The sequence below is a fragment of the Triplophysa dalaica genome, chromosome 7 (genome assembly GCF_015846415.1).
Source record: "Triplophysa dalaica isolate WHDGS20190420 chromosome 7, ASM1584641v1, whole genome shotgun sequence".
Classification (NCBI taxonomy): domain Eukaryota; kingdom Metazoa; phylum Chordata; class Actinopteri; order Cypriniformes; family Nemacheilidae; genus Triplophysa; species Triplophysa dalaica.
This window is the reverse complement of record NC_079548.1, coordinates 25,015,348-25,087,436: the sequence shown is the minus strand read 5'-3', so window position 1 is coordinate 25,087,436 and position 72,089 is coordinate 25,015,348. Positions and strand designations below refer to the sequence as shown.

The 72,089-nt window shown below is 36.1% G+C and overlaps 3 protein-coding genes across 6 annotated transcripts in view; all 3 read left to right on the top strand.

The window, feature by feature from the left end:
- Nucleotides 1–25,811, top strand: part of LOC130426481 (uncharacterized) — a 27,790-nt gene extending 1,979 nt beyond the window's left edge. Inside the window, exons 3-14 of the mRNA XM_056753285.1 lie at nt 11,848–11,934; nt 12,071–12,163; nt 12,310–12,384; nt 12,604–12,717; nt 12,817–12,948; nt 18,360–18,443; nt 23,256–23,354; nt 24,317–24,412; nt 24,659–24,757; nt 25,122–25,150; nt 25,256–25,312; nt 25,440–25,811. Coding sequence (XP_056609263.1) covers nt 11,848–11,934; nt 12,071–12,163; nt 12,310–12,384; nt 12,604–12,717; nt 12,817–12,948; nt 18,360–18,443; nt 23,256–23,354; nt 24,317–24,412; nt 24,659–24,757; nt 25,122–25,150; nt 25,256–25,312; nt 25,440–25,589 — 1,115 coding nt within the window. The 3' untranslated portion in view covers nt 25,590–25,811. The remainder of the gene's footprint in view (nt 1–11,847; nt 11,935–12,070; nt 12,164–12,309; nt 12,385–12,603; nt 12,718–12,816; nt 12,949–18,359; nt 18,444–23,255; nt 23,355–24,316; nt 24,413–24,658; nt 24,758–25,121; nt 25,151–25,255; nt 25,313–25,439) is intronic.
- Nucleotides 25,812–30,071: 4,260 nt separating this feature from the next.
- On the top strand, nt 30,072–59,772 carry LOC130426665 (uncharacterized). Of its 2 annotated transcripts, none has more exons than XM_056753555.1 (18): nt 30,072–30,226; nt 33,243–33,587; nt 34,196–34,552; nt 37,711–37,809; nt 38,028–38,363; nt 38,891–39,229; nt 40,701–40,787; nt 40,986–41,078; nt 41,262–41,333; nt 42,159–42,272; nt 42,698–42,832; nt 44,908–44,991; nt 45,257–45,355; nt 45,511–45,594; nt 46,925–47,020; nt 48,170–48,268; nt 49,083–49,160; nt 59,650–59,772. In XM_056753555.1, exons 1-17 carry the CDS (start codon nt 30,175–30,177, stop codon nt 49,133–49,135), a joined length of 2,544 nt encoding a protein of 847 aa, XP_056609533.1. In that variant the 5' UTR covers nt 30,072–30,174; the 3' UTR covers nt 49,136–49,160; nt 59,650–59,772. The 2 variants fall into 2 exon arrangements, with proteins under 2 accessions (XP_056609533.1, XP_056609532.1); XM_056753554.1 differs by lacking the exon at nt 59,650–59,772 and adding an exon at nt 49,625–50,884.
- Nucleotides 59,773–60,388: 616 nt separating this feature from the next.
- LOC130426666 (uncharacterized) lies at nt 60,389–71,769 on the top strand. 3 transcript variants are annotated; one of them, XM_056753556.1, is made up of 14 exons: nt 60,389–60,443; nt 61,888–61,968; nt 62,169–62,283; nt 62,380–62,454; nt 63,347–63,460; nt 64,077–64,211; nt 64,701–64,784; nt 67,387–67,485; nt 67,792–67,875; nt 68,424–68,519; nt 68,760–68,858; nt 69,263–69,291; nt 70,267–70,287; nt 70,851–71,769. In XM_056753556.1, exons 4-14 carry the CDS (start codon nt 62,385–62,387, stop codon nt 70,986–70,988), a joined length of 969 nt encoding a protein of 322 aa, XP_056609534.1. In that variant the 5' UTR covers nt 60,389–60,443; nt 61,888–61,968; nt 62,169–62,283; nt 62,380–62,384; the 3' UTR covers nt 70,989–71,769. The 3 variants fall into 3 exon arrangements, with proteins under 3 accessions (XP_056609534.1, XP_056609536.1, XP_056609537.1); XM_056753558.1 differs by having other exon boundaries at nt 62,169–62,454; XM_056753559.1 differs by lacking the exons at nt 60,389–60,443; nt 61,888–61,968; nt 62,169–62,283; nt 62,380–62,454 and adding an exon at nt 62,720–62,810.
- The last annotated feature ends 320 nt before the right edge of the window (nt 71,770–72,089 follow it).

Here is a 72,089-nt window from a genome sequence, read left to right as displayed (position 1 = left end):
AAAACAAAGTCATTTTAATTTTACACAGAAGGGACTTTCTTTCTGAAAGAAGTATCTGTATAGACTCTCTTAACTCGTAAACTCACGCCAAAGATCTCCAGAAAGCCACCTGACTTCCGTGTGTAACAGAAGGCGTTTGTGTTGTGGTTAATTATTTTAATAACGTCGTTCAGCACAGAGTGTAGTTCTGGTGACATTTTATGGCCAGTGTTGGGTAATTTACTCTGAAAAAGTAATTAGTTACTAGTTACTCATTACAATTCAATACTGTAATTAGATTACTGTCCAAATTACTCTGTCCAAAAAGTATTTAGTTACTAGTTACTCATTACAATTCAATACTGTAATTAGATTACTGTCCAAATTACTCTGTCCAAAAAGTATTTAGTTACTCATTACTAATTACTTTCTATATCCTACATCGACCTTCATTAGTTAAGTGATTCAAGAATAAACATGAAACGGCTTATTTAATTCATTCAAATAAATAATATTATTAACTGACCAAAGTATTACAAATGTTAGAATTATACATTAAAGCACAGATTTTAAAGTAAGACTTTGAATTTTGATGTCAATTACACTATTGCACATGCATATATTTTCATAAAGTATTATGATACTGCTAAAAATAGTATTACATAATTTGAATGGCTTCCATTAAAATACCATTAATTACCACCATTGATTCTAGATTGCTGTCAGTGTCTCTCGTCTGACTTTTACAAGGCTGGCCAGGTGTTCAGATCTATGATCATCTAAAACAATTATATTTGATATTCCAACAATCGCATTACAGTTATGTTAATGATAACAAATTTGCTCGTTTTCATTAAAGACTACGCAGTGGTTTTAGTTAAAGTATTAGTTATCAGCAGAAAGTATAATACATCGGTGAACAGTGTGTGTGATTGTGACACCGGGACACTATCCTGAGGGATGTGGATCCCACGTACAGCCTCCCATCAGCCTCGTCAGGCTCATTTTATGTAACACCTGCTGCAGCATCACCTGAAGCACCAGTATCTTCAGAGGCACGTTTACAAAACAGTTAAATAGTGTCCTCAGAGGCTATTTGCTTCAAAAGCTTTTGGCTATTTATTCAATTATTGTTTCATTCTTAAAGCTCTTCCAGCATCTAAGATGATATTCATGGAGGGAACCGGTCAATCTTAGGGACAATTTGTAATCCTCATTCAACCGGTCCTGATGTCTTTAAACTGGGGGAGAAATCTTTAGCTGAAGCTGTTTGAAACACCTGATGTTTGAGATTGTAGTGTGTTAACATGAGCATAATGTGTTGGACAGAATGAACAGCAAAGTAACAATAAGAAGTTGTCTTAGCCAATGGAAGTGATTTGGAGACGATAGAGAGACTGAATCAGTGATTCTATTATTGTGTGAGGAGACGACAACCTGTATTAATACAATATTTACATTATATTTACATTTATGTGTTTGGATGATGCTTTTAAGTGACTCACAGTGCATTCAAGGTATATATTATATTTATCAGTATGTGTGTTCGCTGGAAGTGATGACAAGAACATGTTGAATATTGACTTTATATTTAAAGAAAAATAAACCAACAGAAACTCTCTCTGATCTATTGGTCTCCAGCGATTGTTGAAATTGTAACTTGTGTCACTCACAGTTAAGATGAATCGTCTTCATTTGTCTCAGACTTAGTTAAAAGTGTGTTTACAGTGATGTTTACTTGTTCATGTTGTTCATGTAGCTCATGTGTAGATCATTATGATAACAGTTCAAAGATTGATTGCCAGGAACACACAAACTGATCAAATGTATTGCTTGTAAAACCTGTAAGTTACTTTGGATAAAAGTATCTGCCAAATGCATAAATGTAAATATATTGTCATTGTAAATGAAGAGGAAAAGCTTACGAGCAAATTTAACAAAGGATACTGATTCAAAAGGAACATTGAGTCTCCATGTGTGTTTTATGAAAGACAGAAGCACATGTGAGGAAGATAATGTTGCTGAAACGTGGCTGAGTGACTGCAATCGTCTCCTAAAGACTTTGACTTTATGAAATCTCCCAGAATAGGAGGGCGGAGGGCTTGCGTGAAGTGCTTTAAATGCAGTTTGTTATCAGTCGATAAGTTTTTAAGTTTTGAGATGCAAGTATTTAGAGTTGTTTTTACGAGGCCAGTTATTTGTATACTTATTTACAGACCTCCAAGTTATAACAAGGAATTTGTCAGAGAATTATGTGTTTTTAACTTAAATGATCACATGCTGATGATTTTAACATTCACATATGCTGAAGCCTCTGGTTCAAGATCTTTTGTTTCTGTTAGATTATTTTCATGTCACGCTGTCTGTTGTTGGCGCTACGCATAGGTAGGCTCACACCCTTGATCTGGTGCTGTCGTAGGGTGTTCCGGTGGCCGGCTTGACAATTGAGAATCTGGGGTTTTCTGACCATTTGCAATTGAGTTTAATGCAACATTATCGGGGCTTCCCCTGAGACCCGTGTCAGTCGGCCATTGTGCTCGGGCAATAAATTCCTTTTTGGCCACCAAATTTTCCAAGCAATATAATGCCCTCATAGCAGTTCAATTAAATTCAAGTTAATTTATTTAGCGCTTTTCACAATGTGTATTGTTCCAAAGCAGCCTAACAGGAAAAACAGAAAAGGTAAAACACAGCACAGTGCATGGTCTTTATAGAACGAGCAAGATCCGTCTAATAAATAATATCTAATTATGAAATAAAAAATATATGGAGTCTCAGAAAGAGAATAATTAGCGTAGCTGCTGTTCATTAACTATGCATTAAGTGAAATTTTGGCTGAAAAGATGTGTCTTTATTCTAGATTTAAATTGGGAGAGTGTGTCTGACCCTCGAATAGTATCAGGAAGGCTTTTCCAGAGTTCAGGTGCTACGCATGAGAAAGCTCGTCCACCTTTGGTGGATTTAGTTATTCTAGGTTTTATCAAAAGTCTGGAGTTTTGGATAGAGAGCTTAGTGAGGTTAGTCTACTTAGTCGGGGCTTAGAGGAGCTGGTGTATGAATTTCATTCTGGATGTAACCATACATTGGACAGTATTCCTCCTTGTAAACGCACTCGCTCCATGATGAGAGTCGGTTGCTTCTACAAAAGTGGAGGTAGGCAGAGAGGAAATGGAAAAAAGACTATACAGGTCTCATATGAGACACTTAGACACAGTATGATGTATCACAGTTTGTTAAAGTGGCTAAGACACAGTGTTTCTCTCATTTCATCTCTAAGAATCAGTATATCCTAAAGTGTTATTTTGGGTGATTAATAAAGCTACAAATTTTGATTGTCCTTTTGATAATCCAGGGAGAGTTTGTGACTTTTTTTTTAATTTTCACTGTTTCCGCCTCTGTTCTACCAGACATTTAGTTGAGGTTCAAAAACTCAAGATTTCTTATACAAAACCAGCACTGAATAATGAAGAGAAATCCACAGAAAGCTCTTGACCAATATAAATTCAACACAGTTCAGCAAACAGAACGTTCCAGAACACAGGAGAAATGACACCCGGTCAAAACTGAGAGAAAACATCAGGCAGCGATGATGCAGAGAGACTCATGAGAGATGAGAGGCTGAATCTGGGAAGTCAGGAGAGAAAAACCAGGACAAGACAACATTGTAACAAAGAAGAGAATAGATGAAGACAGAATTTTATTATAACAGAGATTTATTCAGATTTATTAGGACTGGACTGGGTCACAGAATGATCTGACACAAGACAGACAACACAAGAGGAATAACAAGAGAAAGTAATGAGAGAGATAACAGAGAACAGGTGCGAGCGGTAAAACAATAACAAACTGATGAATAATAAGAGAGTGATGAGAGACGACACGATGACCAGGAGCAGGATTCAAAAAACTGTTCTTAAGACAAAATATAAGATTGATCTTCAGATCATTTATAGGAAGTTCATAAGAATGTTCATGAGTGTGATTCTCAAACATTTCTTAAAACTTTGTCAAATATTTTCTTAAGAACATCTTATTTTTTGTCGTAAATTAAAATAATATGATTACAATCACTTGCTCCTGTGGTAACCGTTTATGTTTATCTAATAAACTTTGAATGCACATTGCATTCTTATATAGCCTATATATATTACAAGAGATGTGTTAAACGGCATTTACAATCGCATGTTAGCAAATATGTTAGCAAGCGTTAAAAAGTATACTTATAATAATACTTTTTGTGTGTTACTTTGGCATATTACTTGTGACCCTCTCCGTTTCGAATCACTTTGGCCTGCAATAATGTAAAAAGCACTCCATGTTTAATAATGAAAGCTAAAATAAGGGAGCTAGACCTTATCTTTATTATATCAAGATAAATATTCCTTAATGAGAAGTAAACTTCAAAATTATGATTATGACTCAACACAATACACGTCACGTGTGAAACATATGGAAGTTTTTTAATGACATTAGTTTTTGAAGAAAAAAGCATGTTGAATTAACACTAATCAAAAATAATCCTGTTACATTACCAGTGCATGCATGTTTAGAGTCTGCAATTCAATATGGTTGTACATTTATGCTGTGACTATTTCAAATTTAAACATTTCACACTGTTTCATCGTCTAAAAATTAAATAATTAAAATTCACCTTTTAAATTTCATTAAAAAAAATTAAACTTGGTTTTAAGTACAACCTTTAATATTCGACTGATAATTTTCAGTCCATATTATTTCGATTTAAAAATTCGCTTCCAGAATTCAGGGGTTCAAATTCGGCTTGAAATTCAAAGTTTCACATCTGGGAATCCGAGGAAAAGCAATAGAGCGCCGATTCTACTAATTCATGATCTCTTCCTGCTGCCTGACCGCTTCACCAGCAGGTGCTGCAAGTCGGTTCTGACGAAGATCAAAGCAAGAAATGCAGATACTCTTTATATGTTTGCCACATAGTCCACTCATCTGCTCGATTAAGTGAATATAGTTGTTCTCAAATATAGCTTCTTATGTATCATCAAAATTTTCAGAAATGTTTACTGACGCAGTAGTCTGCACAAACACACTCAAGGCCTATTATGCTCAGACTTTGACTGCCATCCTGCTCTGGCTTGAAGGAATTAGGTTATGTTTTACTTCAACACATCATTTTCACATAAATATTATGCATCATCAGCATTTACATGACATTTATTGTGTTTAAAGCGGTCAAATACTGAAATCTCAACCAGCATATCAAATACAAATAGACAGCACTTTCTTTAGAGCCAGACCAAATTCATTTTAAATTACCAGAGACCACATGCCATACTGAATATCCGCAACATGCATGGTGGGATGGTTGAACAAAAACATTATAAGCTTGTAAGGTTTGCTAAGTGCTTGTACTCCATCCCTTTAGCGTCCACGGACCACGCCATCAAGGCCAGTGTCCCTTGCTAAAATGCTTAATGTTGCTTTATCTTCAGACCAGATGACCAAAATTAGTATAGCCTACACCTTTTTAATAAAGCGTGGGCTGTACAGAATTGCGGAAGACCCCTGAATAGGAACACAAAAAGCACAAAATTGCACAATAAGAATTTGAGGATGTCCAGGCGTATATCTCAGGCATAACATTACTAAGAGGGAAAACAATGACGCGAGTTAGGTAGGTGTCTTTATTATTGCAGTATTTCAGTTCGTTTTTTTATTTACTCGTTCATTTAGCCTAATAGGCTAAAATTGGCTTTATTTTTTGTTCTGACCTCAGAGATTTCAGATGAAAAGTAGGCATGATTATTTCCATAGATATGTCTCTTTTAAGTGGAAATTGGTTTAAGCATTTATATTCTACATTTACAAAATATTTTACAATTATGTTTTTTAGAAAATACTTATTTTAATATGTTATTATGTTCTAGATTATTTTACGTTCTGATAAAAACAGTTCATGGCTTGTTCTTATATCTGTTTGCACTATTTTTTCATTTACTACTGTAGTCAGTTTTAATTGGATATTTATTGTTTTTTTTCCTATTTAGTTTTATACCAAAATAAAATGTTTCATTTGAATCGTTAAATTTATTGTGATGGTGTTATGAACCTAATGTAATGCTTTAAAATCTTGTTGTATTGTTTTCTGGCACATTTAATCATATACCATTGCATGTGTCATTCAAATAGCTTCATGAAATTAACTTATTTTATTTTAAAAAACTACATACACAGTATGGTTCAGTAAAGCACTGTTATATATCCATTTTTTCGATGACTTAAGATGGTGCTTATCAATAGCACAATTTTATGTTTGCATTTGGCAAGCTACAGAAATTATTTAAAGTAATTTACCCACACGATCTTAACAAATATTGTTTTGCTCCTGTAGGACATATCGGTTATATTGCTCCCTGAAATCTTTTTAAGTTAATTTGAATAAAAATGCTAAATGCTGCAAAATGACTAAATGTTAATTTATCATTGTAACAAGTTCAGACAATAGGGAAGAACGGAGCCGGGGTCGGCGTGGCTGAGAAGCGTAAGATTCTTTAATTATAAATTCACTTCCGGGTTTCACTTCCGGCATCAAACATTCAAACTATATTTCTATATAAAGCCTGGCTCAGACTACAGGAGTTTTAAAATCCTAACAGATTTTAAATCTGGTTGCAGCTCAGTGGCGTTGCTAGGCCCTTTTTAGGGGAGCTAAAGCCCTCCTAAAGTTCTAGCTCAGCCCCCTAAAATATTGTGTGTAATGTAATCTGTACAAGAATTCGAGATCGCTTTATAGCCCCCTTTAAAACTCTTATTATGAAAACGGCGTTAGGCTGCGTTATTTAGCGCATTCTTCAGTTCACACACGTCAGCATATTGGAGTTAACGTCATTAGCAGAGTAACTTTACAAGGTGTGTTCATTAACATGACATCTGCATTTTTGCCATTCTTTGTTATAAATGCATCTTAATATGATGTGGAAGCGATACAAGACCCTTTCCCATCCACTGTTTAAAAGTTTTATGTGCGTTCATCCCTCGTTAACTATGTGTTAACTTTACCTCAAGCCAAATGAAAGCACTAAACACCAATGACGTCATACTTCCACGATCAAGATGATATTGTAGCGCACAGAAAGTGTCATTAATGATGATGTGCAATAGTTATAGAGAGTCGACGGTACTTTTGACAGCTCCGGAAAGAGGACGGGCCGATAAGAGTTACTGTAGATCAGCCCGGTGCGGCAGTGTTATTCATTGTTCTGAGTTCAGAGGAAATAAAAGTGTACAGAAGCTCTATGTCGTTTTTCAGACGCTTCAGTATTTTTATCATTAATTGAAAACATATTGTGGAGGTAATAGATGAACACACAGTCATGCAGAGAGTGACAGCGCTAGTGCTAAACAGAATGAATGGCAGGGAAACATATTAAGATATTCTTACTAAATAATGATTCAGCAGTTGATTGTGATATTTATTTTATGGATTTGTGACTGTTGTTGTCACTTTGAAATATAAATGTTGCAGATTGACCGATTAATGTGATATTCATTTGAATAACAATAACTTGTATTTATGCTTTTCTGCATATTCTTTATTAATTATTTATTTTAGTAACGTCTACAATATGTGGTGATTAGAGTGTGGCTCTCTCTATATATATATCCTCATTGGAGGCTGAGCCCCCCCTAATATTGAAAACCTAGAATCGCCCCTGTTGCAGCTCACACATATGGAGAATCTTATCAGATTCTCTTATGTAAAATCCTAAACCTGGCTCAGACTACAGGAGTTTTAAAATCCTGACAGATTTGAAATTCACGTTGCAGCTCACACATAAGGAGAATCTTATCAGATTAACAAACACATGAACGCATGTTATATGTGCGCATATAGTTATATGCGTTCATGTGTTTGTTTTTATCTTATAATCACATTGGCATTCATCTTAGTTCGGCAGCGACAATTGTTTTCTTCCGTTATTTATTAACATTAAACTTAAGCGGCTCTCATAACTTCAGCCCTAGCAAAAAAAGCATTATAGCATCACCTGCTTAAAATACGTCTCAGCAGCTTTGGACTGACAGACAGAGAATCATTCAGAGCGCGACACAGACGCAGAATTCCAGGATTGAATGTTACACACATTGCTACAGTTTTGCTACAGTAACGTATAAATCTATCGTAGAAATACACTTTTTCATAATAGGACAAATAGATCACGTGAAATTACTGCGATGTTGCTTTGTTTACTTCTGTTTCCCGGTGAGATGACGAAAGAGGCGTCCGTTGGTATGATAATCTTAATATTATCCTGTATTTGGGTGTCTTAAAATGTCTTTTGATGTGCAATTATGAAATAAAAAAATCCAATCAATTAATTTTTATTTTTGCACTCGCTACATTTAGTCTTATTCATAAACACAACTTTACCCCCAACGTTTCTTCTCTAAACATTTCACATTCATAAATGCAAGTTTACAAAGGGCAAACCTATTTTTGTAGTGCTTGAAAAAGAGATTCAAATGTAGATGTAATGCCAGGTTTAAGATTTTACATAAGAGAATCTGATAAGATTCTCCTTATGTGTGAGCTGCAACCAGATTTAAAATCTGTCAGGATTTTAAAACTCCTGTAGTCTGAGCCAGGCTTAAGATTTCTCTCGGAGCAGATCGGGAGTTCTAAGATTCGATCTGTGAACGCCTCACATTACGTGATAATCTGGGCCGATTCTCGGGCCCGATCGCGTTTCTAGGCCCGATTTTTTCAAAGATTCTCGGGAGGGGAAATCGGGGTAAAATCTGGCCGAGAATCCTGTAGTCTGAGCCAGGCTTAACTCTCGAGTAAGATTCCTTTCTTTGGTCATGGACACAACATCTCGAGGCTTCTTCTCATTTCCGTCTCTCAGCCGGTTTCTCTCTCTCTCTCTCTCTTGCTTCCTCCGTCTCGCCTTAAACGCGTCTCCTCGCCAATTACTAGATTGAGAAGCAGGTGTTTTCACTAAACCGTTGATCTGCTTACTCACCGTCATTCTCCCGACACGTCCTCTCCGTGCAGACGGCGTTGCATCATGCCCCCCTTGCCACAATCATATGCACGTAAAAAGCAATGGATGCGTATAAATAGCAAGCCAAATACAAACATAAACTCGTACTCCAGATAGACAGTAAAAGGAGATCGGGTAGAATATATAAATAATTAAATTAATATTATAAATGTATGAGTAGTCAAATGATTCCAGGCCACCTGGAATTGTCCCCGTGCTCCATGTCCTTTCCAGGGCTGATAGAGGTGAGCTAAGCTGCCACTACAAACGTCAATACATTTCTTCTTGATGATGCATAAGAAGAGATGTATGAGAACAACTATATTCACTTAATCGAGCAGATGAGTGGACTATGTGGCAAACATATAAAGAGTATCTGCATTTCTTGCTTTGATCTTCGTCAGAACCGACTTGCAACACCTGCTGGTGAAGCGGTCAGGCAGCAGGAAGAGATCATGAATTTGTAGAATCGGCGCTCTATTGCTTTTCCTCGGATTCCCGGATGTGAAACTTTGAATTTCAAGCCGAATTTGTATGGGATTCCTTTTGTGCCAATAAGTACGAACGCGAAAAAAAAAAAAAAAAAAAAAATAAACAACACGAAAGAAGAAATACACTTTGAAAACGAAAAAAATGAACTCAAATTGCAAAATTTTAACATACTTTCAAACAAACTGCATTCATCATCAAATGTTTTCTAAATATCCTTTTCGAAAATCATTGTTTATTAATACGATGCCCGAGATTTCGTTTGCGCTTCATTATTTTTCGTTTACACTGCAAAAAGTTACGTTCGGACTTCTGGCACAAACCTCTCACCTGGGTGGGAGTTAACAGTGCTTTACTCTCATTGGCTAGTCAGATTTTGATCGACAGGTCCGTGACCTGGAAGTGGAAGAAGTCTTAGTGGCGGCGCGCAACTTTAGAAAGCGATCTGGAGGTGGACGGTGAAGTTACTTGTGATTAGTTACCTAGGTTTGTGCCAGAAGTTCGAACGTAACTTTTTGCAGTGTAAACGAAAAATAATGAAGCGCAAACGAAATCTCGGGCATCGTATTAATAAACAATGATTTTCGAAAAGGATATTTAGAAAACATTTGATGATGAATGCAGTTTGTTTGAAAGTATGTTAAAATTTTGCAATTAGAGTTCATTTTTTTCGTTTTCAAAGTGTATTTCTTCTTTCGTGTTGTTTATTTTTTTTTTTTTTTTTTTTTTTCGCGTTCGTACTTATTGGCACAAAAGGAATCCCATAAATTTGAACCCCTGAATTTCTGGAAGCGAATTTTTAAATCGAAATAATATGGACTGAAAATTATCAGTCGAATATTAAAGGTTGTACTTAAAACCAAGGTGAATTTTGATTATTTAATTTTTAGACGATGAAACAGTGTGAAATGTTTCAATTTGAAATATTCACAGCTTAAATGTACAACTATATTGAATTGCAGACTCTAAACATGCAAGCACTGGTAATGCAACAGGATTATTTTTGATTAGTGTTAATTCAAAATGCTTTTTTCTTCAAAAACGAATGTCATTAAAAAACTTCCATAGAAACAACTATTAAACATCTTAGGTTTTGAAATTTAAGACAACTGTGAGTTTGTCTTAATTTTAAAATGATATATACTAAAGCTTTTGTTTCGAGAATTTGGATTCTTTTTCATTTTTGTCCTAAGATCAATCTTGAGAACATTTTTAAGAACTGTCTTAAGAAGTTTTTTATGGAATACTTAACATTCCTAACTTTTTTTAAATTAGAATATAAGAGAAAACATGACAGTTGAGAAGAATTTTCTTCTTAAGTATGTTTTGTGAATTCGGCCCCTGAAGAGCAACAACAGCCATGTGCTCAACACGACAGACAAACTAACAAAACTTTGCTGATCTGACCAAAGTCCTGATAAATATCTTGTGTAGTTTCAAGCACATTTGAAGTCTTTTAAAGTCACACAAATTATTAATAAAAACTGAGTTAAATGCATTTTTATGTTTGTTTAATAAACAATTGTGTGCCACCGCTGTACAAACTCATGAACACATCACTGTACTTCACAAGACCAACTACAGGAACATTTTCTACTTTACAACATAACACAACTTTAATTGACATTACTTACAGATAAAGTGTTTTTCAATGTGACATTTCATTCCTTCATTTATATCCTTTATTTTCTCTACATTATATGAAATAAAAATATGTACATTTACTAAACTTTGTTTAAACAATGTAACACTGTAAGATACAACAGATGCAGGCCAGAGGAGTAACAGTGTGTGTTTTCTTATTGCTCTCAACATGACTGAAGTGAAATAAACAAGTTTAATAAAATAATGCAGATCAGTAAAACTAAACATTATTAAACTACTGCAGTAGTGTGTGGTTTTTTTACAGATGTACAGAGTCATGATCTCCATCACATCAACATTTATAAGCACAATATAAATCTTTCTCTCACATGTTAATGCTGAAATATTACATGTGTTAGATAAAATAATGTTTTGGAAAGAGTGAAACCCTCAATATAGTTAATATTGATTCATAAAGTGTTTGATTCTGTCTTTGTTTAGATTAAGAAATATAAGTTTGTAGTTATTACTTATTTGGGGTTATAGTTTTAAGGAGGATGTTATATTTATTACTATAAATAATATATATTTATTTGTTATTGTGTAGAAATGACCCATAATGCATCTGGATGTGAATCTGATGTGTTGACAAGTCTGTTGACATTTATTAAAACAAAGAAAATATTTTATTGTCTGAGGGGGGTATAAATATTATTAAACAGGTTTATGTGTTTTTTATTATCTTTATTGTTGTTGTACTTTCTGTTCTCAATTTTAGATTCAGGTTTCCTTCTTCAGATGTTGCTGGTCTTCTGTCCAAATATCATCATGTGTTTTGCTTTTGTCTTCTGGGGTGTTTCTGAAGGTCAGTGTTTATAATCTTTATATCACTCAATATATTCATTACACTTCTCTGTGAGTAAAACAGTAAATAGTCATCTCTTCTGTTTCTAACTTGGAAACAATGTTCTTTAATGTTTGTCATTGTGTTTGTGTTTCAGGATCTGTGAGTGAGACGGTCTGCTGTTGTGCTCTTTATATTCTCAGACCTCTCCTGTTACTCTGGACGGCTCCATATATGAATGACTTTAAAGGTTTGATGTTTGTTTGTGTATCAGAGAATATCAATGAATGAATTATAAAATATGCGGAAAACACTGAATCTTCACATTTGAGTGATTTGTCAAAAAAGTTAAAACTTTATAATAAATAAAACAATGACATATTTTCTGTTTTACAGACAGAAATAAAACACTGATACAGAAGTACACTTATGTTGCAGACTATTTTGTTTTGACAGCTGTTGTTTATTCAGGTAAACAAATCCAACACACTTAACAGACATCATCATGAACATGTTATATTGTGCATTAGTTTTTAGTGTCAGAATTACAGAGAGATTGAATATTTTAGAGGATTTTTAAACGTTTAAAAGTTGTATTTTCTAATTCTAGTGACTTGTAAACATTGTATATTTTAACCTGTGTTTGTGCTTTTATGTAGAATTATTGATTTTATCTTCTCTGTCTTTCAGGTCTTTTCGCAAATACTTGGCAGAAACTTCTGAATTTAGCAGTATTTGACAGAGTCTTGATAATATTCCTCTATGTTGTCATGTTTGTGTGCTGCACCTGTAAAGTGGTTTACAGTAAGTGTTTCTGTATGAATATCTGTCATATGTCTTCATATACCAGTGACTAATGAGAAATAATATTCAATCATGTCAATATTGTTATTTCTCTTATAGTTTTAGCTGCAGAGGTTGGAAACAGAAGTGGAACAATAATTAAAATAGTTGATATTGTTGCTGATTTTACCTTTGAAATTCTGCCGACATTACAATTCATTCTTCTGTTCTACACATTTGCATCCAGAGGAGGTGAGTACACATTTATCACTGATCTGGATTCAGTTAATGCTTTAGTTTAACTGAGAGTCAAGTGTGTGTGGGATCAAAATGATCATAAAAGTCATTGTAACACATCATTGTATGCGTCTCTGTATCTCATGGGTCGTAACTAATGCAGTGAAATAAAGTTAAAATCAATTCATGTGAGTCACACGTCCAGATGAACCACATCTAGTCCTGTGGAATTGAGCTTGAATTCAGTATAATTCATATAAGGAATTTTGTCTCACAATTGTCTCACAAATCATGTTTAATGTCAGTGTCACAGAATCTCTTCTTATTTCAGTATTTAAATAACCTACAATAATTATTGTGCTAGTTAATAACCTATGATCATATAACCTGTAAAGTTAAATGTGTATTTATTCTGTTGTTATGAGTGTGGATCATCTCACTCTTTCTACTGTAACACACTCACTTTATTGACAGTAATTGACAGGACAGAGTATATCAATAGATTTATCACTTTAAACAAAACAAAAGTTGAGACTTCTCAGCCGAGAACACAAACAGGCTCTAAACCAGAATCACAACCAACAAAATATATATATATATTCAGACAAAAGAGTGAAAGAGATTTATGTCTTTATGTGGATGTGAAATGTTTGTTGTCCACATGAGAACTCCTCATGTTCAGTTAAACACTGTTTACACATCAATGATACTGAGAAAACTGAAGAGACATTTCAACACATAACATCACTGTTGAACACAAGAGTCGGTCCTTCAAGTGACTGAAAGAAAAGTGTTTGCAGATTCTAACTGTTTGAAAAATCTAAGAAGCTTCATATCATTTCTGAATCACAGCTTCTGAAAGTCACTGTCAAAGAAATCCTGTTATCTGACAACACAACTGAACATTGCATTGATGACACATCTGATGATATTAAAACAGTACAAACCAAAACAACAACACACAAGTGTCAGTGTCTGTCAGGAGAGCAAGATTTTAAAGTTGAACTCGATTCTCCATCTCCCCCGACTCAAGAATATGTGCTCACAGAAATAGATTCACCCGAAACCAGAAGTGATGTGTTTCCCAAAACTACTGTGAACAAACTATTGTCACAAGTTCTGTCATTGAGCACAGATTCAGTGTTTCCTGAAGGCATTGTTTAAACAAACAGCATCATGAAGTTGTGTAGTTTATATGACAGATCTGGAGGTGTGGACATTTACATTTAGATATTTAGCAGACGCTTTTATCCAAAGCGACTTACAAAGAGTTTAGGAGCAATAAGCGATAGTTGACACAGGAGCCATAATACATTAGGTGCCAATACAAAGTTACTGGTTTCAACAAAAGCTAGACCACTACCTGTTGAGAGAAAGGGTTAGTGTATTATTTATTTTTTTCATTTGTTTGTCAAGTATTCACAGAAGAGTTAGGTTTTAAGTAGTTTTTTATATGTTGTGAGAGATGTGGTTGAACGGACAGAGATAGGAAGAATGTTCCACCAGGAAGGAGTTGTGCATGAGAAAGAGCGGGAGAGCGATTTACTGCCCATATGGGAAGGCAATACAAGCCGCCGCTGGTTTGCTGAACGCAGGGATCTTGATGGGGTGTAGGAGTGCAGGAGAGTGTGGAAGTAAGCCGGTGCAGATCCAGTGATAGTCCTGCAGACAATGATTAGTGACTTGAATCTGATACGGGCTGCAACCGGTAGCCAGTGAAGAGAGATGAAAAGGGTCACGTGAGCCCTTTTGGGCTGTTGGAAGACGAGGCGTGCTGCTGCGTTCTGAACCAGCTGAAGTGGTTTGATAGCCTTTGCAGGAAGACCAGCAAGGAGAGCATTGCAGTAGTCCAACCTTGAGATTACCAGGGCCTGGACAAGGAGTTGTGCTGCATGCCCCGTGAGATATGGTCTGATCTTTCTTATGTTGAATAAGGCATATCAGCATGACCGTGTTGTCTTTGCAATGTGATCATTGAAGGACAGCTGTTCATCAAATATGACTCCGAGGTTCCTGGCTGTTTTGGAATGGGTGATTGTGGTATTGCCAAGATGGATGTTGAAATCGTGTTGGACCGTAGGGTGTGCCGGAAACACGAGTAGTTCGGTCTTGGCAGGGTTGAGCTGGAGGTGATGGTCTTTCATCCAAGCTGAGATGTCCTCGAGGCAGGCTGTAATGCGAGCTGCTACAGTGGTATCATCTGGATGAAACGAGATGTAGATCTGGTTGTCGTCGGCATAACAGTGATATGAGAAGCCATGTGCCTGTATGATGGGTCCCAGTGATGTCGTGTGGATGGAAAAAAGCAGCGGTCCAAGCACCGACCCCTGAGGGACCCCAGTGATCATGTGGTGAGCAGTGGACAGCGAGCCCCTCCATGACACCCTGAAGGATCTGTCGGAGAGGTAGGATTTGAACCAGCGGAGGGTAAAGCCTGTGATTCCTAGTGATGACAGGGTTGCTAGCAGTATCTGGTGATTGACAGTGTCAAACGCTGCAGATAGGTCTAGCAGAATCAGGACCGAGGATTTAGATTCCGCCTTGGCTAGCCGCACTGCTTCTGTGACCGATAGCAATGCCGTCTCAGTGGAGTGGTTTGTTTTGAAGCCAGACTGCTTGTCATCCAGTAGTTTATTATGGAACAGGTAGGAAGACACCTGGTTGAAAGCTGCCCTTTCAAGTGTTTTTGCTATAAATGGGAGGAGAGAGACAGGTCTGTAACTGTCAGGAGTAGAAGGGTCCAATGTTGGTTTCTTCAGTAGGGGCGTGACCTGGGCCTGTTTGAATGTGGATGGAAAAGTGCCGGTGAGCAGGGAGGTGTTGATGATGTGTGTGAGTGCAGGTGTGAGCGAGCTGGATATGTCCTGAAGGAGATCGGAGGGGATAGGGTCAAGGGGACAGGTGGTGGGGTGGCTGGAGGGAAGCCTGGTGACTTCAGTGTCCTTAAGTGGGGTGAAAGAGGAGAGTTCGATGGTTGAAGTGTAAGAGGTGTTTCCCAAGGTCTGAGGTACCGAGAATTGTTTGCTGATGGATGATGTTTTGTCAGTGAAAAATACAGCAAAGTCTTCCGCATTCAAAGATGAAGTGGGCGGGGGAGAATTTGGGGCAAAGAAGAGAGTTAAATGTTTTGAAAAGCTGTCGAGTGTTAGATGCATTGCTTACCTTGGTGGTATAGAAAGACATTTTTGCTGTGGTAACACTAGCAGAGAAAGAGGAGAGTAGTGACTGGTAGTCCCCTAGGTCAGCAGGGTTCTTGGTCTTGCGCCATTTCCTTTCAGCAGCCCTGAGTGTACTACGTTGTTCACGGATGATGTCAGACAGCCAGGGGCAGCGGGGAGTGGCACGAGCCGCTCTGGAGGACAGAGGACAAAGGTTATCTAGACAGGATGTAAGTGTTGAGCATAAGGTGTCGGTGGCAGTGTCAGCATCTAGAGAAGCAAAGTTGGAGGGAAGAGAGGATGTCACTCTGGCAGAGAGTGTGCTAGGGGAGAGAGAGCGAAGGTTCCGTCTAAAATGAACGGGTGGTGGTGTTGGTGTAGTGCATGTAGGAAGGAGCATGTTGAAGTGATGAAGAAGTGGTCCGAGATGTGAAGAGGTGTGACTTGAATGTTATATGTGGTGCAGTTACGGATGTAGATGAGATCCAGCTGGTTACCAGATCTATGAGTACTGGCTGTGACGAGGCGCGTGAGGTCAAACGAGGCGGTGAGGGTGTTGAAGTCAAAAGCATAGGGTTTCTCCAGGTGGATGTTGAAGTCCCCAAGGACTACAAGAGGGCCGCTATCCTCCGGAAATGATGAGAGCAGCACATCTAACTCTTCAATGAAGTCGTGAAAAGGACCTGGGGGACGGTAAACTACAACAACGCTGAGCTGAGTGGGAAAAGTGATATTAACAGCATGGTATTCAAATGAATAGTTGTTGCATAGGGAAGATAGTGTGGAATATTTCCAAGAAGCAGTTGCTTGGTTGAGTGAAATGTAATAAGCAAAAAATTGTGCGTTCTATATCCATTATCTTAAATATATACAAATTTACTTCTACATTTAGTTTGTCAAGAGAATTAAAGTGTTGTTCTTGAACAATGTGAGGTGTGTTCCTCCTCTAGTATGACGGGATGATGGAAGAGAAAACTAAACGAATAGGAGAAAATAGTCTTCAGATGCCGAGTTTATTTAAATCATCTGACATTAATTTAGTCTGAACAGAGTTATTACGTCATTTCATCATCACCTGTGTGACCTCATCAATTATATTATTGAACCAATGTGGTTTGAATGAGGAGTGTGGGAATGTTTTCAAGATAAAACAGCAAATGTTGTTGTTTGGGAAACGCACCTCAGAGCAGTTTTTTTATTAACCGTCTTTACCTCTTTATTTAGAGGTTAATAAGTGTGCTGAAACATAAAGGGCTGTCATATGATTTCTAAAAGTTAGGAAATGTATTAGTTCAGATACATGATGGTCTTTTCTCTGTCCAGAACGCATCAGTTTGATCTTCTGTTGTGTTGAATGATCTTAATCTGAACAGAGAAGAGAAGTGCTCATGTTCAGAGAGTTTACTCGTCCACTACAGTAACTCCTTCATCATGATCAACATTCTGTTTCAGTTTAATAAACCTTAAACTCACTTAAACAGATCACTTGATTTCTAGCAGCTTGTTAACAGATTGAAGATTTAAAAGCAACATGAAGAATAACATTGATGAGAAGTTTATCTGGATTATCTGGAGTTTGTCTCATCTGCACATAAAGTGATGAAGTGATGAATTAAACTGGATTCACTTTTCATCAGCTGTGTTCACGTGTAAACTTTATTATAATAACAGTTAAGGAGTAAAATACAGTTAAGAGCCGCGATTCTCTTTCACCTGTCACCCCTGAAACTATCAAATATAACAGAAGAAACACACGACTGTAAATGAGAGGACATGTAAATAAATGTTTCATCTCTCGTGTTATGAACCATCAGGGTCTCATTCACAAGAAAACTTCAATGATAAAAAAGATCCCGAGAGCAAATATTTCATTTACATCAAATGAGTTATCAAGTGTCTAAAGCTACTGTACTTAGTAAATGAGTCACAAAACTAGTGTAGCTAGTAAAGTAGTAAACTTTGCGTAGAACTTGTGTAAGAATCCGCTTGGAGAAAAGTCAAACAACAATAATTAAATGAATACAAAGTATAAATGCAAATATATTTACAGAAACATTGAGATGAAGAGGATAGTAATAAGTATATAAATGTAATATAATCTTTTATTCTGATAGTAGATGTATGTAGTAGAGATGCGGGTGGATTAGGACAGTCATGATGTCAGATGATGAAAAATAATGATCTTTAAAACACTCATTACACACACAGACTGAATCTGTTCATTAATATTCAACATCTGTATTAATATCATTTCTCTTCTGTTTTTAGGATTCATCATTGTTGCCATTTTACCAGTTTTACTAACACTGACGAATGAAAGAATGTTTCTTAAATGTTATCGACACTTCCGCTGTAAGTATCTGATGAGTTATGATGTGATTGTTATAAGTGCATTAATATGTTTTGTGTGATCATCATTGTTGACAGTAAAACACTTCAGTCATGTGATTATTTCTCTCAGTAACACAGAAATCAAATGTAATGTTGTGTTTCATCTGAGATTCCTGTGATCAGATTATTTGATTTACTGTATTTACTGCACACTCATGTTTGTTACGTGTTAACACGCCTCTGACAGAATAATAATCAATAATAATATCATTGAGTAATATAAAGAATAATATTTAAACTGTCTTTGACGGTGTGATTTAGTGATTATTAGAAAGATTTATTGATATTGAGATTTAATGATCTGTGCTGTCATCCCGTTACAAAAGCTTTAAGTGTGACGACTATTATAAATTCATTTTACATAAATGTACGATTACAACATTGACTACATTTACAGGATCATTGTGTCTAGAGAGTGATAGAGACACAACATTTATCAGTTTATTTGTGTTTGATTTTGAAAGGAAGAATACATAACAGAATATATACAGTATTTACAGTAATATGATTCTCGTGCTTCTATGATCATAATTTCATCCTCATATGAGCTGATGTTAAGACTTTCACATAAACATTCACAAGTAAATATCAATGAATGTAAGAAACTGCACAATTTAACAAACAAAGAAATTTATTAGATACTGCAAAATAAACAAGACGACCAGTTTCAGTCAACAAAACACTTTATTACAGAATATATTCAGAAAGAGAGGAGATGAGCTTTAAACTTCATAGAGACTCATTCATCCTCTTACAGCGAGAAAAGACGTCCTTTCACATTAACATTTACATTTAGGCATTTGGCAGACGCTTTTATCCAAAGCAACTTACAATGTTTTATCCTATACATTTTACATTTTTAGGTATGTGCAATCCCCTGGGATCAAACCCAAAACCTTGCGTTGTTAACGCAATGCTCTTACCACTGAGCTACAGGAAAGATTTCATTAATTCAACCATATGTACTGATCTATAATAACTAAATCTGTCAGATAAATCAGAATCACTTTTATTATCAAGTGCTGTGGGTTTAACTGTATCAGGAATATATTTAGTGTGTTTGTGCTGAACAATGACATTCATATTGTGACGAGCGGGTCAATACGTGGTCAGCATCGGGATACGGGATACTAAGGAGTTTGGACATTTTACACCACGAGGCACGAGCACCACCCCACAGCTATCACGGAGCACCCTGGAGTTATATTTACCCATTGTATACCTCACCGTGTGGCATTGTGTTGCGTGCACATTAAATCACCCTCCGGGGCTTAATTTTTGGAATAATTGTGTCTGTGTCTTGTTCAGCCTGTCACAATATGTACAAAAGAATAAATGACATCATATATAAATATCAAGAAAAGAGACATTCACTGAACATCGATGGATGTATAAAGTGGGCTCAGTGTAAAAACACACAGTCTGGGATAGTCAGATGAAATTCAACAGTTGTGTTCTGTTAATATGACACAATATTTGTGTTTTGTGTGAAGTGTAGTATAAGTGGTTGTGGTCACCGATGTTGTTGATGAGGTCAAATGCAGTTGTATATCTGTCTCTTTCTGGAGGAGAGAGTTTTTCACAGAGTTTGTGTCCAGAGAGATGATTGAATGACACAATTCAGTCTGTCTTGATCTTCAGCAGTGGTTTCAGTGTAGATGATGATGATGATGATGGAGGAGAGTACAGACTCGATTATGGAGGTGTAGAAGTGCATCATCTGTGCATCATCATACTTCTTCAGTTGTTGTAGGAGGAACATCCTCTGATGTGCTTTTGTTATCAGAGAGTTGATGTTCAGCTCACACTTGAGGTCCTGGACTGATGATGATGGTACGCAGAAGAAGTTCACAGTACCGACTGAGGAGTCAAACAGAGTGATGGGCGGCTGGTGTTGGGTTCCTCCTGAAGTCAAACATCATCTCCACTGTTTTCACAGCGTTGAGCTCCAGATTATTCTGATATTCTCCATCAGAGAGAGATGAGTCCAGTGAGGGAGGTGTGGTCTAAACTTCAGTAGTTTGACAGATTGTTGGTGAACAGAGAGAAGAGGAGAAACATCAGAGACAATTCAGTGAGTCAATGCTGATAGTTCTGGAGACACAGACATGTTTTCTCAGACTCACGTTCTGTTTCCTGTCAGACAGGAAGTGTGTGATTCACCTGCACATGAGTCAGACACGTTCAGCTGGAGAGTTTGATCTGTAGTGTCGAGATGATTGTGTTTAAAGCTGAAATCCACAAACATGATTCTGCTGGAGGTTCATGTGAAGATGAGGTGCTGGAGGATGAAGTGAAGGATCATGTTGACTGAATCATTACACAACTGATGACTCTGTAGACAAACTGCTGTGGATGTAAATATAGTGGAGGAAACAATATTCACTGTGAGATGTAGTGGAGTTCAGGTGTAAAGTCTGATAGTGAGGGTCTGCTGCACTTGTGTTTCAGGTCATTTGTCTTATATTTACATTTTATTGGTTATATGTTGTTCATAAATTAATAGAATAACATCTGCTTCAAATAACTTGAGAAAATATCTTTGTTTGTTGGTGCTCTGACACTTGACAGAAAATTAGTGTCCGTTTTGTCAACACACACACACATACACCTACACACACACATACACACGTTTTGCTTTACTTGTCGAGACATTATAAAGTCACCATTGATTTAAGATCAATTCTATGTCCTCCTGCTAAAACTTTACCATAACATAAACTTATGCATGACAGATTTAAGGAAAAACATGATTTGGCTGATTTACGAGGCTTTTATTTTGTTATTTAAGTAAACAAGAAACACACACACTAACACAATAGGCACTTGACAAAAACACCTATGAAAAAATAAAAATAAATTATTATCTCTTAAACTGTATTAGAATATCTCCTTATGAAAGACACGTCTGATAGAGGTTTGCAGGTTATGTCATATTATTTCTCTTTATTAAATAAATACAAATGAAAGAAAAAATCATTTGTTTACAGCTTTGGGCTCTCTGCATCCGTTACTTAAGAGATTTCTCTTGCTTTAGTCTCTCTATCAAAGTTCTTTGTTGTACTGTATATATACAGTAAATTATGTGAAATAAATTATATGTTCTGTACGTTGTTGGACTTTAAAGGCGTCCTACATGTTCAAAAATCGAAGGAAGGCAATCTCTAACAAGTTTTGAAGTTTATTGGTCAGAAAGTATCAAAGTACAGCGCTGGGTTGTCTCAGACACAACGTCTCACAAAGAACAACCCAGAAAAAACATCATCACACAAATATATGGTATGTCTTGACGATCTCTCTTTCGCAGGGGGCGGGGGTTTCCCTTGTTTCCACCAATCATCAAGTTCTGCTCTGTCCTCTCTCAACCAATCAACTCCTGCTGTGTAAACAACATACATTCCACATACCTTCCCCAACCCCCTACTCATAATCACATCTGAACTACCCCCTCTTCCCCACACACTCCCATTCCTCTGCTGCAAGCACTTCATTATCAGCACATAGCTTGGGTATCAAATGCATGTATTAAAACACTCACAATATTATGACTTCACCTCTAAATTAGACAAAACTAATTAAATGATTAAATGTAATTAAGTAACTGATTAAATGATTAAATCCTTCAACGTGTACATACAAAAGCGTTCTCATATGCTCCTCCACAAATGATAGACACAATAGAATAGACATCATTGCTATATAGACAAACATACACTTATGTACAGAAATGACAAAATGTACAGAAATGACAAAAATATAGAAAATAAAAATCACTAGACAATATAACAATACGTGTCAAGACAATAACACAAAGCTGATCAGTTACAGAAGTGACATTGTTGACATCATAAAGTGAATCATAGAGTCACATGAAGCCATAAACATGGGGAGTTAATATGAAATGCATCACTTTATTCTTTAAAACAAGTGTTAAAAATATACAGTAAGTGTTTATGTTAACTAGTGAAAATGTCATCATCAATTTCATCATCTGAGCAGTGAAACAATGAAGTGAATGAGGTTCAGTTCTGGAAACATTGAGTGTCGCGTCATGACATGAATCAGATCTGCTTTCACTTCTTTATGAGAGCGTCTCTTTCTCAATGAAATATTACACAATTACATTCAACATGTTTTGACATCAGTTTGGTTTTGTGATGATGTTTAATCAATATTAAAAATGATAGAACCAAGTATGATATATAAATTAAGGGATAATCCACAGCTAGCCCTGCGTTAAAGGGTTTTAATGCACGACGTGGAGGCCTGGAACCACCCGAGGTGAAGCGGATATACCATGATCACTTGCCAAGTTAAAGCTTTTATTGATGTTATCAGTGTAATTTTAGATCAAGCAGGTGACAATGGCAGATATTTTGTTTGGTCATTTCAAATGTAATCAAACTGACTGGAGCTATTCGTGCGTTCAAGGATTTTATTGCACACCCTCCATCCAATCAGAATTGAGTATTCAAACAGACCATGGTATAAGTCTCTATGTAGTGTATTTATATACATCACTTTACCAAAACTGATTATTCATATATTTATCATTATCAGTCTTCATTAATAAATGTCTTTTAATGGTTTTGACTTGAACAAGAGCAGAAATATTTTCATCTTTAATTCTTCAGTGATTCTTGATCTGTGTTTAGATGTTTAATCTGATATCTGATCATCTTCACGTGACTCTTCTTGTGTTAAACTCTGATCAACACTGTTTGTGTTTGTATGTAAAGTGTTATTCATGAAAACATTCTCACACTTTTTCAGGGTCATTTGAGCTCTTGAGAACAGTGATGCTCCTCGTCACATTATTGATTAATGCACTTATGATCGGCTATTTCATCTTTACACTGGAAAATAAAACAGGTATGAAAATATTTTAACAACATAAGAAAATAAAACATAATATGTTCTTGATCTAGAAAATATAATCAGACCTCACAAACACTTCAGGAACTTCTTCTTTAGACACAACACTTACATACAGAATATACAGAACTGTGTGGAGGTTTATGACACTTGTGAAGAAATGATGTGAAGTGAAGTTAAAGTAAAATTCATGTTCATATTTATCAGTTAACTTCATTAAATGTGCACTAAACATGATACTCATACTGAAGATATTCTGATCCTCTCTCTCTATCTCTCTCTCTCTCTCTCTATCCTTTTCTGTCTGCTGTATGTCTATCAATCTTATAAAGTATAAAAATATGTATGTGTTTTTATTTCACAGATCCTGTTGGATGGGCCTGTGTGATGGTGTTTCTGCAGATACTCTGGACAGTTGTCAGATTCACAGATCAGAGTTATTACTCTGTTTCAGTATTGGGTACAGTATTGCTGATCTACTTTAAACATCTTCTCTGTGTGATTCTGTGTTTCTCTGCTTTAATCTTCATCAGTTTGTCTACATGTACAGTTATAGACTTTAAGAGATCAGTGTTATTATAAACAGATATTTAATGTTTAGTGTAAAGAGACTCAGTTTTTAGGAAGAAAGATTTCATACTGTTATACATTAAATATGAATCTAATAAGGCTAAGTAATCTAGTTACTTTTACAGGACTGAAATATCACAAAGATTAAATGTAATACTGAGAGACTACATATTACAAAGAGTCAGAAATTATTCTTTATAAATGTAATGTTTTAGTTTTTGTGGATCTAAATATTGGCCGTTGCTTCATTTTCATAAAAATCTATTCATCTGTTTATAGTAGAATAACTATTTAACTTCTGTTTTCAAATAATTATGATGTTACTGAAGCTTTTTTGTCTGTAAAGTTGATTTGTGCAGTAATGTCTTGATCTTTGTCTTTCATTACAGATTTTCATCGTTTTGTCTCTCTGTATGTGTTTGGATCAGTTGGTGTTGTTTTAATCGGCGCTTTTGTTCTGATAACAGAACTGATACTGAAAACAGGTGAAAACACAAAACACTTTAATATCAGCGGATTTAAACAAAATTCCGTGCTGTAGGTCTCTATTGAGACACTGAATACAGAAATATTTCAACTTTTCATCTCAAATGATTGAAATCAAACTATTCTGAGCTGAATTTAAAGCACATGAACATTTAAATCATTAATTCTCATCTGTAGTTAAATTTATTATATTTCCTATGATGATAATATATAAATATAAATGTCTTCTCTTTATTTCTCATCAGTTAATGGCGAGCGTGCAGTGATGGATCTGAGATTTATTCTCTTTCCCTCTGAATGTTTCTTCTTATTGTCTGTGATGATTTCTGGACAACTTTCATCCAGTGAGTAAAAACTGATCTTGTTTATTTAAACCATCTGGTGACATTATATGAGCTGATCTTCATATGGCTTTCTGTCTCATGTGTTTTCATTTCATTTCATACAGGAAAGTTTTATGAAGCTTTTGTATTATTATATATATAAATCTGACAAGTCATGTGTCTTTTGTAAACACTTGATCATTAGATTTGTTGTCCTGTTGTTGTCTTGTATGAAAGTGTGTGTGTGTGTGTGTGTGTGCGTGTGTGCGTGTGTGCGCGTGTGCGCTGATCTGTAAGCTTGTGTTTGATTGACAGCAAATGTTTAATAGCTGATAGACTAGAAAATGCACTAAATATCTTTTCTCTCACTGTTCTGTTCTCACAGAGATTCAAGCGTGTCTGAAGTCTTGTCAGGTCAGTTTCATTTATAAAACTGCATTGATGTGACACTTTAAGCTTAATACTACATGTATTCTGAAAATCACACCATTTAAATAACATGTTTTGCTCTTAAAACAGACGAGAATGAGAACTTTAGCCAACAGATCACAGCAGGACCAGAATCAACATTCACCGGTGAGGATCTTATAAGAGTTCATGAATTTAATTGACCTTCATGATAAGAAAATGATTAATATCATGTTGGACTAGAGTCCTAATTAATATTATTAGTTATTAATATTGTTTAATGGATCCTGAACAGGAGCAGCAGGATCAGGTGAGTCGCCAGCTACTGGATCAGACCAACAAAACAGAACTGAAACCTCTCATGAAGAATAAAGATCATGACACACGAGGACGTAAAGTTACAGAAGAAACTCAGCGTTCAGTGTCAGTGATCTCACAAACATGACAGAAGATCTTTCATAAACACTGTTAGATCTCTGAGATGAACTTTTCAAACATTATGGAGGTCACTGTATATTATCAGAGTTCATGGTTTGAGTCTCAAGTTCACAGTGATGTCAGGACAGTATTGTACAGGATCAATAAATCTTCAGTTTCTGGATCATTTCCACCCATACTGATCATTTCAGTGAGAGATTATTAATATTGTAAATATTTAAGCATGTGTCACAACACTGCACTTAACATTCAGGTTTAAATCAGTTTGCAACCCTGAAGCTGAAAATGTTTTTTTATGTTTTGATGCTGAATTAAAAATGTCTTCAAGATGAAATAAATCAAAAAGTTGTGGATTTTTTCGCATAAATTCCTTTAAACACAAAATATAACTGAACTCAAATGTATTTTGATTACTATATACATACAATTCACATTTGTGGAGCAATTTTCACATGAATTTCCAAGCAGCTTTACAGAAGATGCATGTTTTTGTTAACAGACAGAATCCGAATTTAATTTATATCAGAAAGTGTGTTTGTAAGGTATCATAAATCAAAACGAATGTGCATTTTTAAGCAATGACAAGATGATCAAATGTCATGATTCTGCCTGAATGTGTTCAATCATGACTTGAACATGTCATGGTTTCACCTCTCCTTGTCAGGTATTTCTTGGTTTAGAGGTGGAATCATACACAATCCTTTTCCGTTTCATGTGGGGAGAGATGTTTTTGATCTTGTGGCTTTCCATACTCTCCCGAGTCGCGTCATCGTTCCTACCCTCCTGTTTCCTAGTTTGAGTTTGGTTTCTGTCACGATTCTCGTGGCAAGACAGGGCAGGAGAACCCAATAGCAGGCAGGACAAGATGGTAGGGGTAACAATGGTTTTTTATTACAGACTAAACACTACAAAAGGCAAAACAAAACCCACAATGGGGAAAACAAGACTTGAAAACTAAATACAGAAACAAGAACACGGAGTAACTAAACTAAGAAAACAAACACTGGGGACAAACACTAAACTAAGACTTAATAGACGCTGGGAAAGGCAAGGCTGGGAAAGGCAAGGCAAGGCTGGGAAAGGCAAGGCAAGGCTGGGAAAGGCAAGGCAAGGCTGGGAAAGGCAAGGCAAGGCTGGGAAAGGCAAGGCAAGGCTGGGAAAGGCAAGGCAAGGCTGGGAAAGGCAAGGCAAGGCTGGGAAAGGCAAGGCAAGGCTGGGAAAGGCAAGGCAAGGCTGGGAAAGGCAAGGCTGGGAAAGGCAAGGCAAGGCTGGGAAAGGCAAGGCAAGGCTGGGAAAGGCAAGGCAAGGCTGGGAAAGGCAAGGCAAGGCTGGGAAAGGCAAGGCAAGGCTGGGAAAGGCAAGGCAAGGCTGGGAAAGGCAAGGCAAGGCTGGGAAAGGCAAGGCAAGGCTGGGAAAGGCAAGGCAAGGCTGGGAAAGGCAAGGCAAGGCTGGGAAAGGCAAGGCAAGGCAAGGCTGGGAAAGGCAAGGCAAGGCAAGGCAAGGCAAGGCAAGGCAAGGCAAGGCAAGGCAAGGCAAGGCAAGGCACAAGAACGGGCATGAAACAGCAAACATCCACAATGACCAGGAATCATATACAATGAACGAGCACAGGACAATGAAACATGAGGACTCTTTATAGGGAGGCAAACACAGGATAATTAAATAGGGACCAGGTGACACGGATCAAACACTAAGGGGAAGCTAATTAACACAAACTAGGAAACAGGAGGGTAGGAACGATGACGCGACTCGGGGAGAGTATGGAAATGTATGGTATGTATCTTATCTTATATATGTTTTAAATGATGAGGAGATTCTGCTCAACCTGAAGAAAAACAATGTTGTATGCACCTGAATTATACTGAAAACTATCATTCGTTACATTCTGATTCTTGAAACTACAAGATTTGAAAAACTGTTTATTGTTTCTGATTGAGAAAGTTAAAGATCAACATTTGACTAGATTCCTTCCCCTAATCTTTATATCATAAAGAATGAAAATATAGAATATAAAGAGCATAAGGACACATGAGATCTGTCACTGTTCTCTCTATTTTTTTATTATCTGCACAATTTGTGGCATCAGACGGAATTGAGCTTTGAATCATGATGTCATGAGTTCAATAATGTTTTAGGGTTTAAAGAGAAGGGTTCTTCAGGTCCTCTGGTTGTTCCTGTGGGAGACATTCGTTCCTCATATCATGTTTAAAAAATATATTTTCATTTTTTTCAGAGCGTCTAATAGTGTCTGGATCAGATCAGTCTTTATCAGTGTATGTTGGTGAAGACGTGACTCTGAACTGCTCTGTGGACTCTCACATCCCACCTGAAGAGGTTTCATTGAAGAAACTAGTTTAAGATGAACACATCAAAGTTCTGCTCTATCAAAACACATAGGTTTATCCAGAAGCATCAGATATTGAGTTCTTCACTGATGAAATCCACAGAGGAAACTTCTCTCTCAGACTGAACAGAGTCAGAACTGAAGATAAAGGAGAATATATGTGTCAAGTGTTTGCTGGACCATTCACAGACAACACAATGATTTAAACAGATCTCAGTTGTTCCAGTGTTGAGCTTTTTTCCAGACTTAAAATGTGCCAAGATTCCGACGGCTCTGGAAACTTCAGAGAAAAATTTAAACATATGTTGTCCTAGTTATGACATAGAAACTCAATAACATTTTCCTCTGTGACGTTTTGTGTGGTGTGCGTGTGTCAAAGGCTTCTCATCTTTACGAATAATGGTGTTAATATGTGTATTTCTGCATGTGGATCTGCTCTTCTCTTCTGTTCTGTTTCTTTGATTCATCCATTAGTCTCTAAATTTAACTCATTTCTAGTGGAGGCTCATTCTTTTTGTATGTTCCATGTAGTTTTGCATCTTCAGGTTTTGCTTGTGTTTTGTCCAAACATCATTTTGTTGTTCACGTTCTTACTATGGGGCTTATTGAAGGTAAGTGGTATATTTTAGTGGAACAAAGCTTAAATTGTTTTGAAGAGCACCAAAAGAAAACATTGTTCTGCTATACGTTCAACCAATGTATGAGAAAGTGATATTTGGGGGATTTTTTTATTTTGGCATAAATTATTATTTATAACTTTGTTCATTTTACTTCAAATTATTGTGACTTGACCATGTTGATTTGCAGTAATGTATTCAGTATTGTGGTATATTTAATTAAATCTCTTTATATTTACAGACATTATAAGAAGATGGATTGACTCTTCAAGTATTAATATACAAGTTACTGTTTTTACAGTATTATTTTATTCAAGTAAGTAATAATAATAAATGCACTGTGATTGTTGACTGAAAATTATAAACTTTATAATGCTTCAGTGTGTATTTTCATGTACATTTTATTTCTGTTTATTTCTACATTTATTTTTATTACTGCAATACACTATTGGTAGTTGGTACTACATGTGTGCCATTATCATTTGTTTCTGTGTATTTGTGACAGTTCTTTTTAGACACGCAATACAGTATACAGAAGCTGATAAAGTGATGATCGAAGTTCTCTTTGTTTTATTGCTTCTGTTGTGTCTCATTAAAGTCATTAAAGATAAGAAAATTAAGATATTTGATACAGATATTTAGTCTTTCCATTTTTAAAGCTAATGAACATTATTATGCTTATGTAAGTTATGGTAGTAAGTTTTTCACAAATTCAGTGACAATTAGTTTAGTCCATTTTAAGTCTTTTTGTTTTCTCCTTTGTTAGATGATGTTTACCTAATGCAGAAATTTTTGGTTTTTACTATGAATTTTGTAATAATGGTTTAAAAACATGGTAATGCAGAAAAAGTCAAGCAGTGTTCAGACAAGGTGTGGAGTTCTCCCTTTACTTCAATTTACTTCTGTTTTACAGTTTTGGAGCTGCTAAAAGAGGTAAAGTTTATTTTCTCCTCACACATAAAAATTATGTCTAATAATAAGCAAAGTAACAACAATTTATTTCCTCACTACTCGAAACAATTGTATGACATATGTACTTATTCTTGTTTTTATATTTAACAAATATTTGAAAAGAAACATCAACCGTCATAGGACCTCAACTGGGCAGGGCTTTCTAAATTGCTGCCTGAATAAAATATTGTCATGAAAACGTTTGTAAATATGATAGATAATACAGTTAAATGTTCCCCAATTTTGAAAATATTAATTTATATTTCTTATAAACAAAAAACCTACCCTGTTCTTCTTTCCTGCGTTCGATATACATGTAACGGCAGAACCGCGGAACAGTGCCGAGCAATGCATTATGGGAACAGTAGTTTGTAGAATCTTTGAGACTGTATATTTGTTTTCTCTCGTGTTGTGTAGGTTTTGGTGTATAATATGGTAAAGTTGGCCTACTTTGCTCATTATGCTTTTATTGTGGTGCCTTTTTTTTCACTAAATTAACATTTCCTGATCTTTTTACCAACCCCGCCACTGCGACAATTTAAAAGAGAAAGTAAAAGTCAGCACTGAAAGTGAAAGCTGATGTGCAGACATCTGAGGGACATGATCGTACATCAGCAAATTATTTTTTACGACAATTTATAGCAGAAGTTATTATTTTGTCTAATTTTGTATATTTAAGGATGTTTCTGCATTATTTGTTTTTAATATCAATATTGCTGAGGATCGCAGAGGGTGAGTGATACTTACGACGAGAAGCTACCGAGCTCACGGTTTCTCTCTAAAAACAACGACGTTTTAAATGAGTATTTAACGTATTTGCAAACTATGTTTTTTAGATTCTTTTTAAACGAACCCACTGTGGTTAAATGTGCTGCTCTGTTTTATTTTATTTTTCATTTACGGACTGTTGAGGCTGCTGGACGACATATGTAAGCTATAATAATTGACACATGGGAACTACTGTCTGTATTTTAGATTAACAATAAATGGCTGAACTGCATAAAAAAACAAACAATATAATATACACACACCTATTAACATGAAGAGACAAATTAAAGGTGTTTTACGTAACGTCCGCCGCTAGAGGGCACCCCATTTCGAAATCAAAACTAGCTAAGAAATCTTCTTTCACAAGCATTGTCCCCCAAACCCGATTAAATCAGAATTGGCCTGTGTTGAAAGATTTTGATAAGTGCGAAATAAAAAATGTTTAGGAAGTCTAAGGAAGTAAACATTAAAATTGTAAATGAGATTTGTCCCTCAAACGAGTTAAGATTACAATTAAATTTAAATGTGAATAATTGTGTATTTTCTCTATCTAATATTGAACGTTTAGACCATATTTTCTTTCTTTGTAAATTGGTTAAACCTTTTTGGAGAGATGTACTGGGGTTACAATCCAAAAATTTGGGGTTTTGAGGATAACAAACGTTTAGATTTTGTTTTTAGCTTTTTGGTTTGTATGGCAAAGTTTTTCATTCATTAATTTAGGTTATTTTAGTCTAAGTATAACTTCAATCTGTGGTAAGATGAGATAAAGCAAATGTATAAAACATTTAAATGGGATAACTATATAAAAGCCTTTACTTTGATTTCACTTTTTGAGGAAAATAAGCTAATTTGAATAGGCCTCTCTCTTTTTTCCCATTTCATTCTTTCAGTCTGGTTTTCTGTTTATTTATTTTTTTCTCAAGTTTGTATGTTTCATTGTTCAGTACTGGTATGCTCAACCAAAAATGCTCATTTGTGCATATTTTGAATTAAGGTTGTATGCCTGTTTTGTTTGTTGGGACGTTTTTTATATTTGAATAAAATGAAAACTAAAGGAATTTCAAATCAAATGAGCCAGTATTTTATTCACAATAGAACATAGATAACATAACAAATGTTTAAACTGAGAAATTTTACAATTTTATTCACAAAATGAGCTCATTTAAAATGTAATCACAATTTTATTGTATATTTGATAAAATTTATAAAAATGAAACAGTTTTAGGAATTTTTCACTTGATAACATGATTTTAATGTTATTATTATGAAGTGTACGCTTTAGACGTAAATTAATTTAATACAATAGGTTATTCCTGGTATCAACCTAACAACACCTGTAAATCTCAGATTAATTATTGCTTTTCACTGATTCACTTAGACAATTTGCATCTGACCTTGAACACCTTTAACTGATCATTAATTAAAATGAAAATAAGTTGTTCGAATAAGGAATAATAAAACATACTGGAAATTTAACTCCGGTTTGTTTAAAAATGAATAATATTGTGCATGGAAAGTGAAAGTGACGTATTTGTCAAGTTTGGTGACCCATACCCGAAATGTGACCTCATCAGATTAAAATTTCAGTTAAAATATTACAATGGTTAAAAGAAGGGAAGAATCAATTTTGCGTTGCAAGCTGAATTGGATGATCTCTACTGCAAAATAGCTCAAGGTGCATTTGTAAGGTCCTGAGCAAAGTGGATTGAAGGAGAAATAAAAATTCATTATATTTCTTTAATTTAGTGAAGAGAAAACATTAACAATATGTATCAAGTTTCATTATTAAGGGAGTAGAGTGTAAAGATGCTAAAAGTATTTATGTTTTACAATAATATAGATCCACATTCTCTCAGTCAGATTCAATGAATTGTTTTATAAAATAAAAGACTTTCATACCCAAGATTGACGACTTATTTAAAGTTTTGTGAGTTAGATCTAAGAATAGAGGAATTAGATGAGCTGTGCACAACGTAATTTTATAGGTTCTTTTGGAAAGAAATTGGGTTTGTTGGTCGCTGCTTTTCTAGAATGAAAGGAAACATTTAATGATGTTAATGGGTAATTATAGATTAACAAAGTTCGGGAGAAGCCAGAGCATATAATTAAGACCGGCTGGTTCGCAATCAGCAATCATAGACTCCAACCTATCAGCTCAAGCGAACCAGCACTTAAGTAGACCAAGATTCTTACCTGAAGCCATCTCAAAGGATTACACATCCCGCCACCTCCCCGGCTCCTCTACTTGAGCTCATGTCGATAGCAGAACTCCGGGGGTGAGTTCTGGGTTCGGCCGTTTCCGAGCTCGGCGCACTCGCCCCTATTGGGGGGCGGGAGCGTTCTGGGATCGGATGGAATCGGCGAGCTCGAAACCTGCTCCCCGGACAGCACACCAAACACGCATACTTTAACTACTCCTGCTATCTTCATTATCTGCTCAGGTGAACTCGTGAAATGACTACCATGATACAAGGCCTAGTAATACTTATTCCCAAACATTGAGAATATAAAAGACTATTGGATAATCTAAGACATATCACCCATCTAAACACAAGCTGCTAGAATGAAAAAAGGTCTTTCCCAAATCATAAAGGAAACAAAACCAGTCTGACTTCCTTAGTGGAAGGTCCTTACAAAATAACATACATTTAGTCCTATAGATTTAATTGATAACAGTGACACAGTGATAGATCACATTGATAAAACAAAGCATTCGACAACTACAGCTCAAATAAATATTGCGATGACTGATCTCTTCATAATGAAATAGCCTGCATTTACAAAATAAGAATAAAACATATATCTTACTAACATAAAAAACATTTTTACCACGTATTAAGGGTGTGGCATCTAAAATAATGTTTTATTTGTAACAGATTCAGTTTCTTAACTAAAATTGCCCTTGCAAACAGCAAAGTGTTGAATGTGTGCTTTTGAATAAACCTTTAATATTCAATTCATAGTTTTTTTGTTTTAGGGTTCACAGTGAAGGGTCCGTCAGGTCCTCTGGTTGTTCCTCTGGGAGGTTCAGTTCTTCTGCCCTGTTCTGTTGATTCACTCTCATCACTGAAGGATCTGGAGGTGGAATGGAAAAGATCAGACTCAGATACTCTGGTTCATTTGTATCAAGATGGAGATATTAGACCAGAAGTCCAGCATGAGGATTATCATGATCGAGCTCATTTCTTCACTGAGAGATTTAAACATGGAAATTTCTCTCTCCTGTTGAAGAATGTGAGACCAGAAGATGAAGGTCAATACACATGTACAGTTCACAGTGGACAAGAGTCTGGTGAAACTGTGGTGGAGATTAAAGCTGTTGGTGAGGTTTTATAATACAAGTTTATGCGTAATTATTAATACGATTTTTGAAATTGTAATTTTTTTTTTCATGATCCTGCCTCGCCTTGTTATGCTTTTTTATTGTCCCATGTATTTTTTGTGGAAGTGCATGTGCATGGCTTGTTTTGACATACCATGCACTCTCCGGTCTCGTCTCTGTTCCCACCTTCTTGTTTCCTCATTAATTATCTTATAATGGTTTCATGCCCCTCACCTCTTCTCTATTTAATGCCCTTGTGTTTTCTGTCTTGTGCTGGTTCATTTTGCTTTGTACTCCGTGGAAGACGTTGCATCATTTTCATGCGCTGATAAGGTATATTCTTCTTGTGAAGTCGAGTAAGTCTAGTTTATATCAAGTGTTGTTTTAGTCTAGTCCAGTGAGTTTATTATTTCCTGTTTAGTTGCTTTATTACCATCACCCTGTTCCTGGTTGTTTTACCCCCTCGTGGGTTTTTTGCATTGTGTTTGTCTAATTAAAGTCATTGTTTCCCACCATCTTTCTGTCTGCGCCTGGGTTCCCTTCAGCGCTCTTGACCTTTTTTTGTATAATTAAAAAATGACTGTATTCTAATTTACATATTCTTTCAGAGCGTCTTACTGTGTCTGGATCAGATAAGTCTTTATCAGCTTATGTGGGTGAAGACGTGACTCTAGACTGCTCTGTGGACTCTCACATCCAACCTGAAGACATTGAAGAGGTTTCATGGAAGAAAACGGATAAAGATGAACACATACTGGTTCTGCTCTATCAAAACCACAAGATTCATCCAGAAGCATCAGACGCGCAATACAGACACAGAGTTGAGTTCTTCAATGATGAAATCCACAGAGGAAACTTCTCTCTCAGACTGAAGAGAGTCAGAACTGAAGATAAAGGAGAATACATGTGTCAAGTGTTTGCTGGACGATTCTCAGACAACACAACTGTTATACTAAAACAACTGGGTGAGAAAAACACAACCGTTAAAAGTAAAACAAACTCATTTTTAAATAGTTGTTTAATGGAGTTGTGAGTGTGTCAAGCTCTGAAATGAATATATATATATATATATATATATATGTATATATAGTGCACGTTTTGCTGTGGTGCGTTCTGTTTTCATTACTTAAGAAACAACGCCAATTACTACACAAAGTATGCACTTACTGTGAGATACAAGTTACGGTACACCTTGCCCGGCCATTCAAAGACAACAGTGATTTTCCATCCGCGTAAACACAGGCTAGACTGACGGGTTTCAATGTTTGTGTGCATTTTTCTCATCCGTTTCAGCGCCTCATGCATGCAGAAGTTTTTTCGGCCACTGAACAGCACCTGACATTATCTTGAAAACATTCACAATCAAATCTCTTGGAAAACCGACCATCTGTCTCTTACTATATGCAATGTAAGCATAGAACACATGTTTAAATAGCTTGAAGGGTTTCTCTGACTCTATGATGAGAAATGAGGGTTCAGTCAGTGGAGGAAGGAGGATTGACAGTGTGATATGATCGCTTTCCCCTCATCACACCCAGTTTAAGCGTGTAACTTCGAAGTTGTTTGGGGTTTTATGACTAAAAATGTGATTTATAAATACAAGGAATTTGTTTTGGTGACAGGAGCATCCAGTACACAGAATCAGCAACAACAGTACACAGAGACCATAACACAGTAGAAAACAGTACACAGATGATTTAAATAAGGGCCTATGGGTATAAAAAATTAGGAAATACAATACAATGAACATAAGGGCAGGGGAGCACCAATGATCTTTTCAGAAGTGCGAATCGTCCTCTGTAGTCTTCTGATGTCTGACTTTGTGGCTGAGCCAAACCAGACAGGGAGGGATGTGCAGAGGACAGACTGCTGAGTAAAACTGTTTTAATAGAGTTTGTGGTAGGTTGAACTTCTTCAGCTGATGTAAGAAGTACAACCTCTGCTGGGCTTTTTTTAGCAATGGAGCCAATGTGATTGTCCCACTTCAGGTCCTGAGAGATGGTGGTGCACAGGAACCTGAATGACTCCACTGCTGCCACTGTGCTGTTCATGATGCTGAGAGGGGGAGTGCAGGGGGGTTTCTCCTGAAGTCCAGAATCGTCTTCACTGTTTTAAGCGTGTTCAGCTCCAAGTTGTTATGACTGCACCAGACAGACAGCTGCTCGACCTCCTGTCTGTAAGCAGATTCATCACCATGGTGATCCACTGACAGATTGAGCCAGGAACATTTACATTTAGTCATTTAGCAGACGCTTTTATCCAAAGCGACTTACAAGTGGGGTAGATAATGGAAGCAATTAGGACAGCATAAGTACAACAAAAGCATAAGTGCAATCAAAAAGAAGACTAGTCTCATATAGCCTAACACAGTATACGGAACCATTCATTCATACATTTTTTTTTTTAAGAGTAGAGTAGAGAAGAAAAGAGTCAGAACAGATCAGTCAGATGTTGGCGGAAGAGATGTGTTTTCAGGCGTTTCTTAAAGATGGCTACAGAATCTGCAGATCTTGTAGCAGTGGGCAGATCATTCCACATAGGTGGAACAGATCCGGAGAAGGTGCGCGAGAGAGATTTTTTACCTTTATGGGATGGCACCACTACGCTTTGCAGAGCGTAGGGATCTGGCGGGTACATACGTCTGCATTAGCGATTTAAGATAAGGTGGTGCCGAACCAGTAGTGGTCTTGTAGGCCAGGAGCAAAGTCTTGAATTTGATGCGAGCAACTACGGGAAGCCAATGTAGCTTAATGAGTAGAGGAGTGACGTGTGCTCTCTTTGGTTCATTAAAGATAACTCTTGCCGCAGCATTCGGCTGGCAAGCTGAGATGCGTGCAGAGACAGTCGGATCGTCAGGGCGAAAAGACACGCAGAGTTGAGTATCATCCGCATAGCAGTGATAGGAAAAGCCATGTTTCCTAATGACAGAGCCAAGGGATGTCATGTATACAGAGAATAGCAACGGACCAAGCACTGAGCCCTGAGGCACACCTGTGTCGAGATGATGGGACTCCGACACCTCACCTCTCCGAGATACTCTAAAGGACCTACCCGAGAGGTAAGACCTGAACCATTGTAGCACCATTCCAGAGACCCCCATTGCCTTGAGGGTGGACAGGATGATGTGATGGTTACAGATAGGAACAGATAGCTGGGTTAACTTTGTCTGGAGCAGTGATGACATGATGGTGTTGAAAGCCGAGCTGAAGACCACAAACAGGATCCTTACATAGGTCCTTGGTCTATCCAGATGTTTCAGGACAAAATGCAGCCCCATGTTAACTGCAATCTCAACAGATCTGTTTGCTCTTGTCCAGTTAGGGTTCTGTGATGTCCTTCAGATAAGACAATACCAGTCTCTCGAATGACTTCATGACCACAGATGTGAGAGTGATGGATCTGTAGTCATTCAGTCCTGTGATTTGAGGTTTCTTTGGAATGGGTATTATGGTGGAGCGCTTGAAACAGGAAAGAAACATGCACTGCACCTGGAGCACTTCCGACTACAATGTTAAATAAAACGTCTGAATAATCAAAAACCGGTAAAAGATCAGATGGTTTGTGGTGCCCAATGTTCAGCAGTTCATATCTTGAGAAAATCTTGGATAGAAATTAAACCATTGCGACTATGTAAAACTAATAAATAATATCGCAAAGCTCTGCTAGCACTATGCAAAAGCACATAGAGAAAAATAGCTCTTTATAAAAAGATGCAGCTGTAAGAAAGCAGAAAGTATATATTTTTTCAATTACTGCCTGTTAGTTGAGTTTGTGACAAAACATTTTGCAGTGTTTACACAGAGTTTATTACTGCAAAATATAATTCATTCAAATAGAAGTTTAATTTGTTTCAAAAAGTATGTTGATTTTAAAATGCCCACATTTTTGCATTTTGTGTTTTTAGGATGAATACAATATTATTCCCCCCCCATACATTTCATTATTGAGGATTTCTTTAAAAAAAATCTAATGGATCTAATGACATGTTTTACAAAATTGTGCTCTCTGTGTGAATACGGTGTGATGTATTGACATTTAGTTTGTGTAAAATTTATTTCTGCACTTATGACATTCGTAAGACAACATTCATTATATCTAGTGTGTGTTTTTGTGTGTGTTACAGGTTTCTCTTCTTTACACATAATGGTGTTGATTCTCTGTATTTTCGCATGTGGATCTGCTCTTCTGTTCTTCTCTCTTATCTACTGCAGACCACAAACAGGTTTGTTTACATGAAACATTCTCCACTTCAGTGAGTTACAAGTCATTTGTTTTGACAAAAAAGACACCTGAGACAATTTGACTACTAAAGTCCACAGTTCTAAATCTACAGTCCTAATGAACAATTAAACACATGAAACATTTCCGTGATTATTATGTAAAAATAGATGTTATTTTCCAAACTATTTTTTCATTAAAATGAAATGACATCTCTTGCAGGGCTCCATCTGGAAGGTTATTATTGGGTTCCTCTGGGAGCTTCAGCGGTTCTGCCGTGTTTCAATAACAAATACTTACCAGCAGATGTAAAGAAGGTGAAATGGAGTAAATCCGGTTTAAAGGATCCATTGTGTGTATTTGAAGATGGAGAGGTTCAGCATCCAGCAAGTTTTTCTGATAGAGCAAATTTCCTCTGTGGTGACTTCACACTTGGAAATTTCTCTCTCCTGTTGAAGAATGTGAGAACTGAAGATAAGGGACGATACACATGTACAGTTCACAGTGGACACAGATCTGTGTTGTCAGTCAGTGTAAATTTGGAATATTATGAAGATGGTAAGTCTGCAGATATTTAAACAGCTCTTTCTGTAACTTAAAGAACATGAGTATTCACTGTGGGGATCCAGACAGTAAAACAAATTTAATTTTGTCTACTTATAAATGTTGCCGTATACAGCACTGTAGTATGAAAGAGTGAAATGTGAGTTTGTATGTTTGGACAGTAGATGTTTTCTCTGTTGTCATCTTGTGATGTTGTTGAGATGAGGATGTGTTTGTGTGTGCTTATGTTGGATATCTGAAAGTTAAACTGAACCAGTGAAGAAGTTGATCTGACCCTGAGCAGCCTTCATTTGACTGAAAAAGCTTTAATCTTTGCGATAATTTTCATATAAGCACATTTGCTCGAAGTTCTGTAACAAATCTCAATCTTTCTCTAAATTGTAGAGTAGCAGATGCTTCAATAAGGATGATATTGTTCAGTATATACAGCAGTGTTAACATCATATTGTCAGAGGAGTAAACATTATTGTGTAATATTTTTATTTTATTTTAAATGATCTTACATTGAATGTCTTTTTCAGGTTCAGATGTCAGAGTGGATTATTCATGGAGTATGGTTGTTCCTCTGGGAGCTTCAGTACTTTTGCCCTGTGTTAATGACAAACCCTTAACAGCAGAAGGACTGAAGGTGGAATGGAAAAAATCTGACTCTGAAAGTCCAATGTTTGTTTATCAAGACGAGAGATCCAAGAGTTATTCTGGCAGAGCTCATTTCTCCACTGACGACATTAAACATGGAATTTTCTCTCTCCTGTTGAAGAATGTGACAGCTCAAGATGAAGGAGAATACACATGTGAAGTCTACAGGGGAAAATGTAATGTGTTGTCTGTCACCACAACATTGGAACTGAGACTACTAGGTAAGCCACAGATAAATATGGAATAGATTATTGTTGGTTCAATAAATACATGAGTTGAATTTATTTTGTGTTTGTCTATGTGTGCATTGTGGTTCTCAGTTTGATAGGAGAAAGTTTTTGGTTGTACGGTTATACTGTTATAATTGTTGGGTAGGTTTTGGACCTGCTATTGGTTATTTTTCCTTTTCTCATTTTGAGTGGTTATTCAGTGTGGGGGTACGCTTTAGTTCACCTGCGGCTGATGTTGTCAATGGGATCATTGGAGTTGTTCTTGTGATTCAGTGGGTGTTGCAGTCCGTAGCGGAGATTGATAACACCTGGGCGTGCCGTTTTCTCTCCAAATAAAAAGAACGTCTTTCTTTCCCTCGAGAGCCCCCGACCTCCCATGCATAGTTTTTGTTACGCTGCTTCTTTGACGGTTTTTGTTTTGGATTTTTAATTGTTTATAAAATAAATGTGTTAAATGTTTAGCCAAAATTCTGCATATTCTCTTTTATTTTGTCACAATCTTTTTATTAATTCATAGCATCTCCATGTTGAAAAAAACAGTATGGGTTAGTTATGTTTTGATGCTGGTTTGTGCTGGTTTAAGCTTGTCGTGTGCTTGTTTAAGATGAACCTAAACTGGTCATGTACTGGTCCTTAGCTGGTTTAAGACTGTTCCACACCAGCTGAAACCAGTTTAGGACCAAATGTAGTGGATTCAATGAATTCAAATATTATTTAACACTTTTCTTCATTAAATATGTAAAAATTATCATGAGCTTTGATCACAATTATAAGTCATACGTTCTCCACCACCCTTTCCTCAACTCCATAAAGAGAATTTGAGCAGCTTTCTTGGAAGCTCTTCTCTTGTTGTGGTATCCAGATGTCACAATGAATCGCTCTTTTATTTCCATCTGATGCACAGATCTTATGGCAGATGATGCTTGCTCTGTATGGAAGATCACAGTGGTTCCATCAAGTGAAATTGAAAAAACTGGTTCCATCTTTGATTTCACTTACAAACATACAAAGCACTCAAAATGGAGATGTAATTGTAATGCAATTCCCTTACTAAACAAACATTGTATTTACATTCTTTTAACTACTATGATTTATACACAATTTCGGAATATTATTTAACGTCTTTCTGTGTATCGTATGAAGCTGTGTGAGTATGTCTGATTTTACAGGTGCTTAGTGCTTAATTTCTGATAAATCAGATACAGTGAATTTATAAAAAAACTATACAATTCAATGTCACATTGTCTAAGAATTTATTCAATTTAAAACTAAATGGCACCTTTAATCACGTCATAACATATTTTGTGTGCGTGCGTGAGCGCATGTAACACAAATGAACCAACATCAGTCTTGCTACTCATGATGCATCTAGATTTGATCTTCTGTTTAGGTGTTTAGACTACATTTAACCAATTTGTATTAACCAATTAACCAATGTTATTATTTATGATTATCTTTCTAGACAGAGTTCTTCGTCTTCAGATGTTTCTGGTTGTTTGTCCAAATCTCATCATGTTTTTTGCTTTTGTCTTCTGGGGTGTTTCTGAAGGTCAGTGTTTATAATCTTCATATCTCTTAATCTGTTTCACATCACTGGGTAATACTTTTGAAACATTGTTCAACAGTGTTCAACCTTAATTTTGTCATTCTGTTAATGTTTTATGTAATGTGAAGTATTTCCATACTTGTAACATTTTTGTTTTGTTTATACATCAGCGAATTGTTATTGTGTGTGTTTGTGTTTCAGGATCTGTGTATGAGACAGTCTTCTCCTGTGCTCTTTATGTTCTTAGACCTCTCATGCTGCTTTTTGTGGCTCCATATAAAGAACAGTTTAAAGGTATGATTCACTTCTTTATCAGGAAAGATCAAATAAATTATGAAATCCAGATAATCTTTGTCAGTGGTTTTCCACTGACTTTTTTAAATAAAATTCTGAGTAAATTAGAATGTCAATTTCAATGCTTTTTGGCCTTACATGATATAATTTTTTAATCATGACATATTTTATCATCTTTTACAGGCACAATCAAAACACTTTTAAATTGGAGTTTGAATACATATTATATTTCTTTCACAACTGTTCTTTATTCAGGTAAGCGAATGCAAATACCACTTAGTAATTATTATCATGTTTTTGTGGATGTTTTAAGTGTCATTTGCAGTAGCCCTATAGTCGAAATGTTCTGTAAAATACAGGAACACAATATGTTTCTTCGTCAGACTCGGGCTCAAACTGGTAAGGTCAAATCCCCTCAATGTCTATCTATCTATACACATATCCAACCACCTGTAAACCGTAATCTAGCAATGATGGTATGCATTACATTTGCAACAAATGAATGTCAACAACTTTTAATAAAAAATAAACAAACCACAAAACAAAAGTAAAATACCAGCAGCTCCCTTGCGGTCGACTGCCGGCCAGACAAACATAATACAACATAACATAAAATCCAGGCCTGGTCCTCTCTCGTCCTACACTCCTATAACTCGTACTTTTATGCTTCCGATCTCGATGCCGGTACAACACACAGCTCACTCTCATTATCACTTGCGTCACGGCCTCACGTCGTTCTCTCACAGCTCTCGTTACGAAGCGTTTGACCAATCACAGCAGACTACACCATCAAACCAATCACATGACACTAGTCTAGCGGATAGGAGGGGATTAGACGGATGAATCACAGAACGAATCATTTGAGAGTCAATCAAAAAGTAAGGTTATTATAACTGCTATAATTACGACATAATAGTATTTTTACACCTTCTGTGTACATAAACGTGTTGTTGGAAACTCCATAAACCAAAGTAAGACCTTAAAAATCACATGTTACTTACTCTTTAAATTTGTGTTATGATTTGTAATCCCGGTGTATACATATATTTTAGCTGTGCTGATGTTATTTATATTTTCCAGTTCTTATCAAACCTGCATTGGAGAAAAGTCTGAATTACTCTGCATTTGATAGAGTCATGACAATTGTGCTTTTTATAATAGTGCTTCTTTTATGCCTCGCCTACATCATTTACAGTAAGTATGTTTCTGTGATACCTTACATTACACCAGTTTGTCGTAATTATGTAGTAACTATGTCGTACATTTTGTAGTAATTTAAAACACATGTTATAAAATCATGCTTTATTAAATGAAATTGTCTATGTTTGAAACAATATAAAGGCACTAATAAAATTGTCACACAATTTCTTTCGTAGCAACATACTGTTGGTGATCATAGACAGTGAATGGCACAGTAAAAACATAAAATTTAATACGGTGTCCTAACTTTTTCATATGAACTTACCGGTAACACATGAATTTAAATAATAGTGTTTCTCTTTGATGAAGCTGATATTGATAAAAAAATGCTTCTTACCATGTTTTCCTATATGTATTGACATTAATTCACAACACTTTAATACTTTAATACACATTATTGTTGTGTTTTTCTGATACAGCGTTGTGTGAAATCTCTGGGAAAATCAGTGATCAGCTAAGAGCTATATTTGGTCTTGTGGCTGCTGTACTCTTTTATGTTCTACCATCATTACAATTCGTCCTTCTTTTCTTCACATTCGCATCAGCAAGAGGAGGTGAGATCACCTTTATTAACAATTAATTCATCATGAGAAAAACAAAGAAGGAAAAAAGAATCTTTAAAATCAAATCAATTGAAAAAACGGTCCTGAAGATAATTTAGAGATTCAGAACTCATGGTGATTCTAAAGCCAAATATCTTTTCATAACACTAAAGTATAATATGAAAAGCATGAATGATTCACTAGAAGTTGCAAATTAAAAAGTAAATTGAATTAAGTTTGAAATGTAAGTTAGGTAGGGTCTATTTACGACACACAAACGTTTAGATGAACAGAACGTCATCTTTTACAATCTTACGTTTTTTTTTTCTGCAATACTACGTTTATCATCATTCGATTATCAATAGATTAATATCAACCTGTCTACACAATGGATGTGACCGGTGCGACATGACACCACACATGGCTTTTTCTAATGGGATTGTCATGCCACGGCGAATTTTATTGTGTTTTGTCGTGTCACTATGTAGTAGAGTAGACGGGTCGAGACCGTGGTTCGTAATTGTGAATTAGCGCCAGCTGTGCGCACACCGGGCTCGAATCACGTAGGAGATGGGAGCATATAAAAGGAACTAGCGACCGGACCGTCGAAGAGAGAGGACCGGGCCCGAACTTGTGTTTGTATTTATGTTTATGTTATTGTGTTTTGTTCGCCGGCGGTCGTCCGTGAGGGGCCGCCGGCTGTTATTACTTTATTAAATGTTTTAAATGTTTGCCGGTTCCCGCCTCCTTCCTTCCTTTTATTGAGATTTGTTACACACATCCTGTATCATCCAGTGTGGACACCGTCTAAGACAGTCCAAGGAAAATTTTAAGAGAAGTGTGTAAAATTGTCCATTTAGAACTCATCAAATTAATTTATTCTCTTAATTTATGTGAAGGAAAATTATTTCCATTAGGTTAAACTCTTACTCTTACCAGCCACAACATTAAATCACTGTAGCATTAAGTTTTTCAGCAATTTGAGCTACAGTACAGTAGTTCTTCTGTGTGATCGGTCCATTCGGGCTAGACTTCACTACTAATGTACATCAATAACACCCAGGGCACTCATGAGCCTGTCATCGGTTCACCGGTTGTCCTTTCTTGCACCACTTTTGACAGGTACTAGCAATCCTAAGAGCACACAAGACTTACTGTTTTGGATGATCTGACCCCAATTAAAAATCACATTAATCTTACTTATTTCCCCTGCTTGCCTTATTTCTACTGGCTGCCTAATATATCCCACCCGGACAGGACAGGTGCTGTTATAACCATGTAATCAATGTTATTCATCTCACCTGTCAGAAACCACAATTACTCCTGTCCACTCTTGAAAACGTCTACAATGGGTAGGTGTGGCTCAGAACTGAAACATGAAGCCTAGTCTGACAAACTCAGCCTGAGTCTTACTTGTTACCAGCAGGTGAGACCGGCAGCTGGTGAGGCGTACGCCTGCGAAACAGAGACGTTCATAACACTCATGTAGATACTCTACCTTCCCAAACAATTTTCCAGGCCATGTACACCAATCAATGCAATGGTGTTCTCTGATGGACGTGGTCTCTTTCAGCAGGACAAATATGCTCCTGCCGCACTACATATATTGTTCAGGAATGGTTTGAGAAACATTATGTATGCAAATATGGAATGTGACGTATCAACAAATATGATCCATTGAAGTCCAATCTCGTAACTGTCAGGACATAAAGGACCTGCAGCTAATGGCATGGTGTCAGATACCACAAGACACGTTCAGAGGTCTTGAAAAAGTCATGCCTGGACACATCCGAGTTCCTCCGGCAAACCAGGAGTATATAGATGATATTATGTAGGTGTTATAATGTTGTGACTGACAGTTTATGGTTTAAACATTTAACTCCTAATCCTGTATAAGATTATTGGCCTGTCAAGTGAAATTTGCCCTCTCAATTGATGTTGCTTTTTGTCCAAGTGATTCTATTATATTCAGTTTTGTGTTATTACTGTAAATACAATATAAGTGATCCTCTTGCATTTAAACTGATGTGTCATCTGTGTGTCTGCCAGTAAAATGTATTTTAATAGAATTGCTCTGCTGTTGTCAGGTTCCTTCATTGTTGCACTTTTACCTGTCATAACATCAGCGACCAGATACAATTGGAATATTGTGTGTGGGGACGATTTGGGTTGTAAGTGTGTGAATTTTTATCTGATCCCTGTTATAAATTCAGAAATAGTTACTTGATTATATATTAAATTGCATGTGTCATTAGCCTTCATGAATCTTTGACTTTGGATGTTGCGTTCAATAAAACTAGAAATATTTCCAGCTCCAGTATTTCAGCATGATCATATATGTTCATTTGCTTTGGACATGTGTTAGATAATGATTTTAAAGGGTCTTTTCTTCATATTGTTGAAGTTTAACTCCGTTAATGTTTTTTTGTTTTTCAGGTTCACCTTTGGTCATGAGATCAATGTGGATGATTTTAATGTGTTTCATGAATTCAGTGCTGATCTATTTCTACATCGTAGCACTGCAAAATGAGAAAGGTGAGATCATGCTTTTAAAACGTTAGGAACAAACAACTTTATACAGTAGCTTAACATTCTCCACATTTGTCTCTTGTTTAAAACAAGTGGCAAAATAAATCGATTTTAGATGTAATAATGAAGGTGATGGTATTGTTTTATTTCTCTGTGTACAGATTGTATTGGATGGGCCTGTACGATTGGATTTCTACAACTAATATGGACGGCTTGGAATTGTTTATACTCATTTCAGGATTGGGGTACAGTATTAACAATCTGCTTTGGTCTCCTCTGTATATTGTTTTATCGATTATCAGCTCTCTTTATTGTCTACAAAACCCTTATGGTTTTTACATCTTGTTAAAATATTAATCATTTGCTCTCATTGTGCTCTCCTTCACCAAGGAATCTGTTGCAGGAGACATTTTCTACGTGTGTGTTTGTGTGTAAATGTTAGTGTTAATGCTTTGACTACCACTCAACTTTTGAGGACATGAAATGTACAATTGTGAAAGTATTCACTCTCCATTCATTGCACAAAACAGTGTTCTATATGAAATTATTGCAGTATTTTTCATCAGTCAAGTTTTGTTTATTCTGGATTGCATTATTTCCATTTTAATGACGCAATCCCAAATCACTAAAGCAAGAGAAAAAAACAGAAACATAAGACAACTACATTGAGATTAAACAAAAATAAAAAAATAATTTGGGTGTAAAATTTGGGTTGCTCTAACTAGATTGCGTTGGTCATCACGAGAATGAGATATTCCATCGTGTTTTAAATACTGTGTATGCATTGTTAGTAAATCACCTGCAGAAATGTCCATTCCCATCAGTGCTTTTTGAAATTGCGCTCTCTCGATATTTTACCACTAGAGTGAGATGAGGAGGACTGTGGGCTTGTGTTTTTTTTTGAAGACAAGACATGCTAATGTGTTCTGGATCAGCTAAAGAGACTAGTTATGTTGTCTGGAAAACCGCTCATTAAAGCGTTTCAGCAGTCAAGTCTAAATATAACATAAGCGTAGACGAGGAGCTGCGTATTATACTAAAACAGGAATCAGTCTTATTATTCTGATATAATAAAGCATAAACCTGCAGATAGAGTATCTATGAAGCTTCAAAAAGGATGATGTACAATTATCACAAACTAACTCCATGTATGAATTTTAATGGCGTACAAAACGCTTTGATGAAAACAATGTAAATTCGTGAAAGTATGTAAGTGTAGCAAAATAAGCAGTTTCTAGGCCTGTACTAATTCCCACACGTGTGGTTTTCACTCGCAAGAAATGAATACTCTATATACAGTAAGTATATAATAGACAATATAATATATAATAAATTTTCCCTTGCATAAAGCTTTATTCATCTAAAGATGAAGTGATAAAAAAAGTGGGTATTGGGATCAGCCCTCAGGAAGATCTCTCATGAGTAAAAGTGTTCACGTGTGAACAAGTAAACATTCAACAACCACAGAAGTCAGGCTCTGTCTATTGTCATTGTAGGAACAAGACTGTGATTTGTATTTGAAGGCAGTCAAACATTGTAATTTTAATGATGACATCAAATCGTGTTCGTTTACAGGTTTCAGCCGTATTACCATCGTGTATGTGTTTGGATCAGTCGGTGTTATTTTAATCAGCGCTGTTGGACTGATGACTGAGCTGACACTGAAAACTCGTGAGTAAACGCAACACTTTATACTGTACTTTATTTTATATATTTTTATTTATGTAGTATTTAGTTAAACTAGAAGAACATATTTTCACACCTTATAAGATCCAATCTAAATTATAATAAACTGTCAATATACAGATAAAAGTATGTGGACATCCACCTTACAACTAAAACAGGTTTGACTATTTCAGTCATTTGGGGACAAATGTATGTTCTAGAAAATGCGCATGTGCTACATGTTCCTTTGTGTGGATGGGAGTAAATCCCTGCGACCATGTTTATTTCTTGGCACACTCCATTGGCGTTCTGTAGTGCCGTTCCTGTAATCGTTCGCGAGTCCGACTCGTGACCAGAAGGTTGCAGGTTCGATTCTCAGGGCCGGGGGGTAACAACTGAGGTGCCCTTGAGCGAGGCACCTTAGCGCTTATTGCTCCCCAGGCGCTGCAGTGATAGCTGCCCATTGCTCCGGGTGTACATGTGTTCACCACTTGCTGTGTGTGTGTTCACTACCCACGGTTTTTTGAGATGTACCTACATGTATTTAAAATTAGGCCCCATATTTAAGAAACCATTTCAGCTTCAAGACAGGATTATGGACGCTGTGCAAACTAGCATCTTATAAAAATCCTAATGTGCAAGAATGTAGAGGTAAGATAAACAATATGTGTTTAAATTAAGCGTGTACCCTTGTTGCATTGGTAACTTATAAGAAGTTTGAACTGTATAGTAAAAGTCAAAACGACATTGGTGCATAATGCTTTATATTGTAAGTGTTTAATCTTGATTTGTAGACGCACGGTTCGCACGGTTCCCTAATGTGTCATTAAAGCAGCGTGAGTGGAACCGAACTGAACAACTTCTGCTTTAGTGACATATTTAGTCGTCCATCTTATGAAAGTAAAAGTAAAAGTGACCTGTTTGTCAGGTATGGTGACCCAAACCCGAAATGTGACCTCTGCTTCTAACCCAGCACAGGGACATAACAATGAAATGAACAGTTTTGCCAATTATGTGTTTTAGGTGTGTTGCTGTGTTAAGAGTTTTGGAAAAGTGTTTGGAGAAATGAAAAAATGGTCATAGCAATTGTAGAAAACTGTTAAAGATAGTGAAGAAATTGTGTCCAGTCTAATACATTTTCATTGTTATTTTCAGTTAATGGAGAAGGTCTAGTGGGGGATCTGAGGATCATCGTGTTCTCCTCTGAAAGTCTCCTCACTGTATCTGTGCTGATTATGATTATTCTCACACCCTGTGAGTACAAACTGAACTTCTTCCGTTCTTCTTATATTTGTGTTTTGAGTAAGTGATCTTTATGGCCCTATACGTATCTTCATTTTACACATTAGTCCTTTTAGAAAATAAATATTTTGTTGAAGATTTAGTTGAAGTGTCTTAAGTCAAACATGAGGATTCATGTACACTGATAAAAAAAATTCAGACGAGTGTCATCGACGGGTTTATTACCCTTTTCCACTGGCTGCAATTGGGTTCTTCCCTTACCCCGCATTCCCTGACAGACGAGTAACTGTTTTATTAAATATTTTTCTGATTGTGGGCAATCAGAACAAACATAAAAACAAATGTTTGTGAATTTGTTTTTATTCAGTAGCTGGTGTTTGTGTTAGAGCAGATGTACAAACACGCAGTTTCTGTCAATCTCATTTTTATCTTGACTATATATAGAATGCAATTGCATACTTTGTTTATTCGAAGAGTCTTTAGTTTGATCACATGTATAAAAGACAGATGCAAGCACGATGGACTTCTTGCATGTATGCTCCAGACATACATATAGATTACATATAGTTTTTGGAATATATATTTACTATGGGCTGTTGCTTAATGTAAAACCTAATCGTAATGTCAAAAGTTTCAAAAGTAAAAGGCCCAATTCATAATGTAAGAGCATCATGATAAATGAAATGGTGTTTCACTGTGGTGGGCAATATTTTCCTCACTACTGTTCATTTCATTGGCTGTACAAAGTTTTAATAAGAATACACCTTTACAAAACTGTTCCAAAGCATGATGTGTGTTTATTGTAAATGTTTATCGTGTACGGCAGGTAATTACCACGAGATTCCAGCAATGTGTAAGAAAGCTGCAACTTCTGAATGAGTCCAGAAGGAATCAGTGCTCTCAGGTTAGTGTCATATGTAAGATTGCACATAATATATGAACATATTTTCATAATTAAAAGATTTTCAGAAGCAGAGAGAGTGCATTAAACAGTGGGTCTCAGTCCTGATCTTGGAGTACCAAAGCAGTGCACATTCTGGATGTCTAACTTCTTTAACACAAACCAATCCAATTCTGCTATGCAACCTGTCTTGTTTTTGCTTGACTCTCATTCTAAATAAGAATATTCATACTTCCCTTCTATAAACAGTAGTATGCAAAAGCATTCAATGAGTCAAACTGGTGATAACTACTGGTATTTTTTTACATAATAATGTAATAACACTTGTTACAAGTAAAGAAAGAGATATAAAATCATGAAGTATTTTTAGATAAGGAGTACATCTGTGCAGTTCTGGAAACTCCATGTGAAGGACGGAGTGGCTGTTTTGCATGTTGTTGTTTATATTTGTCTTGTTTCAAACTCAGACTACAACAGAATCTCCAGCCGCTGAATCAAACCAGTAACAAGAATCTCATGAAATGATCCTCTAAAGAACAAACAAGAGACTGATAGAAGTTAAGAAGAAACTCACAAACATGAAAGATGATCATCTACTAGATCTAGTATCACTAACACACTGATTATTGAAAACTCTTATGATGGACAAAACATTTGTACTGAGAGTCATTATCCGTATGCATGATATCAAATGCTTGACCTCCTTAAACCTAGAAAAAAACGGTTATAACTAAACATGACATACTAGGTTATATGAAGTTCAGAGCACTTTTATCAGGCTCCTACATTTACTTTCAACAATACCAGTTATTTCAGACTGTGCAGAGGTTTTTACAGTGTATCTGTTTTTATGATAACTCTGACACTTACAGACCTGTTGGACAGCTGAAGTTGGTTTTAAAGGGGTCATATGGCTCGAATACATGTTATTCTGTGTCTTTCATGTATTATAAGATCTCCCTGCAAGTATTAGACACTATTGCAAATATTTAAGTGTCAGAACAAAAGATGCATTCCATCTAAAAGCAAAAGCTCACCCAGACCTCCCTGAAACGTCTCGTGTAACCACACCCCCACAAATTTACATCAGTTCGTGGTATAAGGTGGGTGTACTTGTCAGTACAACTGCTTTTGAACCTGATGTTCCGAATATGGTAAGAGGCATCACATTTCCGTCACACGCTTGCAGTATTCAACCAATCACTACGCACTGGTTAACTGGCCAATCATAGCACACCTCGCTTTTCAGCGCGAAGTGCTTTGTAAAAAATCTGCGTGTTTCAGAGAGGCGGGGCAAAGAGGAAATACAAACATGCACAGTATCGTGGTTTTAAACATAGATCTAATACAATGTGCATACACAATGTAATACAAATGATAATATTGGATTTTAGCCGTGTCATACAGCCCCTTTAATTGTACATTAATCTAAACAAACGCTATGGTTGCGGCAGCTCTCGGCAAATGCTACTGTTGCGCGGCACAAATTTAGCTGTCCCGTCTGTCCAACCCTTAGCTAACATAAAGTGGTGGATCACTGGTGGCAAAGTCGGCGGTTCAGTTACCGTGAGTGACTTCCTGATGGATGCTCCCCACTTCCGTTTAGTATTTGTCTCTATGTTTCAAACATTAATATTCACATTTAATGATGGAAATACACACTTTTTAAACGTATTTTGCATGAACTGTATGTATTTAAGTGTATGTTTAGCATTGTAGCTCTATAAATAAAGGAATGTTTAACAGGACATCAGCTGTATCGCTACACGACATACCAAAACCCAGATAATCCACTCTGCATGGCCGTGGATGATGTGCTTGAGTACTGTACAGTATATGTATTTTGTTTAGTGATTGTTTTCAATATAAATCAAATTGGGTATATATAGAACATGGATATAGTAAAGAAAACTGTATTTAATATATGATTGTTATATAATTGCTCAACTTTATCAAATTTAAGACAATTCACTGTAAATCATAATTATTTTATTTAATACAAATTATATTAATTGAAACAGAACTAAATAAGTCCCCTTGTACCGGAAGTTGCGATCGTTTTTACTTGGAACAGAATTTCTATTGAGAAAAATAGTGGGGATTGCTTTCATCTTTCTCTGTGATTTAATTTAATGTATAAAAACAGCCGTTGCATATTGAAATGGAACTGACTGAAGACTGAGAGTTGAAGGGGAGGAGTTAACGGATGAAGCGCCAACATACGTCACCTAAAACAGATCATTACAGGAGGGTAGTGCATTTTCAGATTTCAACTAAAGATTTTGAGGACTCATTGTCCTTTTTTATTTCATTTGGACTTTTATAATTATAAAATATCGGAGGCCATACTCAAGGTACTAATGCTTGCCTACAGGGGTATAACTGGATCTGCACTGGCTTATTTTCACATACTCCTGCACTCCTACACCCCATCAAGATCCCTGCATTCATAAAACCAGCGGCGTCTTGTATTGCCTTCCCATAAGGGCAGTAAATCGCTTTCCCTCCACTGTATTACTATAGGCCTGTATCTGGTCTATTTTTGCTGTCAGCCACTGTGCTCTTTGAATCGAAATAGGCCTACCGGAAAATAATCGAAAGTAAAGTCTAGAGGCTTATATACTGTAGCCCAGTGGTTTACAATCCTGAGCCTGGGAACCCACCTCTACACATTTTGAATGTCTCCCTTATCTATCACACCTGATTCAAGTCATCAGCTCATTAAGTGAGAAATCCATGAATTGAACTAACTGTGTCATATAAAAGAGATATACAAAATGTGAAGAGTGGTGGGTCCCCAGCCTCAGGGTTGAAACGGCTGAAGCCTGTATTACAATCACTTTTAATGAATCTGTATTAGTATTTACTTTTTTATTGACTTTTAAGTGCTGTTAAAAATGGACATTCATTTCTAAGCAGGCATTCTATGTTGCTTTCTACTTTAATTTTGTAGTTTGTATGGGACTACATGTAAGTGAAGAATCACTCTTTTTCTGGTGGATGGAGAGCTCGGGTCTCGTCCAGGTTCTTCAGTTAATCAGTGAGAGTGTTTACAGTGCCCTCTGTTGGTAAAATGGCTTGCCACGACATACGATTGCTCTGGCTTTTTTTAGGCTGTATTTGAATGTAAATTTACCTTTATGTAATTGTAACTTTATGGAGTTATAACTGCTTTATCTGATCTTCGGTTGAGTTTATGCCCGCATTTGTTTCGTCCCCTCTTTCAAAGTATGTATCCGCAAAACAGTGGGAACAGAAGTCTATTGTTGTTTTTTACTTCTAATACATTATGATTCCTCATATTGATCCACATTGTGATTGTTTAGTTTGCGTGTTCTCATAGAACATATTTATTTAACTCTCTGTATTTCATCCTTTTAATAATTCTTGATGACCTGACTCGATCCATCATGACAAAGTGAAACAAATAAAGCAAAACTGAAAGTAAAAGTCCGACGACTTCCAAACATGAACGCCCGTCTGAAGAAGAACTCTGTTCTTGCAATAATACATTGATATGTCAGCCTTGTTTGTTTTGTCTAATTCTGTATATTTAAAGATGTATTTTACCAGCTGTGTTTTTATGTCAATACTGCTGCTGATCGCTGATGGTGAGTAGCCTTGTTTTATTTATACAAGTTTGCATATGTAACGGAGGCCAGCTCGTGACGAGCTGTTCAGTGTCCTCCCTCCCCGACTAAAAGAGACGAACAGACGCTACAGACAGCGGTCTTTAGCATCCTCGTTAGACCGCCCGTCTCCCGAGGACCGACGCTGGTTCGGGCGAGTAGAACCGGTTACACAGACAAAATACACTGACGCCTCCTTGTACGCTGGATGGTAGCAAAAGACGACTATACACACAGAAAAGTGAATGGAGGAAGAGAGTGTTTTTCTGGGTAAAACGCCCAATAACGTTTTCATTTCTCAAATAATTTCAATGCTTTACTATTTACGTGGAGTAGGTTACACTAATGTTTTGGCTCCAGTTATGGTTAGAAATTATTTTTTGTAATACGGTATGGTTAAAGGTCCGTGTATCATCTGATCTTTTGATTATTCCAGTCAATACAACAAACGGGAAAAGAATATTTCGATATTTCGTTTTTCCGTTTTTCTGTATGTACAATTTTTTTTTAAAAACGACGGTTTTCTTCTAATTTCATCTTAAAACGGGAAATCCAATAAATACACAAACCAAAACGAAATAACGACCCGAATTACTGTTTTTTCATTTTGGGCTAATTTCGCACGGACTTTTGCGCGCGCAAGCTTTGCGCATGCGTGTTATGTGAGCGCGGCATCACGCTCTTCACAAATGCGATCATTCAGTTATAATTTACAATGTCTTTAGCTGTACATGTTTCATATTCATGAAATGTTTATAAATAATGTGACATATCACGAGATGTGGGAAAAATAGGCCATAGAAACAGTAAGCCTAATGCAAGCAAAATCTGCATAAAGGAAATTATTCCATTGATAGGCATTTGACTGCAATCATTTGGCAGTTTACTAGGTTAATTTAGGTAAAACTGATGTTATGTAATAGTGCAAATGACACATAAAAACCTCACAGCTTCAACACAAACTGAACAATTTTGTGAATTACTCTATAGCAGAACTGTAGTTTTTGCTGGGGGAACCTAATGAATTCTGTTGAGTGACGTTACGGAGGGAGGGGCTGTTCGCGTCACATTACTTATAAATGACAACCGTAATGTATGGATTTACACTTTTGCTGCGGCTAGCAATTGCTGTGGCTAACACTTAAATGTCACATATTAAATCAATAATGCTGACAATCTTCGACTGCATAAGCTCTGGAAAGTATTGTATGTGAACGTTAGGCATTGTCCAATATTATATTTTTTAAATATTTTCCACCGTCATGTCGTCCTCTCACAGTGTGACTCTTTTAACGGCAGTGAAAAGTACAAACGAAGCATATGTAAATGCATCCATTTCGAGTTTCGCAAGATCGCATGGACTTGATCCCGGTACTTCACCCTAACCCACATACTAACCCTAACCTAACTCTAACCATATAAACTACATATGATTGTTAAACTTGCTAAAAAAACAGAGTTGCGTGATGACGTCAGACTGGGAACACCAAGGATTTAGTGAGAGCCGATCCCGAAGGCGACTGTGCATTGCGCAAAGCGTGCGCGCGCAGAAGACTTGCGATATAAGCGATTTGGTTTATTAATTTACTGGATTTCCCGTTTCAAGCTGAAATAAGAAGATAAACGTCGTTTTCACGAAAAAATGTGCATAAAGAAAAACGAAAAAACGAAATATCGACAGTTTTTTTTCTTTCCCGGTTGTTGTATTGAATTGAATTATCAAATGATCAGATGATACTCAAGCTTATCAAACGTTAATTTCAGGCTTATTAAGTTGCTTTATAATTTTGTAATTGTACACATCGCTATTTTAATACTGTAGCAAACCCTTTAGTTAGAGAATCACTTATAGAAAACGACACGTATTACATTACATTACATTAACAGTTACATTTACATTTATGCATTTGGCAGACGCTTTTATCTAAAGCAAGGCAAGGCAAGGCAAGTTAATTTATATAGCACATTTCATACACAAGTGAATTCAAAGTGCTATACATAAAATGATTGACAGAAAGAAATAAAATGTATCTTTAAAGTGCAAATGATTTAAGATCACAAAAACTTTAGATTTTTAAGAAACAGTAAAACAGCAATACAATTGATTAAAAAAATTTAAAGAATAAGAGCAAAATAAAAATAAATTAGAAATAGAAGTGCAGTTGATGTTAACCAGCACAGTGCTCAGGTTGTGAATGCACAGATAAACAAGTGTGTTTTTAATCTGGATTTAAAAGTAGCTTCTGTTGATGAACATCTGATGTCTTCTGGAAGCAGATTCCAGCGTAATGACTAAACGCTGACTCGCCCTGTTTTGAGTGAACCCTTGTTATCTCTAACTGACTTGATCCTGTCGATCTGAGAAGTATCTTTGGTTTATATTCAATGAGCATATCTGAGATGTATTTAGGTCCGAGACCATTAAGTGATTTATAGACAATTAATAATACTTTGAAGTTGATTCTGAATTTAACTGGTAACCAGTTTAAGGACCTGAGGATTGGAGTGATACGCTCAGATTTTTTGGTTCTGGTCAGAATCCTGGCAGCAGCGTTCTGTATGAGCTGCAGCTGTCTGATGGTCTTTTTGGGAAGACCTGTAAGGAGTCCATTACAGTAATCCACCCTGCTGGTGATGAAAGCATGAACTAGTTTCTCTAAATCTTGGCTTGAGACAAAACATCTGATTCTGTTTTTATTTAACTGAAGGAAGTTTTGACACATTCAGCTGTTAATTTCATCAATGCATTGGCAAAGAGAGTCAATAGGCCTGTAGTCATTGGGTGAGAGGGCTGGATAGATCTGAGTGTCATCTGCATAGCTGTGGTAGGCAATTTGGTACTTTTTGATTATTTGGCCAAGTGGGAGCATATACAAATTGAAGAGGAGCGGAGCAAGAATTGAGCCCTGTGGAACACCACAAGTCATGGGTGTCCAGTCAGATTTATGGTTGCCTATGTTCACATAGTAACCTCTCCCTTTAAGGTATGACCCAAACCATTTAAGTACCAATCTAGAAATCCCTGGAATATCATTCATTATCTTTATGAGCACTGTCTCTGTGCTATGATGCTGACGGAAGCCAGACTGATAATTGTCCAGGTAGCCATTTAAGTTCAAGAATTTGGTCAGCTGATTGAAGACAACCTTTTCAATGATCTTGCCTATAAAAGGAAGATTTGATATTGGTCTGTAGTTAGATTTTTTGGTTTTGTCTAGATTGCCCTTTTTTAGAAGAGGTTTGACACATGCATTTTTTAGGGACTCTGGGAAAGTTCCTGAGAGCAGTGAGGTATTAACTATTTTTAGGAGATCTGCTTCCAAACAGTTAAACACTCTTTTGAAAAAGGATGTGGAAAGTGTGTCAAGGCTGCAAGTTGATGCCTTAAGATGCTGTACCGTTTCCTCCAGGGTTTTGAGATCAATTGTCTGAAATTCAGACAAAGTAACTAATTTCTGATGTACTGAAGTCAGACTGACCTGACTGGCGCATGGAGCTTTGGCAATTTCCATTCTGATATTACTGATCTTTTGAAGGAAAAATGTTGCAAACTCATTGCATTTGTCATCAGACATTTCCCTCGGAACTTGACTAGGGGGATTTGTTAGTCTCTCTACAGTAGCAAAAAGGGTGCGAGTGTTATTTATGTGGAGTTAATAATGTTAGAGAAAAAAGTTTGTCTAGCTTTGCCTAAGTCAACATTGAATCCATGCAGACTGTCTTTCTAGATGTTATAGTGAACTTCAAGTTTGGTTTTTCGCCACATACGCTCTGCTTCTCTGCATGTTCTTTTCATGCTTTGTACTTCTGGTGTGTTTCTGCAGGGTGTTACGCCTGCCAGTTATTGCCTTGACATTTACTGGAGCAATGGCATCGATAGCATTTTTGACTTTTGCATTAAAGCTATCGAGGAGAACATCCATAGAGTCTGAAAGATATACTCGGTGACAAAGACATAGCATTCAAAAATAGCTCACTGGTGTTCTCATTTATGAATCTCTTTTCTATAGAGACGGGTCTATCTTCAGTGGCAGGAATGATTGATATATCAAAGAAAATACAGAAATGATCAGACAGTGCCACATCTCTAATAATAGTGGATGAAATGTTTAGACCTTTTCTAATGAGCAGATCCAGAATGTGTCCACGATTGTGTTTGGGACCGTGCACATGCTGGATCAGATCAAAAGTGTTTAAAACATTTAAAAGTTCATTTGCAGTGTTGTTTTCTGTCTTGTCTACATGAATATTAAAATCTCCAGCAATAACAAAGCAGTCACATTCTGAGGAAATAGCTGATAGCAGTTCTGAAAAATCATCAACAAAGACTGGGGAGTATTTAGGAGGTCTGTAAATAATTGTACACAGAATGCGTGGTGCACCTTTTAAAGCAATACTCAAGTATTCAAAGAACAGGTAGTCACCAAGTAAAACAACAACCGTTGCAGTCAAAGAGATCTTTAAATAGAGCAGCTATTCCTCCACCTCTCCTAACAGCTCTGCAAACATTTATAAAAGTAAAGTTTGGGGGGGCAGATTCATTGAGGATTGTAGCACTACAACTATCATCTAACCAAGTTTCATTTAGAAACATGAAGTCCAGTTTGTTACTGGTGATGAGGTCATTGACCAAAAAGGATTTGTTTTTTAGTGAACGGATGTTTAAAAGTGCTAGTTGAATAGTAACTGTTTTAAGTTTTTTACCCCTGTCATTCTCAGAGTGACGTCTAAAAGGTATTAGATTAGATAGCTTTGCCATACGACTGGAAAGGGCCTTAGTTTTGCGTTCACTTATCAGGACAGATATAGGGAAAACTAAAGGAACACTGGGTTCCCACTTGTTCTGTAAATATTTGAGATTGTTGCTGTTATCATAGCAGGGACCCAATTCATATTAGTTACCAGTGCTCTGGTAACTGATATGATAACCCACAACCTTGTGTTGTGCTCTTATCACTAAGCTACAGGAAAGCAGGGTTCGGAGTAAACCAGAATATTTGGGAAAATGTATCACCTTTATTGAAACATTGTTCAGGTAATTAACAAACTGTAAGATATATGCATCAGGTTCTATCACCCACAGTTTTGTATGACTTGTATGACAAATGCAGTTATGACTTGCGGCACAACACTACACTCTAGCGGTTACTCAAAGTACTGCATCCCACAAACTTCCCCATAGGAGTTGTAAACACTGCACTCGATTCACACAGTGATTGAAGTTGACTTGCTCCACGCTCCCTACATACAACATAGAACCATAGTAACCTCCGCATACAAACAGTTCTCCACGTCCATAGACATTTAGACAAGAATTATCAGCGTGTCCACGCGTGTCTATAGGTCCTTTTTACAATGACGTCACTTGCAGTTTTTATACATTTACAGTATGATATTTATAAATAGTCTCCATGGAACATGATCTTTACTTAATATCCCAATTATTTTTCGCATAAAAGAAAAATCTTAAATTTACACCCGTACCTTTTATTTTGGGCGATTTCTAAAAATTAATAAGTTTCTTATTCACATAATGGTTTATCTATTTTCTATAATGCAAGCTATTCAAAAATAAAAACTTGAATGTACGGCATTTTCTTAATGAAGTAATAAGCCATGTTTTGGTGAAGATTTATATCTAGATGTCCCTGGGCTCCTTAAACCTGAATAACACAGCTTCTCTATCATAGAGAAATACACTCACCTAAAGGATTATTAGGAACACCTATTCAATTTCTCATTAATGCAATTATGGTGGTGGTGTAATGGTGTGGGGGATGTTTTCTTGGCACACTTTAGGCCTCTTAGTGTCATTTGGGCATCGTTTAAATGCCATGGCCTACCTCAGCATTGTTTCTGACCATGTCCATCCCTTTATGACCACCATGTACCCATCCTCTGATGGCTACTTCCAGCAGGATAATGCACCATGTCACAAAGCTCCAATCATTTCGAATTGGTTTCTTGAACATGACAATGAGTTCACTGTACTAAAATGGCCCCCAAAGTCACCAGATCTCAACCCAATAGAGCATCTTTGGGATGTGGTGGAACGGGAGCAAATCTCCATCAACTGCAAGATGCTATCCTATCAATATGGGCCAACATGTCTAAAGAATGCTTTCAGCACCTTGTTGAATCAATGCCACGTAGAATTAAGGCAGTTCTGAAGGCGAAAGGGGGTCAAACACAATATTAGTATGGTGTTCCTAATAATCCTTTAGGTGAGTGTATGTGCCTAGTGCCCTATAGGTCAGTATAGACTCAGAGGATATCCACAAGACCAGAGTGCACCATCTGGGAAAGGCGCCAAAGTTAATGAATACATGGCACTGAGAGGGGGACCGACCATTCACAACAGCCTGAGAACCGGAAGCTCGCTGGTATGGTATGGTATGGGAGGGACATCTTCACACACGGGTGGGATATCTTCACTCACATGTGTGTGTGTTGAATGTAACTGGTGCATTGACATCTAGCGGTTGAACTTGGTTTCACAGTCTAAACTCAATTTAACGGAGTGATAAGTTTTGCCAACTAATGGTTCTTTCGTGTTTCTTTTTCTTATCAGAAATAATCTACAGGCACTCAATTGTTTGTGAATGTGTACTGGAAGTTAAGGGCAGTCCACGGATGCGCACATGCACAGTAACATTTGTTTGTGTTGTCACTTTAAAACAATTTATGTCTATGTGAGTTCAGGACAGCAGCCTTCTCTTTGCTATCGTAATTTCTATTGGTAACGCGATATGTTTGATAAGAACTTAAGGTATTTGATTGATAGGCTAGATATTTTACGCAATATTTTGTATATTTGAACAGTTATTGTTTAACAATTATTAATGAATAACGTCTTTTTTCAGGGTTCACATTAAAAGGTGCGTCAGGTCCTCTGGTTGTTCCTCTGGGAGGTTCAGTTCTTCTGCCCTGTTCTGTTGATTCACTCTCATCACTGAAGGATCTGGAGGTGGAATGGAAAAGATCAGACTCACAGACTCTTATTTCTCTGTATCAAGATGGAGATATTGAGAGTTTTGATGATAGAGCTCATTTCTTCACTGATAACTTTAGACATGGAAATTTTTCTCTTCTGTTGAAGCATGTGACACCTCAAGATATGGGAAGATACACATGTACAGTTCACAGTGGACACGAGTCTCATGAAACTGTGCTGGAAATATCTTTGAAACGTGTTCGTAAGTTTGATTACATGAGTTTCTGTCTCTGGATTTAATGAAAAAAGTTTCACCATTTGTTTAAATCAAAATTTCTTTAATCCACCGGTATGAAAATAGATTTGTTTTCATACAATGAGTATTCTTGCATTTATTTTTGTATGTATGTGGATGATAAAAACACATTATTGTATCAGATTCATACTGTTGAAATGTTGTTGGCTACAGATAGACAACCAGTATTTCCACATGTCAGTCGCCTGCCGAAGCCCACTAGACAACTGTCATAGACAACTTTGAATGTTGAACAAGACAAAAAGATCCTGATTCATGAACAGTTATATATTATGTCCAGTAACTGATGTTTGTGTGTGTTTCAGGTTTGTCTGGTTTACACATAATGGTGTTGATTCTGTGTATTTCTGCATGTGGATCTGCTCTTCTCTTCTGTTCTCTCATCTACTGCAGATCAAACAACACAGGTAAACTTTCTTTACACAAAAACATTCATTGGCTGACGGTTCTCATGGAATATATCAAGTGTAAAAATCTTTCCCAATCTGATTCTCATTTTCTAATTTAAATATTAAAAAATATAGAGTATAAGACCAGTTGCTTTTAGTTATGTCCTAAACACGATTAAAGGAACAGCTCACCCCAAAATGAAAAGGTTGTCATCATTTGCTCAAACTCCAGTTGGTGCAAACCTGTATAGATTTCTTTGTTGTGCTGAAAACAAATGAACGAAGGGAGATATACATTTATTTTTATTTAAATCATTTTATGTCACCGTTCCCTCCCATAGTAGGACAAAAGACTACTATAGAAGTTACTAGTGACCAAAAACGGCTTGGTTGTACACTACCATTCATCTATATTTGTGTTCAGAACTATAAACAAACGTATATTAAGTTGTAACAACTGGAGGTGAACAACATTTAAATTTTTGGGTGAGCTATTCCTTTAATTCATAACAAGGATCATGTCATATATATTTAAAGTCAAAGGGCTTCTTAAATCTTTCAGATGGGTGACAAGCTTGTTGATAAATTGCCATATATGTTTTCTTTTAATACACTTTCTAATTTATTTGGAACATAAATGAATAAATTCCTCTTTTTTATATATTAAAGAATATACTGTACATTATTATCGGGTCGTGTGTCGAGCAAAAATGGGCGTGGCAGATGAACAGTGTTTGTTAATAACGGAGAAATTACGTCACCATGACAAACGAAGCTTTGCATGTCAGAACGTCCCAGAGCTTTTAAACGAGTCTTAATCACATTTTAGTCACACATAATAATGCATGGAAAGTATTGTATATACATATTCACGTGTGTGTGTTTATGTGCTTGTGAGCATTAGCATATTCTGTACAGTATACACTACCGAATCGTATAAATATTATTAACTCATGCTTATATTTATTGCCACACTTGAATGGATAAATTAATTTATTGTAATGACCATTCACACATGTTGTACTCTATGCTTTATTTGTACACATAAAAATAAATTCATCTGGATGTCATCAGCTGGTTGCTTCTCTCTGGGCGCTGTTTCCGACGCTCTTGAAGCTTTGAATGTTATCTCGAAACAGCCAAGGGAACGTTTCGGTGTTTCATTTGAGGCTTCATTTCCCATCACTAGTGACAACAGGGTTTAAATATGCAGACTGGCACAGGTTAACAACACAGATTAATGTAATCCAAAAGATGAGTACATCAATGGATTATGGTAAGTGTAGTGTATATTGGCAGACCTGGTGATAGTAGTGGGTCTTAGAGGTCACTCAGCTGGTGATCGTGACGATAACATGAACATTTGAGTGTTTGATTTCTTTCTTTGAAGGTTGTTTGATAAAAAGAACATGTTTTTTAGATGTTATTTAGGCATTTATAAGTGTTTCCTCTCTTGACACAGTTCTTCATCTTCATCTGTTACTGGTCTTCTGTCCAAATATCTTCATGTGTTTTGCTTTTGTCTTCTTTGGTGTTTCTGAAGGTCAGTGTTTATAAGCATTATAGTGCTGGATCTATTTGTTGACATGTACTGTTTCTTCAATGATCAGTCTTACATTATTACATGTTTTGTTTTTCATGTATTAATTGCAGGACCAAAAAGTAAATAATTTCAAAGAATATGTTTGTTAAATTTTTAAATATCTGAAACAGTGTTGTGATTCAAACAAGTTTGTGTTTTAGGATCTGTGTATGAGGCGGTCTGCTGTTGTGCTCTTTATGTTGTCAGACCTGTCATGTTGCTCTGGACTGCTCCATATGTTCAACAGTTCACATGTTTGATTGACTTCTGATGATTGTCAGTTTATCAGCAAAGATCACAAAATGAATCATAAATAGATGCACAGACATTTGTGTCAGTGATTATTTAATTTCCATTATGACATTTCTTTAGGCATTATGAAAACGTGGATCCTGGTTTACAGTTATGACACAGAATATATTGTGTTCTCATCTGTTCTGTATTCAGGTAAATACCTTTGAAATTTCACCCATCAGATAGTGTCAAACATTAACCTAAACCCACCAGTAATGGCTTCTCTGTAAGGTGTTAGCTTAAAATGAACTTCTTATAATTATACTTTAAACTAAATAAATAAAAAATACGGACGGTGGTTCCACATAACAGAAATATGTTATCTCTACTCAAATATTTAATGTGTGGGATTAGGTTCCCCTGTGGTGGAATGACTAGCCTCCACCCGAACTGCAGTTTCCTTTCTGTCGGTCTCTTCGAGGTTGTGTCGAAACCGACAGATAGGGTTTGTGTTGAGAACCTATCAACTTCGACTAGACTGAGAAAAGGCCAATAAAGGTTGATTTAAGGTAAATTATATTCCGATATCAACCCAAGCCACATGCTCTACACACCTAACCACAATGGTAACCCGCAAAAATATGAACGTACCAGAAACTCTTTTGATGAACAAATATCCCTGTTTTATCATTTGATAAAGGATGCATATAATAACAAATAATTGCAACTTTAATTTCCCTATTAAACCCTGTGTAAAGTATGAGGGGAAGTGGAAATCCTGTTTCTATACCGCTTCTTTAATACAACTAATGTCCTTTGTGTATCTCAACTCAAATGGATTCAGTTCAAAATAATTGTCTTTCATTAACTTGATTTATTTACAGTTAGTAATTTGAACAAGCATCAAATGTTAAATTGATCTACCTATTGACAAATGTTATTTTAAAATATAAACATTTAGCATTCAAACCTTATTCAATGGTGTTAAAACAAAATGAATTTTTTAAATAAGGTGAACAGGATCTTAAAATCTTTATTTTTTATTTTTAATATTTTGCCAGTTTCATATTTGGTAATTATTATTTCATCTTTTCCTGTCTTTCAGTACTTTTTCACCTTGCCTGGGGGAAAAGTCTAAATTATGCTGGATTTGAAGCCCTTATAATTAAAGTCCTCTTTGTATTAGCACTTCTGTTCTATCTCTTCTACAGTATTTACAGTGAGTATTTTTTACTTATTTGTTTTTTTTTCTTTCATAAAACCTTGCCCAAGTGTCCAAGGCGAGGCAGTGGCATGTTTATTATAAAGAGCAGAGCAAACACAATGCTTTACGAAATCACTTCAAGGTACATCAAGAAATATGCAAAAAAGCTTTGTGAACGTTTGTACTTTCTAGAAGCATGATCACAGAGTTACTTCACAATGCTCAGCCGTAGTCCTGCCGGTTTCGCCGAAATGTGAACATTTTCTTACTAAACACATCGTTCCATGCTCACAAATTCATTGCAACAGTAAATATTCTCCGAGATCAGTAATCTTATCCTTACTTATTGTTTTATGATTGGTTTAGACATAGATACATTTGGAAAATCTTCACACAACAACATCTATTTGGGGAATTTATTTAATCCTGTTTTTGAGTTTTGTCTTGTGATGATAATGTTATTAGTTGTTCTTGTTATTTGATATTTTTGTACAATATGTTTCTTCACTTATCATTCAGTCATTAGGTCAATTTTTTAATTTGTAAAGTCTGCCGTAACTGTCACAACATTATTTGAAAACTGAATCAAGCATTTAGATCATTTTATTAATTGTATTTTTTTTTTATTCAGTGTTTGGCAAAATCTCTGGGAAATTAAGTGAACTGGTGATTAAAGTATTTAATGTTCTGGCTAATATATTCTTGGATGTGCTGCCGTCATTACAATTAGTCCTCATGTTCTACTCTTTTGGATCAGACAGAGGAGGTGAGATCATCTTTATAAATTATATACGTGCATTGGGGTGTGAATAAAATTATTGCAGGGATTTAAATATTTTACGTGGATAGTACAGCTTTCCTCTAGCTCAGAGTTAAGAGCAGGAGATTGCACATACCTATGTATTAATGTGTAGGATAATTCAATGTAAATCGCTTTGGATAAAATCGTCTGCCAAATGCAAAAAAGTAAATGTAGCACAACACTTTGAGATTTCAGCATTCATTAACATTCATTCAAATCTGAAAAGTGGTGTTGCTTTTGATAAAATTTCTTATAATTCCTATTTATATGTATACTAGATATAAATATCTTAACTTTTATATACTTTAGCGATAATAACTGATGATAACCATAACTGATGTGTTTAGATCTTTCATCAAAACACAAAATGACATATTATGCAGTGAGACTGATGTGTTGTCTAATCTGTGCCAGTCAGTCAGTGTATTAATAGAATCATTCTTCTGTTTTCAGGTCTCTTCATTGTAGCAGTTTTACCTGTGATACTTACAGCGACAAGATGGAATTGGGATGTTACATGTGGGCGGAATGTGGGCTGTAAGTGATTGAATTATCTTCTAATCTCTGATATAAATGCAGAATTAAATCACCACAATAGTTTATCTATTTATCTTCATATTCTGTTACTGTTAATCAGTGGTAAGAGTTGTGAGGTTGTGGGTTCGATCCCAGTGGATTGCACATACCTATGAATGTATAGGATAATGCAATGTAAGTCACTTTGGATAAAAGCATCTGGCAAATGCTTAAATTAGAAATGTGATTGAACGCACGAACATGCACAAAGACTTCAGATAACCAACACTACCCTCATATCGTTTAAGATATGCTTTTTAAAGCTCTTATTTCTGCAGCAAAAGGGCGAATCCAACAAAATATCTAAACCATCTGCTATTTATACTGTGTGAGACAATCGCTTCAAACACACTGCCAGATGTTGTCATAACAGTTACCAAAGACAACGTTAAACGGGTGAGAGTGAAAAATATTGGCCTAACAAAAAATTTAATTAACAGCAAACATGATTAAATATAATTCATGTCTTACCTTGTCGCAGTTTATTGCAGAAGTAGTAGGCATAATCCAAAAGACGTGTGGATATTTAGTGCAATAAAAGCGATTGCACAACACCGGCACATGGAGAACATTTTTATATTATTCACAGATAACGTAACAAATATTATAAATGTGCCAATATTTATAAATGTGGCGTAGGCAGATGAGATTATTATATTACTGTTCAAATAAAAATAAAAAATGCCAATTTATCGGCATATGTCGATTAATAAAGAGCTCCTACGACCCCTTACCTTACCATACACTTTATTATTAAACACCTGTTAGGCATTTTTGAAATACTTTCTTCATTTTGATGAAAATAAATGCCTGTATGATATGTGATGTGAAAATGTAAACAAACGAGAGGTGGATTCTAACCTGCAACGCGATAATTTCAAAATGACTGTTGGAGGATTGTGTGTCATTATTTCGTATGTTTGTCTGACATTGATTGTGTCTGTGCCCCACCTGTAATTAACATATATTTGTAAGGTGCGATCAACTGATGGCCCTTTCATCCTGTCTTTTGTAAGTTCTCCAGTAGGAGGTCCTCATGGTATCTGTCTATTGTCTGAAGCCATTTGTTGCCAGGTATAAAGTCTGGTCAAACAGACTGTACCTTGGGTTAAGTTCCAGAAGACCGATATGCTACACGAGCATCTTCAATAAATGCTTTTCTCCCGAACTCTGCTTACTCTTCTTTTACATATTAGAAGCATTCTAATACGTTGGCCAGCAACCCAACGAGTGCTCAGCCAAATTCAAGAAAATCGAACAATTTGGCGATCCAGCCAGGAGAGACGGATGAGAAGTCAACTCACCAAAACTACTGGAACAACAAGAAGTTCTGGGAGATTCTACAGCTTCAACTAAAGATCAACAGACTGAGTTCGTCGTTAGATTTTCTATAATTCATTTGGACTTTATCTTAACAAACCTCATTTACTGAGTGAAAGTTATCAGCTCTCTTAAAGAACACTGTTTTCAAAAGTAACAAACCAATGTTCATAGAGTAGCACTGTTGCTTAAGTTTAACCCTTTCTTTGGAGTTTGACTAAATGTGCCATAAAAAAAACACCAGCCGTAATGTTTACATAAACATTTAAGCATTTGTCTGATGCTTTTATCCAAAGCGACTTACATTGCTTTATCCTATACATTTATACATAGGTATTTGCAATCCCCCGGGATCGAACCTACAACCTTGCACTGTTAACACGATGCTCTTACCGCTGAGCTACATGAAAGATGTTGATGTCAACTCTGAAATAATTACTTGTGTTCGACCCATACGCACAGCATAGCAATTTGAAGGTTTAACAGCAATTTATTGAGATCGTTTGGGTGACGGTATCATGCTCACTCTCAGCGTCTCTCTGCTTGCACATAAAGCTAAGTATCATGCACACACTGGTATAACTTCATCTGCAAGCACAGGTATCACCTACACAAGACTTCATCACTATCGCCGTAAACTCGTAACAATCGTTTAACCTTTGCAAGCAGACCTTGTGAGTTCAATGAGGTTTCAGTGACATTTATATGCTCATAAACCTTGCCATGCGAAACTGTACATCGTAGCATACCTGCAAGTCTTATGTGGTCTCGGGCAGTCCCTGTCCAGAAGCAAGGAAGTCCCCAAACTTTTCAGTATCAGATTACGGTTACACAAGACAACATTCGGTCACAACTATTCCTTGTCCGCCATTTTCTTCTGATGATGCATTAAGTCTGCCTCATCTTCTCTTTAGTTTGACGGTTGAAAATAGTAAGTGCCTCAAGGTGCATTATGGGTATGGTATACATACCCAAATTTTAAGAGTTTATTTGTAGCAGAGATGTATTTGTGGCTTTTGATATAAAAATCTATTGATAAATGTTGAAATTACCATTAATATAGAAGTAGCTGCTAAAGACGCTTCAGAGTTATTGTTATTTATTTATTATTTATCAACTATTATAGTTTACAAATGGGATCTTATGGCAAATGGTCACCATGTTTCTACTGATGATCTTCAAGTTTTGTCTTTACAATTCAGTCAAGCTTTGTTGCTGTTAAAATTATTATTATATTTCTTAGGTTCACCTTTGGTCATGAGATCAGTTTGGTTTGTAATGATGTTGTTGGTGACTACAGTAATGATGTTTTTCTACACCATGGCACTGGAAAAGGAAAAAGGTATATTCATGTATTTCTTTAGAATTAAATGTAAGCATACAGTACTAACTCAAACGTTCTTTAAGCTCTTAAACGTTCCTTTATCAGAATACTGCATTTTAAAGATAATCATTTTTTTTTGGAAAGGGATTAATCAATGTTTCCTTTTCTGCAAAACAATGAATGCACATGCACAAATGGAACGGTTCTTAACACATGTTGCCCAAGTTAAGTTATAGTAACTGTAAAATAACTTGAGACATTAAATACACATTTCTACTGATTTAAATTAAAAAATTGTGCTACATTGTTTTTAACCTTGTTTAGATCGTGTTGGATGGGCCTGTATGATGGGGTTTGTTCAAGTATTATGGACAATTTGGAACTTTTCCTTGGCATTTGAAGATACAGGTACAGTATTAATCATCCGATTTGATCATCTTCTCTGTGTGATGTTTATTTATCAGCTCTTGTTTATTGTCTCCAAACCCATCTATTTATCTCTCCAGAAGAAAATCTTCCACTCCTATATTCTCTAGCCCTTTATTGATGAATCTATAGTAATACATGAATCTGTTGTGAGACATATGGTGTGTGTGTATTCACATATTTCTTCTTATTATTAATCACTGTTATTTATTTTAGTATTTACTTACTATACGGACAGGCATTTCTATAGACTAGTAATTAACTGACAAGCTTTTTTATACTTTTATTTAACTATGAAACATGAAAACACAAACATAGAATGAATGAAAACATAACATAATTAACTAAATGTAAATGAATTCTATAAACAATTAGAACTCTGCATGAATTAAAATAAATATCAAATCCTCAAGGGGATTCAATATCAAGATGTGTGTTTTTACTGATAGTAATTTTGTCTGTATATTGCTATGGTTCTTAACGTGCCTTATTAACTCTAAATGATGATTGTGAAATGTGTTCATTCACAGATTTTCCCCGTGTCATCACAGTGTATGTGTTTGGATCAGTTGGTGTTGTTTTAATCAGCGCTGTTGCTCTGATGACAGAACTGATACTGAAAACAGGTGAGCAAACAGTTTAATATCATATATCTTTAACTTGCTTTGAAAATGGTTTATATAAATATAGTCAGTTTACTCTTTATCTTCATCTCAAAGTCATTCTGATCAAATTAGAATTCAGCTTTACCCATATTTTAACAGTATTTTAGCAATTATAATTGACAAAAATAATTATTGTCAGAATTTTAAAAAACATTCAAACAAAACAGCCTCCAGTTTAATTTCTAAATATATTATTCTCAGTTAATGGTGAAGGTCCGATGGGTGATCTGAGAATCGTCACATTTTCCTGTGAAACTCTCTTTATCTCATCTGTGCTGATTTTACTGGTGTTTGCACCATGTGAGTACAAGCTGAACTTCATTTGACATTTTGTTTATTATTACTCCTGATCATGATGTGTTTCCTCCTTTACTTGATTTTCTTCAATATGACAAAATGTCTTAACACTTCAATCAATCAAACTTTCTGTTGCACATGCCCCCTTTGCCTTATTGTGTCTGTAGCTGGTGTTTGATTGATTGTGTGTGTTTGAAGGCAGTTAGTGGACCCTTTTATCCAGAATGACTTACAGGACTGATGTGTATCTGATATGATCAACATTTTTTCTCATTTCTTAATATTCAGTGATTCTACTTTTACTGAGTTTTTATTTTGGAGACTGATTTGATATGAGGTTTATCTGCTGAGAGCATTGTCTAAATAATAATTTAATGATCTTTTTCTTCATTGCTCTGAATGAACAGGGATCAAACCGTGTGTGGGGTCTTACCAGGTTGGTATCAAATATAATGTAAACATATAAATCTTTTTTTGTGATAGTTGACCTTAAATATTAAACTATGATGTTGATGTATGATGTTAGATGTTTTAGTATGGGTTCAAGATCACGATAAAGCAAAAGCTTTTGGTTACTGTTTTTGTAAATTATATTCCTTGTCATTATCATTTTCTGCAATAATAGAAAGAGTTCCTGAGATAAAGTGAGAAATGAGGATGTAGTATCAAAATAGCAACATTGAAGGAAGAACATCATTATGTTCAATATAACAGATTTTATTAAGACCATTTTTATGAATTAGAGTCTCTCATATGTAAATCCAGAATTTTTAACATATTTGTGAAAGATTTTGTTCATTTATTTAAAGGGGTCATATGATGCGAATAGGTGTTTTTATGTGTCTTTTGGTGTGTTATAAGTCGCCCATGCATGTATTAGACACGTAAAATTGCAAAATTCTAAGTGAATGCTCACCAAGACCTGCCTGAAAAGCTTGGTGTAACCACACACCTCCACAAATCTACGTCAGTTGGGGGTATGATTTGAATAAAACCACTCAAATGTATATGCAAGTAAGGTGGGTGTACCTGTCAGTACTACTGCGTTGGAACATGATGTTCCAAATATGGTAAAATTTTAAAATTACGTAAAATTTTCGTCAAGCGCTTGCGGTATTCGACCAATCTCTAAGCACTGGTTAACTGGCCAATCATAGCACAACCCACTTTTCAGAGCGATGAGCTTTGTAAAAATCTTCGCGTTTCAGAGAGGCGGGGCAAAGTGGAGATAAAAACATGCACAGGGGCATACGCATTGCATTACATCTTAAACAAACGATAATATTCGTTTTAGCCCTGTCATATCACCCCTTTAAGTAATGAGAAGAAACAAATCAACTGTTGAATAACTGTCCAAAAGTATAAAGATGTTGTGACATATTGTTTATTATTCATGGCTTCATTCACACAGAAATCTGATGAACATTCTACCGTGAGTACCTCATATAAAGCTTTACTGAGTTTTATAATTATACATTTAAAATTATTGGTTTAAATAATGTATTTTTGTGAACAAAGAATGCAACAAGGTCAAATTAAACTACATTCATTGGAATCAGTCTGGAACCTGAACTGGTTTTCTCAGGTTGGTTAGTATTATATGAAGACAGTCTACATTGTTTTGAATTATTCTCTTAATGTTTAGAGAGATGTTGTTCTCAGTTGTGTTTCTGAAGTAACACAGCATTTCACTTTTTGGTTGTCTCCCTTTTTTGACACAAAGCAGTTTGGGCCATAAGTAGTAAGATATTTAATAGGCTACCCAAAGGCCGCAATATCTGTATTCATCCTGATCGGCTAACTTGACCCCAAAAACATACATATTCTCAAGCTCTTCACTAATGAATCGCTAACCTGTCATGTTAAAAGCAGCAAACGTTTGCCTTTATAGCTTATGATAATGTGCAACAGCAGATTTGTATCAGCCAAACCGTGGTCTCATACTGTATCATACAGTAGTCTCTTATGGGGTGCTTTGTCTTTTCTCCAACTCAGAATTCACCAGAAACTCCAGCCACTGATGAATCAAAACAGATCAAAGAATCTCTTGACATGAATCCTAAACTGAATAAACAAGAGACTGATAGAAGTGAAGAAGAAACTCAACCTGAATCTATGGAAACACAAACATGAGAGACGATCATCTACCAGGGGTGCGTTTCACAACACCGATTTAATTCAATCCATCGTTGAGGAAATGAACCGTGTTGTCATGACTGTTTCCCGAAACCATATTAACTCTGTTGGTTCTAGTTGATGACTTCAGACAGGTGGTGGAGTAATAACATCTACGAATAAAAACGCACAGATGGAATTAATGTCAAATTGTTGCTGTAATAATGTACATTGCATGTAAAGATTAAGTTTGTTATCCTATTTTTGTTCTCGGTTGTTAAAACTGTTTCCCCCAGGTCCTCGAGGCTCCTCATTAACTCTTTTGCCAAACCAAAAGACACAACATGGAATTTGTATATATTTAGGATGATTAATATAGAATGCACTGTATGGTGATTGCTTATTTTGCTCAAAAGCATGATGTAAGTTTGCATGTCATAATAAAAAGATACTACGCTTCTAACCACAGCTTGAGAGCAGATTTTCGATACTGTTAGCAAATGAATCGGGAAACACTTGTACTGATAGCGAACAAGATGGGAAACGATGCTTTTTTATTTTTGCGAATTGAAAATGAGTGTAATTATGTGTAAGATTTGTATATTTCTGTTTGTAATACACTTGCGTTTTATTGTTATACAGTATAGAATGATTTCTGAGATCCAGTCCAGCTGCTATTTCCACAGTATTTGAAGGGTTCAGATGCAAAACCCTCTAAAATCTTCCTTTGTCAAAATTTGTTTATGATTTTGAGTGATACTCCACAGAAAGTGTATGTTTCTCAAATAATTTTAAATACCACACACTGCCTGCTCTTAAATATCTGGTATTAAATGGGTCATATAGCACAAATATGTGTTTTTCTGTCTCTTTGCTGTCTTATAAATTGCCTGTATAAAAAGTGCATGTATTAGACACGTAAAATTGTAAAAATAAGAAGTGTCAGAACAAAAGATGCATTCCATCTAAAAGTGAATGCTCACCCAGATCTGCCTGAAACGCCTCGTGTAACTACACCCCCACAAATCTACATCAGATTTGACCAAGACCGCCCAAATGTATCCGCAAGTAAGGTTTTTAAGACAGGCGTCTGTTACATGACACGAACTCATAGTTTGT

Bases quoted from the DNA above. Each gene is read 5' to 3' on its own strand.
- LOC130426666 (XM_056753556.1), top strand. From the start codon at position 62,385: ATGAAAACGTGGATCCTGGTTTACAGTTATGACACAGAATATATTGTG. The intron at 62,455-63,346 runs GTAAATACCTTT...CCTGTCTTTCAG, and splicing joins CTCATCTGTTCTGTATTCAG to TACTTTTTCACCTTGCCTGG. The intron at 64,785-67,386 runs GTAAGTGATTGA...TATATTTCTTAG, and splicing joins ATGTGGGCGGAATGTGGGCT to GTTCACCTTTGGTCATGAGA.
- LOC130426665 (XM_056753555.1), top strand. From the start codon at position 30,175: ATGTTTCTGCATTATTTGTTTTTAATATCAATATTGCTGAGGATCGCA. The intron at 39,230-40,700 runs GTAAGCCACAGA...TTATCTTTCTAG, and splicing joins ATTGGAACTGAGACTACTAG to ACAGAGTTCTTCGTCTTCAG. The intron at 44,992-45,256 runs GTAAGTGTGTGA...TTTGTTTTTCAG, and splicing joins GTGTGGGGACGATTTGGGTT to GTTCACCTTTGGTCATGAGA.